This window comes from Bos mutus, chromosome 11, assembly GCF_027580195.1.
Source record: "Bos mutus isolate GX-2022 chromosome 11, NWIPB_WYAK_1.1, whole genome shotgun sequence".
Lineage (NCBI taxonomy): Eukaryota > Metazoa > Chordata > Mammalia > Artiodactyla > Bovidae > Bos > Bos mutus.
In genome coordinates, this window is record NC_091627.1 from 103974726 (window position 1) to 104045140 (window position 70415).

The window sequence follows — 70415 nt, forward strand, 5'->3', positions numbered from 1 at the left end:
ACGGACATGAACTTGGGCAAACTCTGTGAGGGACAGGGAGGCTTGGCATGCTGCAATCCATGGGGTTGCAGAGTCAGACACAACTTAGCAACTGAACGACAGGCCCTGGCCAGGCCCCACGACAGAGATGTGTGCTGGACACAGGAGGGGCTTGGCTGGCGATCGCAGTGAGAGGACGGGCGCTCCCCAGACCTGGAGAGAGGTGCTGCGGCTTTGGCCCAGGATGGGGTGTGGATTCTCACTCAGCACTGCTTTTCCTCCTGAAGCACGTCCACGGGTCTAAACCTCTCCATTCGGCAGCCTGGGTGGTATCTTGGACACAATTTGGAAAGTACATTCCTCGGGAGACGGGATTGGCTTAAGATTTTTTATGTGGACCGTTTTTAAAGTCTTTACTGAATTTGTTAACAATATTGTTTCTATCTTGTTTTGGTTTCTTGGTTATGAGGCATGTGGGATCTCAGCTCCCCGACCAGGGATCAAACCCACACCCTCTGCATTAGAAGGTGAAGTCTTAACCACAGGACTGCCAGGAAAATCCTGGGACTGGTTTTTGTTTTGTGTGCTTTGGGGTTTAGGAGCAAGTTATTATCAGGAGTAATCACCAGGCACATCCTTCACTGCTTCTGACCGAACATCCAAGCTATTTACCCCATGGATGGTGACAGGGTGCTCTGGCAGAGACCCAGGACCTGCCAAGGATACAAGTATTTGGATCAACATCTCCAAGTATGGAGCCTGTGACATGAGCACGTGGAGCATAGTAGCTAATAATAAAGATCTAAAAGCAGACTTCCTGGCTCAAGGCCAAGGTCTCGGCAGTTGGCCGTCTTCTCCCACGTGCGTTACTTTCTCTTCGTGTACCTGTCTCTCCTCTGTAAAGTGGGAGGGATAATACTTAACAGGATGTTCCTCACAGGGGATTCTGAAAAGGCTGAAAAGTCAGCCACAGAAAGTACTTAGTAGTCACTTAGTAAATGTTGGAAATTTTTACTCTTATCACCCTCTAGCAGAACTATAGGCCCAAGAGAACCAATCTTTTTTTTTTTAAAGCAAATCTGTTTTACTTGTGGCTGTGCTGGTCTTTGTTGATGGACTGGGTTTTTCTCTAGTTGCAGCAATCAGGGGCTACTCGTCACTGCAGTGCCCGGCTTCTCATTGTGGAGCATGGCTCTGGGTGTGCAGGCTTCAGCTGTGGTTGGGAGCTCAGCAGTTGTGGTGCACAGGCTTAGTGCCCTGCGGCATGTGGGATCTTCCCGGACCAGGAATTGAACCAGTGTCCCTTACGCTGCAAGGTGGATTCTTAACCACTGGACCCCCAGGGAAGCCCCTCAATGGACCCAATCTTGAAACCCCTATTCTACAAGACAGATCACCTCAGCCCTTAAGAATTTCCTGCCTGATACCAAACAAGTGTTAAAACCAGGTCTGATACTTATGTAGTGGGCATTCAGCTAGTTTGTAAAACAAATTATCAAAGGATTTTATTTTTAAGCTTATATACACACTCATAAGCATATATATGGTGTATATATGCTTTATATACAAGGTTTTGGTAGCTATTCAAGGACAAGTCCTACTGGGGAATTCTTTTCTACAAGAATAAAGTATGGAGAACAGAGCAATGGAGGAGACAAACTACTTGGGTACGAAGAGTGGACACTGTTTCCGTAATCAGGGACGGTATCCTTGCCCTCTCTTCCCTCCTAGGTGGTCACCACAGAACAGAAAATTTCGATCAAGGACAGAGTTGGTCAGGGAGCTGGTTCGCAGACAGTGAAGGGGAGAAGGTGCGCTGGGAGAAGGCAGTCACGGCAGCCTCGCCTCGAACCCCTGGCATCTCAGCCCCAAGTGTGGGCATCCTGGTCACTGGGAGTGAGGAGCGCCCCACGAGCTCAGTCCTCCTGCCACACCAGAACATCCGAAAGATCCTTGGTTCCTTCCAGCTTCAGATTCTGAAGGAAGATCAAACACAGGTGAACGCTAGTGCACAGAAGATACAGGAACCAGAAACCAAACTTGGAGGTAACAAAGGTGGTAACCACAAAGAACCAGGCTTGTCCCCGTGCTTATAAGTGACACTGTCAACAGCGACTGTAACCTGCATGAAAAAGCTGGCTCCAAAGCTCTGTCGACTGCTGGAAGGAAAGCAAAATGCAAGCCTGGCTCCTGCGACAATCTCTGTAAAGGACCAACGGCTGAGCTGGGAGACTGGGGGAAGCGACAGGGAGCCCACCAGGGGCCACGGCACAGGCACGTCAGCCCCATCCATGCGTGGCCTTCCTGCCCTGCCCGAAACCTCCCCCTGGGTGATGCCCTGACACCGCTCTCTCTCTCCCATCTCTGCACAGGCCTTTTTCTGCCTCCCACTTCCTCTTGGACCCTCCCACCTCATGGATCTTCCACCAACCCTAGGCAGCTGTCCCCCCAGGGCTAAACAGCTGTCAGCAGCCCCTTGGCACACGGAGGCCTAACTGTACCCGGACCACACACCCCTTTCCAGGCACACCTTCCCCTGCGAAAGATGGAGAGCACACACCTCGCCTCCCCCATGACGGCCGAGGGGCAGCTCGTGACTAGGGGCTGGTGAGGAGCCCAGATGGGATGAGAGGCTGGGAGGAGGCTGACCGCACCAGCGCCATGCTCTGGCACAAGGTGTGAGACCTGTCTTGGTGGCGCTTAAGCTCTGAGTCACCGTGGATCCCTGGGGATTATCTGGTAGCTGTCAGCCAGTGCTGCCAGTGAGATCTCCTCAAACAGTCCAAAGGCCAGCCCAGCAGGTGCTGGTCTGGGAACACCTCCCGATTCTTCCAATGCTGAGCACTCCAGGGCCCCTTGGAGAAATCTGATCATAGCAAAGCAAGCAAAGCTGTCTCTGCTGCTGCGGGCGAAGCGGTGGCAGAGCATGCGGACCCAGTGAAGCCTGCAGTCGCTCGCGCTTCCCAGCACTGTCTGCCCGGCCCCGGCCGCCTGGGAGTCGAGGGAGGGTAATGAAGCCTCGCTCTCAAGCAGACACGAGGCCCTAGCCAGCGCTGACCCTCCAGCTGGCTCAGTGGTGGAGTCGCTCACACCTTCAGAATCTGGACTCAGGGTGCTTCTGAGCTTCGGGGGTGGCACTGTGTTTCGGGGGCCTGGCTGGGCTGGGAGAACACACCCAAGGGGGAGCCCACAGCACCAACGTCCACGAGGGAAGCTGGCAGTGACACCATGAAGGCGTCTAGCTCCAGCCCTGGTGAAGATCACGGCTTGTGCTACAGCCCAGCCGTGTCCTGGGCACACGAGAGGACACCACACTTCAGGCAGCACCAAGTGCCCAGGCTTGCCGGCTGCTTCACTGGGGCGCCTGCCTCCTGGAAGCGTCCACTGGGAAGACAGGTCCGGCCAGCTCCGCAGTGACTGCCCCACGGCCACTCTGCTCAGTCAGCTCTCCTTCAGCGTCTGTTTCCTTGCTGCCTCCTCGCTCCCCTTTTCTCCACCACGGTGCCCACCTGTCCTGACTTTCACACTGGAAGGATCTGGCCTTTGACGCCCAGTGATGTAAAAGCACCTTACGTGTTTTCAAGTTGGGAACCGACAGATCACAACTTCAACATCTAAAATTTTCCCACTGGGATCCTCCTCGTAATTTTCATCTCTACTCATACATGTTGGCCTTTTTTCTCAGCAATTTTTCAGTATCTGGTTAATGCTCTGGGTTGAAGGTAGGTACTATGTAAGTCACTGCACTTAAGTTATCCCATAAAAAGCTCCTGTAGGCAGACTGTAATAGTCCATGCTTACCAGGTCTACCTACCTTCTCATTGGCTAAATGTAGGAGGCACGCAAAGGCCAGAGGTATGGAGAGGTTCTGAGCCATAAGGGGAGGCAGGCTGTGAAAGAGAAAGGCCAGGAAGTATTTAGCTGTCACTGCAACTCCAGGAACAAAGGCACTTTCATCAAGTATGAATACACATGCCTAGTGAATAAACTAATGGGAAACAAAGAAATATTTCAGATGCCTTTTAGAAGCAGGTTTTTCCAGTTTCTTATTTGGAAATATTTCCTGTTCTATTCCAGCCACTGGTACAGAAAAATGCCTTTTTTAAAGGTGGGCTACCTTAACTCATTTATCAATGCAGAGAAGGAATGGAAAAACTGCAAGAAGTGTGAAAATGGCATGTCCTGTGTGGAGGGGGGCTCTGTTACACCAACAACTTGGGGAGGAGCGGGAGGGGTGAGGAGGGGAGGGGTGAGGAGGGCAGGGGTGAGGAGGGCAGGGGTGAGGAGCGCTGAGGCGGGGGGCAGGGCCGTCTGCGGCACGCACACACCTCTTCTGCAGGTCCTTTGTGAGACTGCTGAGTTTCTTGTCAGGCCCCTCCTCAAGGGGTCCTGCTTCTCCATCCTCACTGTGGTTTACCTGACAGAGGAAAGGACACTCCGGGATCAGAATGGGCCCAGTTTACTTTTTGACAGCAACGTAAACCTATGAAGCTGGAACTCGAAAAAGGAAAGCCTGCATTGGAATGAAACCGAAACAATTTCTTTGGTGCATTTGGAAGAAAAAAGATCCATCTGTACCACCTTCCGTGTGACCCGCCGGTTCACACACTTGGTCCACTTCCGTTTCGGAGGTCTGATGTCGTCCTTGTATTGCTGAACAACTGCTTTTCAGGTTGGCGCTACTGAAGCTGGCGCACAGACACGAGCCGCGCCCGCCTCGGTGCCGAGCACCAGAGAGAGAAACCCGTTACCTCTGCATCTGCCTGCTTGGGGGTCTCCGTCAGCAGACTCCACATGCTCTGCTTCAGCTTCTTCATGTCCATCTTTTTGGCAGTCTTGGCATACTGAATTTCAATTTTATTTACCTGAGAACGGTATGTGACAAGTAAAACTAAGCAGAAGAAGCATTTACCATCAGCTCTTTGAAAAAGTCTGGAGATGAAATAATGAATAAACCTAGTTTACACTACCAAGTTTGAGCTTTCTTTGGACGTATTAAAATAGAGTCCCTCATTTCAATCTACTGATAATTTCTTTTTGATCAAGTACAGTCTTCATTAAGGGTACCCTGGAATTGCAGTGTAAAAGAGAAAAGTGAATCAAATATATATAAAAGCACCAAGCCTGCCATTTTGGTATGGAACAGATGCTTGATACATGTTAACTTTATGTGAGTTGAATCTGGTCTAGATTTTCCAAAGCTACACCTGCCCTTACCCAGCCCACTTCTCTTTCTGCAGGCTTCACTCGCGTACTGCGCGTGCACAGCAGGCTTGTCCCTAGTCATATGGTTTACCACAATCTTTGGAGAGACGGCTGGTTCCACACAAACATAATCGGTATCAGCCCATTCTCTACAGCCTTATTTAAGAATCAGCCACTTAGAGAGTAATGGGTTAAAGTCAAGAAGGAAAAAAAAAAAAAAAAATCAAGCTCAGACTAATACGATTCTCATGTAAGAGGCAAATTAAGCAGCTCTCAGGCAAACAACATCGGCTGTAACTCCTGGCTTCGTCTTTACCTTCTGAGGCTCAGCTACCAGATTTGACTCCCTGTAAGTGGTGATGTCCAACCCGTGGGCCTCAGATGCCTCGTTGCTGTCTTGTGTGGTCGCAGGTGGATGGTCAGAATGGCCAAGGGTTCCACCTGGTCCCTCAAATAAGTCATCAGACTCTTCATAATCGCTGTCAGCGGCCTGGGCAAGGAAATAGCTCTTCAAGTTAGGCAGAGCTGTGTGAGGGGCTCAGAAACAGCTTTGCAACAGATCCCATACCCAGCAAGAACAGAGCACCTGAGAGGTCATGGGCTTCGAGGTCCTCTAGTCATCTTCCTGTTGTGCAAAGACGGTACTAGGGAGGCATCTGTTAACTAAGACCTCTGCAGTGAGAGTTCAAAGGAACACGGTCATCACCACAGCGTCCTTTGTCTCTAAACAGTTTAGGATCTCCTTTTACAGAAAGCATTCCTGAAACCCCAGAGACCTGACCTGCCAGCTGGCCAGCGGCAGGGGTCCTGCTGGGAGCTGGTGACAAAGACATTCTTGGACTGAGCCCAGCAGAAACAGACCAGATCTCTGGGTGGGGCCTAGGAGGTGGTTTTTTAATAGGCTCTCCCAGTGATTCTTACGTACACTAAGTTTGAGGAGCACTGGTCAAGTGGCCAACTAGATTTTCACTAAAATATAAATAAAAAGTAATATATAAATAAAAATATAAAAAATAATATAAAATATAATAAATATAATATAAAAAACTATAAATAAAAATATAATATAAAAAGCTAACTCTCTTCCAAGAAAGAAAGTACAGTAAATAAACTGTTCTTCCTATTCTTTCTCCTCTCCTCATTCTCAGGAACACATGGGGTCTAATATCTCCCCCTCTGTCAGGCTATCTCATTCAGAGAGTCACAGAAGGGATTCTGAGATTATCTAGTCTAAGCAAGATCTAAAGAGGGGGAGCAGTTTGTACAAGTTCACAATGTGTGAACCACAATCAGGGCTATAACGTGGTCTCCTGAGATCCACTCCATATACCTTTTCCCCGTTAGAACACACTGGCATCACACGTCTATGCGTTTTGTCTCCCCACCCAAAACTTTAGTTCCTGAGTGGGAAGAGCGTTTCTTTTCCTTTGAAATCTGAAAATAGCCAAGCTAAGTGCTTTGTACAGGATGAACACTCCATCCACACGTTGACTGGACTATGTCCGCTTTTCTCCTGCGTGCAGAGCTCAGCGTGAGGCAGGCCGAGGTCCGGCTGCTCCCCGGCTCTGCTCAGTTCTGAAGCTTGGGGCAGGGCAAGCACACACAGACCCCTACCGGATCAGAATGTCCTGCAGCCTTCTGCCTACAGGAAAGGACAAGGGAGGCAGAGACCCTGCCGAAAAGAGGACAGAATGCTTGCCCCTGCTTACCTGTAACCCAGGGCAGAAGTTGGAGGTGTCGTTAGGGTTGTTGTAATCGTAGTTTCCAATTTCTTCACAATGCTCGGTCCCTGCCTTCTGACCTTGGGCCACCTTCAGTAACTGAATGGAGCAAAGTACAGCTTCAGAGAGCAATTTCTAGAAAAGCAGCTAGTAGACTAGGCTAGCCTTCGGAGAAGGCAATGGCACCCCACTCCAGTACTCTTGCCTGGAAAATCCCATGGACGGAGGAGCCTGGTAGGCTGCAGTCCATGGGGTCGCTAAGAGTCGGACACGACTGAGAGACTTCCCTTTCACTTTTCACTTTCATGCATTGGAGAAGGAAATGGAAACCCACTCCAGTACTCTTGCCTGGAGAATCCCAGGGACGGGGGAGCCTGGTGGGCTTCCGTCTATGGGATCGCAGAGTCGGACACGACTGAAGCGACTTAACAGTAGCAGCAGACTAGGCTGGGGAGATGACCTTAGTTCCAACAATGCACATCCCAGAACATTAGGGTCCTGGAAAATCACCTCACCCAGTCCACTTCTAACTCACCGCCCAACTCCACTCTAGAGAAAGCCCAGGGCAGCAGGGCTCCTAGCTGCCAGCTATCCCAAAGATGCAGAAGCAGCCAAGCCACAATTAGGTCTGCCCACAAATTTATTTGAAAACATGTTCCTTCACTAAAAACAAAACCACCTACGCCTATCTGAAACGAAGTCTACTTGTGGCTGCTTATTGACTAGTTTTGACAGAACACTCACTCCCTGTTGTAACTCTCAAGCAGCCAGTCCCACTCCTGGGCCGTGACTGCTCCCCAGCAGCCCTCCTTTCTGCACCACACCCAAGGGCCAAGAACCACCTTCAAGGGGTCTCACAGAACAAGTCTGCCTCCTCTCCTGGGAGTGCCTGTCCACCACAGCCCTCCAGATTTTCAGGCCTTTAGGGCACTGATCTTCATCTAGGGTGTGTCTCTGGGGTGGAGGACATGAGATTAAAGGTGTGTACAGTTTACAGAAGCACACTGAATATTTTAGTATAACATAATATAATTATATACTCCAAAAGTAGCCCCCAAACCTCAATGTTTTTATAATACAAATCCAAAAATAAACAACAGATTTTTATTAAGAATTACCCACTTTCTCCCACTTTTCTTCATATGATGATTTCTAAATCCCTCCCTGTGTGGAATACTCTCAACACACTCTAAATTGTCCATAGTCTATTAGAAATGTTTCAGGAAGGGTATGTGAGACCCCTCATGTATTCCCTGGCTGCTATTAACATTGCTCTTTAAGATATTAAAGAGAATGGGTGGTTGACCTGTATAGTCTTTATCCAGATTGGGTGTTTGCTTAATAATCATTTGGTGTCTACTTTCTGCTATTTAATAGTCACTTTTCTAGTGTTGCTCTCCTGGAAAGAAGAGGTGAGGAATCCTGGGCTTCTGCCTGCCTGCCCTGATAAACATGAAGGGAAATTTGTTCCTGTGGATAATCAGAAGCAAGAATTCTTTCCTCTCTAAGAAACAATGATGGGAAAAAACACACAAAATACAAAAAAGACAATTCCTGGAGTGCAGTGATGCAATGACCTTGTTTTAACCATTTTCACATCTGAAAATGCAAATTACCACCTAAGCCACACCCTTCAATGTTCATATGGCTTGAGAGAGGAGGAGGTGGCTTGTGGCTTGTGGCTAGGAAAGCGGCTGAGGCTGGGTCAGTTTGGTGGGGTGTCTCGCTGTCTTCCTTCCGCCCCCCAGCAGCCTGGCTCTGCCCCTCCACCTCAGGGCTCTGGTTTCTGACTCGAGCAAACAGCTGCGTGTCTGACACTGACTGTGGCCGTGGCTGCTTCTGCTACTGCGACTGTCTCTCCTTCTGCATTATTTTAAATTGAGGTTTAACTGACATATAACATATTCATTCTTTCCACATTTTTAAGAGCATTTCTGTTAACTGAACAGTACTGATTAGAAAGAAAATGACCAGTGTTAAATTATAAGAACAGAATGTGCAATATGAGTGAATTCAGGGAACTGTATATGTATCATTAAGACTTGTGGAGAGACAGGTAAAATAAGGCAGAGGAAACTATCAACTGTTTGTAGACTTGACAGCAAAGATGAAAACAACCAGGAATGCAAATGAGCAGAGGGTCCGGGTAAAAGGGACTGAGCACGACCCACTGCCTGGTTACCCCGGCAACAGGAGTGCAGGCTTGCTGCTTAGCATCACCGGGGGCCACGGGCAAATGAAGCGAACAGCGACTGCGGTGCACACCGGCGCAGCCAGAGCGCTCGTCTGAATAGGCATGGAAGGAATGCAGGCAGGCTGTGCAGCACTGGGGGCCCGAGGACTGGCAGCTGCACCCCCCGCACATCACAGGAGGCTTGAGCGTATGGCGTGATCGTGGGGAGGCTGTGAGAGCTGGAGAGAGCACCTGGCTTCTGAATCCACAACTCTAATGAGAATCAAAGAATCAAGGAGTAACCAACGCCATGTAAAACCTGGACAAAGCGCTGTTCATCCCCCTTGCCCGTGAGGAGGTAGGCCAGAGTGTCCGGCGTTCGAGGCAGGTGAGGCACTTCATCTGTCCTGCCAGCATTACCCTCCAGCTCTGCCCTCCCCACGCCATCTCCTGGCAACTGCCTTGGGCTCAGACGAGTCCCACCTCACACGCTCTTCCTCAGAGGCACCAACGGTCACACTACTGGCCACTGATACCTCTGAGGCTAAGAAGGGGTGCAACGACAGCATGACCTCAGGGAACCAAAGAGCAGCTTTACCCTGGTGCCTGGTTTGAGATGCAGCTGGACCAGATTTTCCGTCTCATACTGGAAATCTGTAGGAAGGGTGGTGGCTCTCCAATTCTGGTTCTCCAATGTGAACTTGGTCAGAACAGTAACAGCCTATTGATTTTAAAGAAAAAGAAAAGTAGTTTTTATGCATCTTTAATAAAAATGGTCTATATACATACAGCTGCAACAGTCTTCCCCTTTCTGTGTAAAGGAGTGATTCTGTGAGACATTATTCATTGTGAGTCTCTCTGCCACTGAGTCTGGGACTCTTTCAATTCCTTCAGGGACTGAGGAAGAATGAAACTATCCATTTACTCTAAGAGTTAAATTTATATGAATTCTTAAAAAGCACAGATGAAAGGGGAAGAGGAGTGCAAAGAATTTGTGAAAGCACAAAGGATAATAAATCTAGCACAAACCTTTGTTTTTCGAAAATGTACATCAAAGTCAATATCATCGTCAAAGTCAATTTTAAAGTCCTTTGAGCTCTTCTTTCTGTGCTCTGATTGTGAAGCAGTGTCACCTGCAGAAACGAAGTCACGTGTCAGCACTGCTCGCCTCTCGGGCCCATTCATTTGCCCATCCTGCGACTCTGCCTGACAGCCCTACTGACCGCGAGAGTGCACTTGTATCGGAGCGTCGGAGCAGCACTAGGAAAGGCAAATCTTATACCCAATATTTATCCTTACGATCTCTGTTTCTGCTGAGAACACTCAATAAAAGGTACGCTAATTAATCACTTCTTTTCAAAGAGAGAATACAAAAGTCACAATGCTGGCGGAGCCCCTCAGGGGGCTGCAGCGTGCACCCATGCAGTCACTCACTCGGCACCTCCAGACCTTCCCACTTAGAGGCTTCAGTCTTAACTGATCCCTCATCCCGGGCCAGGTCAACTGCCTGTCCAACCAGGAGGCTGCTTATCTTGTGTATTTCCTACAGCTTGTTGGGAGGTACAAGACTGATGGGCATTTTCCCATCCTGAGCTGAAAGGCAGACTGGCTGGTTATCTGCACTTTCTCTTCTTAACAGTTCTGTCTAGAAGTACATACGTTTAAGTCGAGGTCTAAAGCGCCAGTGATCCGGGCCAGCCCACATTGACATGGTGCGGGGGCTAAAGTAGGAATACTCTCCAGGTTTCATGGACAGAAGGGGACACAAGGTCCAAATGTCTCCGTCCCCGAGGGGAATCACTTCGTCTCTGCAATGCATAAGATCCATTTTTATATGTACAGTCATATGTGTGTCGATATAGACAATACAATCGTGTATTTACACATAAAGCAGAATACAACCCAGCTGAAGACACTACTTTTCCACAAATGAGCAACAATGCTAAGAGTAAGCCCAACATAAACACATCACTGCTGCTACTGCTAAGTCGCTTCAGTCGTGTCCGACTCTGTGCGACCCATAGACGTCAGCCCACCAGGCTCCCCCGTCCCTGGGATTCTCCAGGCAAGAACACTGGAGTGGGTTGCCATTTCCTTCTCCAATGCGTGAAAGTGAAAAGTGAAAGTGAAGTTGCTTAGTCGTGTCCGACTCTTAGCGACCCCATGGACTGCAGCCTACCAGGCTCCTCCATCCATGGGATTTTCCGGGCAACAGTACTGGAGTGGGCTGCCATTGCCTTCTCCGAAACACATGACTAGTAATCCTTTAGTTTACTCAGTCAGTGCTTTTGCTTCTCTTCATTTTGTAACAACACGATCATATCTATGCAAGTACTTCGGATATTTCAAAGTGCTTCATAAAATCCAAGTTTACCCACTTGAGAGATAAGAAAACAGAAAGAAACTGAGTTTTTGTATAAGACTACATGGCTAGTAAAATGCCAGAGCTGGGGACTGGACACCATTCCCTGAAGCCCAGCCTCAGGGTCTTTCTACACACAAGGCTTCCGGCCACATGACACGACTGTCACAGTTCTTGCTCACCATCTTCCCATAAACGAGGGCTCCGCTAACACTGCTGTAGTTCCTACTGAAAGTGAAAACAACTAATTTATGTCTCCCACATGACTGGGGGACAATAACCTATCTGTTAAACCATCTACATTGTATTTCTTGCTGTGTATGAAGGGTCTAACTGGCCCATCCAGCATGGCAGTTTTGGACTGGTGTTTCGCCCTTTCTGCAAGGTAACTAAAACGTGTCGGGTAGGTTTCACCCACAGGCCCTGCCAGGTCAGAAAGCCTGTTAGCGCTGCTGTACTGCCCTCTAAAGGTAAAGACAATGACGACCTTTTCACCTGTACTGAGCCGTACCTATAAATCCCCTTTATATCAAACCTTATGGTATAAGATAAAAGCTTTAAAAGGACTTTGCTTTCATCTATGGAATCTTTTTTTAAAATTTTATCCAGTAAACTGTACCTGTACATTTAAGGTGTAATGAAAACAATTTTTAAAATTAAAATACACTAAAAAATCCCCACTTCTAGTCTGTAACTGCCTTCCTATGTTAAGTAATAACTGCACTGCACTCTGCTGTATTTCTCCCAGGGCGAGAGAGAAGGTGGCTTTGGGAGCATCCCCACTCAAATTCTCGGGTCCTCGTCTGTCAAAATGCTGGCAGCTGAGCTGGCAGTTTGTTGGGAACTTAGAGGTAAAGCTATAAAGAGCTTGACTCCTATCTTCTGAGAGTCGGACTTCTTCTGAGGGCCAGAACTGGATGAGGCCCTGGAGGCTTTTAATAATTCTTTCAATACAACACAGTACTATGTGGCAGGCACCTGACTCCCCCACTCAACAACCAGCCTGATCCAGTCTACCCCTCTGTCAGGCTTCTTTCATCCCCTTTGGAGGAAGTGTTTATTTCTCCTACCCCCACCCCAGCCTACCGCAACCACAGTCCTTCCTTCAATTTAGCACCAGCTCAGTCGTGCTGCACGAACACCTGCAGGTTGAAGGTCTCCTCTCAACCGTCTCCTAGCACCTCAGCCAGCATGCAGCAGAAGGCCTCAGTCTTTCAAGCACAGAGCAGGCTGTGGTCTGGGCTGGACCACGGGCGAGGCCTTTAACCACAGTGAGTGCACGCACCCAGGAGATCAGAGAGCGTACACGGCCCCGCAGCTGCAGAAGATGGAGGGCAACTGAGCAGCCCTAGGTCACGAAGCGCTTTCTCGGTCACCTCCTTACTAATGTACGACGTGCACGGCGGTCAAAGGGCTGCCATCCAGGGACCAGTCACACAGGGCTTCCTGCAAGCACTGGTGTTTCTAATTCGGCATCGCTCCACCCCACCTTGAACTAGAGAAGCTCTTAAAGACCCTGCAGTTCAGTACTGTGTTTTCAGCCCTGCGTACTGCACAAGCCCCAGCAGCTCTGGGAAAGTTATGAGGCATTCCTGGCCTTAGACACTCCTGAGTTAGTGCCCCAGGGTGGAGCCTTCCACCTATAGGTCATCACATACGGCCAGATTGGTCAAGGGTGCTGGGTAACTCCCCAGCTCCACCTTTATTTACCCTCTCTGAACCCGTTTCCTCACCTGTAAAATGGGGTAACAGGACCTATAGGGTTGTTGTAAGGATTAAGACATTATTTTTATATATTATATAAATTACGTCAAATATGCAGGTAAGGAACCCGGCAGAGTATCTGGCACAATCAGAATAATCAGGAGCTCAGGAAACATCAGATACTACAATACTATTAATATTATCATCAGGTCCCAATCACTCACTTTACAGGTGAGAAAACAAAGACCCCAAAGATGAGGCCGCTTGCCCCACATCTCCCAGCCATCCGCGGCAGGGTCGGGCCTAGTTCAGTTCACACACTTGCTGAGCTCCCAGGAAAGGCCAGCACCAGACCAGGGGCAGGCATTTCAAGGCAGACGAGACCCTGGACTAGAACCTAAGCCCTGTGCCCCTAACGCAGGCACTTGGCAGGATGGAGTCTAAACTTTTATTCTGTCCAACTGGGGTGAGAAATGGAGACTTTTGTTCAAGATGTGTTCAAAATAACCATCTATGGGTTATATGGTTATAACAACGGAAGTGAGGAAAACCCTGCTACCTCAGTTCCCCAGATGCCACCTCACTGTTTACACAGTGACAGCTCTTCCCTGACCTTTGAAAATGACATTAAAAGAGCTCATCCCATCAATCTGCCTACCAGTGCTCACTTCTCGGAAGACAGGATGGGAACAGGGACAAAACCACAGGTTGGTAATAGCACACGCCAGGAGAGGCGGTTTATAAAGGGTCTGGGGGGCAGAGGTAATTTTTCCTTGAAGTCCACACAGCCCCCTGACTTCTCAGATTTGAAGAGGCACTGTCGACCTCATCATTCCCCATGCGGGCAAACAAAGTGAGTCCAGAAAGCACTCTCAGCCTGGACACTCAGTAAGGCTCTTGAAGGAATTTTGCCTTGGTGGGAATTACGCTGGACAACTTGTACAGTTTCACCCACTCTGAACCAGCTGGGCTGTCCCTGACCCGACTTGCCAAACTGCTGCTATGGGCACAGGGCCATCAGAAGGTCTGTCTGTTCTAGTCTCATGGAATCTGGTATACCCAGGCCCATTTAAGACCGTTAGAGGCCCTCACACAGCAGGACTGTGGGATCCTGCTTCCAGATCACACTCAAAATTAACATAACCTAATTTAGTAAGTACACATAATAAAGATAAAGCAAGTCCAGATTTTCCTATGACGCTTACTAGAGTAATCAAAAATCTAAATTATCAGAGACCAATTCTACCATCTCCTAAATCTCATATGCTCAATTTTACCTGCTGCCTTAGTTTCCCTTGCTTTGCTCATCCCCAGTCTACCAATCTGATAACCAACTCTGCTCAGACCCCTCTGCCCTTTAGGTCGGGCCCACGTTTTCTCAGTAATCAATACATAAGCCTGTTTTCTGCCTACAACTGAGATGGAGTGATTCAGCCAAAAGCCAGACCACGTCCAGGGGCTTGAAAGGCAGCACAGTCCGTGCTACCAAAATGGAAGTGGTGATGACAGCCGCCACTAAAGGAGCTACTATAGCCCAGCTTTTTATGTCGTAGTCTCATGCTTATCGACTCCTGAAATGTCAGGCTTATGACCAGCAAGTGGCTGAGCCGGTATTCCAAGGCAGATTGATTCCATCGTGAGTCAGAATGGCTCAGCCTGCGTAACAAGACACACCAGCCTAGCAGACCACAGAGACAAAATTGGACTGTCCCAGCAGGACGTCTGGGAGAACTGCTATGGGAACACTTCCCGAGGCCCTGAGCGCCTTACTGGCAGCTTTGAACCTGGCAGGGCTCCTTCCAGCTCCTGAGCTCGGTGCGATCCCCAGCTTCAGTCTGGTCTGCTTCATCATTGGCATCGAAGTCATCCTCCAGGGGCCCGTTGGGGAAGTCCTCGCAGTCACTGTCCTCCACCTCAGCATCGAGGTCAAACACCTGATCCTTCTTCTTAAACTTGTCCACCAGGGCCGACACTGACTGGAAGAGACAGAGAGCTCCCCAGTCCCCCACATCCCCATCACCAGCCCACTCCCATCACCACCCCGCCACTGCGGGGAGACCGCCCCACTGGAGGTGCCTTCCTCCCCACGCCCGCCTCCGCGGAGCCAGCGTTCTCTCAACAGCAGAGCGCTGAGGAAGTTTATATTGTGCGCACAGGATGGAGCTGGATTGTGGTCAGGCACATTTTGTAAAACACAAAACCGGAATCTGCATCCTTTAACCCCATGTTTAAACAGTTTTCCATGGAGACCATTTATTTTGGAGGTTGTAGTAAGTAGACTAAAGGGGGCCAGGCTAAAAATAGAGGAAAACTTCACACATGACAATTTCTCAGGAAACTCTGTGCCAAGGGACTCAACTCTGACGAGCAGGAAATTCCTTGAGCTTGACAGCAGCCTGAGACCAGAAGCCACTGGGACAGCCATGTTTGAGAGTAAATCTGATAAGACTGTGCACCCAGGAATGGAAGGACTGCCTTCCCCTGGGGGGAAGACAGGAAGAAACACGAAGCTGATCCCCACACGGTACTCCCAGCTGTTTAACGGGCCTGCAGAGGGCAGCGCACAGCCCCACTCCCAGCCCTGCCCCAGTGTTCAGTCCCTACAGAGGAGCCAAAGCAAACACTTTCTGTACTACTGCCAGCTAAATAAAAATGATGCCACAGTTTTGGTTCCCACTGGGCAGAACTCATCTCAGGCCATCTCACTGAAACCACGAGCTGCTGGAGAAATGCCCAGGGCCCTTAGAAGTCCAGAAATTGACCACACCTCATTATGTGCTTCACTGTCCCATTTAGTGAACTGGAAGCCGGCCAGGGAAGGGCAGATTTGGCGATCTTCCGCACACTGCTGCAGGGCCGCTGGGAGGACAGGAAGATCACAAAGAAGGATCAGAGCAGGCTGGAGACGTGCCTCAGCCCCTGGAGATGATGGAGCAGCCGCGGGGAGGGGGAGGCGCAGCCACCTCCTGTCCTCGGACAGGGAGCAGCCCCATGGAGGGGGAGGCGCAGCCACGGTGCAGCCACCTCCTGTCCTCGGACAGAGGCTGGCCGGCCACCCACCTGTGTGCTGACCGCTCTCCCAGGAGAGGACGTGTGCTCAGGCTCACACCAGTGGCAGAGGTAGGCTCCACACTGGTGTTCCATGAATCGGGAAAACACCAGAGCAGAAGCCTGAAGCACAGACTTTTTGACTCTGGAATGGACTCTGTGTCCCATGCTGGAGCTGGGAAACCAAAAACCCATCCTTAAAGCGTACTAACTGCACAGACAATTGTGCAGTGGCACTTACTGTAGCCCAAAATAAACTTGGTACGGGCTTCCTTAATGGCTCAGAGGTAAGGAATCTGCCTGCAATGCAGGAGACGTGGGTTTGATCCCTGGGTCAGGAAGACCCCTGGAGAAGGGAATGGCTACCCATTCCAGTATTCTTGCCTGGAGAATTCCATGAACAGAGAAGCCTGACAGGCTGCAGCTCGTGGGGTCCCAAAGGAGTTGAACATGACTTAGTGACTGAACAACGACCAAACTAGGTACAGATTACCCACCTCACAGGATTAGAGCCCCACTTGAGTGCACACCCCTGGACAACTGTTAGTACTAACCAGTAATTCTTAGCAAATTCTAGACAAGGACAGGAGGAGGATGTGCACCATAATATCGGTGTGGTCCTGCAGAGGGGAGGATAAATTCCATGTACCACAAAATTGTCCCACGCTAGTGCCTGGCCTTCACACTGCCCACCACATCCTCAGAGGACCCCCAGCAGTGGGAGGGGACAGGCTGGATGGGCGGCAGGGGGCTGCGGAAACCACTGCTAAGCCAGTATAGGGGACTGACGGCAGGACAGATCTGTTCTCAGACCACCATGGGGGATTCTGAAGACAGTTCATACAGCCCTTTTCTCCTCAGGGTCCCCTGGGTTAATAACACGTGAACACAAGGCCTCTGGTGCAGCAAGTCTCTTACAGCCCCTTTCCCAAGTCCAAACTCTCATCCTCCAGAGAACCAGCGGCCCACAGGGCACCAGAAGGCCTTAGGACACATAAGCCATGAGCACTGGCTACTACTGTTCAAGACTCCATGCTGCAGAGAAGCCAAAAGTGAGTTTCTCCTGAAAAAAAAAGAGCCCACTTTGTCTTTCCAGAGGAACCTTCTGGGTAAATAAGCAACACAAGAGCACAGTGGGCTTGCTAGCCATGGTTATATACAGAAACCTCTCTGATGACTGAACTGCTCTGGTAAGAGCCGGCACTGGACTCACCTTTTAAGTCGGTCATTTCCACCCAGCCCAAATCCGGCAGCTCGGGAGGCTCCCCGCTGGAGAGGGTCTGGATGTCGGCGGGGAAGAGCAGCTCGCTCCTGTAGTCTGGGCAGTGGAGGGTGGAGAGAAACACACCTGCTGTGCTACACTCGTCAAACGAGGCTGCCGTCTTCTGGAACATGGGGTCGACCTGAGTGCAGAAACAGAGGGGACCCCCAGAGTTACGGGACGCAGCCAAAGGAAACAGGAAACCCCATTCACTGGACCCTGCTCGTGCGCAGCTGCATCTACGGGATCAGAATGTCTCTGCACATGATCAACCGACCAGGTAAAACCGCCCCCCCTGCTTCAAAAGGAGGGCTGCGTGTGCTCGGAGGGAGAAAGGCACACAGTGAGTGGTGAGAAGCTGACACCTGGCCAGCGGGCTTGCCCACAGTATTCCCAGACAGGGACCTTCTGCTGGTCTCTGCACAGTCAAGTGTGGGCTCTGTGAAGATTTTATTTATTTGGCTGTGCTGGGTCTTCATTGCTGCACGCAGGCTTGCCCACAGTATTCCCGGACAGGGACCTTCTGCTGGTCTCTCCACAGTCACGTGTGGGCTCTGTGAAGATTTTATTTATTTGGCTGTGCTGGGTCTTCATTGCTGCACGCAGGCTTCTCATTGCAGTGGTTCTCTTGTTCTGGAGCATGGGCTCTAGGTGAGCGGGTTTCAGTGGTGGTGACTGGAGAGCTCTAGAGCACTGGCTCTGTAGTCATGGAGCACGGGCTTAGCTGCTCCGCGGCATATGGAACCTTCCCAGACTAGGGATCGAACTCACGTCCCCTGCACTGACAGGCAGACTCTCAACCCCTGGATCACAAGGGACGCCTGTCCACCGTCACCTTTTTGAACATCTATCTCTAGTAGAATGCTATCACAACAAACTCAGCTGATTTATAAAAAGTTTCTGTGAGGGATTCACAGAATCCCATCAATCCTCTGAACAACAATATTTTCAAAGATGTGGAAGAAAGAACCCAAATAAGAGATCAGGCAAAGGACAGGCAGAGTCATCAGGGTTGGATGGCTGGGTTACACAGGGGAGAGGTGGTCAGAAGACCCCCAAGGCTGAGGTCAGGGTGCAGGAGGGGCATAACCATGTGTCATCAAGCCCCACAGCAGAATGGGGCCAGGCACAGGCGCACAGGCATGTGTGGCCAGAGGGCAGGAGCCGCCTCGGACTCTCCAGGAGGCCAGTGACAGGGAAGAGGCTGGATATTGGGTTCACAGGTCTTCCTGACAGCTTAGGACAAGGCTACTCTGCAGACAGAACCCTCAATTATGAGGATGGACATGGCTCTCCGGTTCTTTACTGGCCCCCTCAACCCTGAGCCCAACCTCACCAGAACTGAGATTCTCCTCTCACTTCCTGATACGCAAGCCCCAGAACAGCACGCACGGCACCCCTGCGCTCTGCCTCCTCACCCCTCACCCAGTCAGCACAAGGCTTGGTGGGCTTTCCTGGTGGGCCCGTCTCTACCACCTACCTTGTCCTTCCCACCCTCACTGCCATTAATATAACCCCTGCCTGAGTTAACCCTTGTCTCTGGTCTCTCCTATGCCTTATCCTAAAATACCAGAGGTGCTACTCCCATGCCCTTCCTCACAGGCTCACCACAGCAATGGTTTTCCTCCTGGATCCCACACCTCCAAAGTCTTATGCAGGTAGTTACCGAAACTCAGCATTTCAAAGAGTCCACACGAAATCTGCACATTGACCCACATTAACAGCTGAAAACACTAAGATAACTTTCCTCACTTCTGCCTAGAATTAGATCACATCAGTGTGAGAACAATGGTTCTTTCATGTGAATTAGATTTGACTTACATCTTTGAGTGACTGGATGGGAAAATGAATCACTGCCGGCTATGCAGTCTGGAAAAATGAACTCTTTGAAATAAGGGTCCCAGCAGGGGAGAGAAGCAGTAAAAGCAGGCCTTGGTAGACAGCAGACTGCAGGTTGAAGTCTAGAGTCATTTCAGGAGTAAATCCTCCCTTCCAGTCCAACTTGGACACTGTCCAGCTGCTGAAGGAACCAGAACTTTCTCTGCTTCATGACCTCTGCTTGTGCTTCTGCCCAGAGTCCCCTTCCTGTCACCACCTGGCAAACACCTACCCACCCTTCATGGCCCAAGGCAAATCTCACGTCTTTCGTAAACTCTGACCCCCACCCACTCCGGTCTCCTGAGTAGGAGCCCTGGCCTTCCTCACATTGTCTGTCTGTGCGGTCCTGGCCTGAAGAACTAGGACAGAAGCAGGCTGGACCCCCCGTGGCAGCAAGAATTCTGCACACAGTAGAATCTGTCCAAACCAGATCAGCTCACACGCAAACAAGGGTTCTCAGTTGGTCCAGACCCACCCACAGAACGTCTGCTTCCCCATCTTCTGCCACCATCCAGAGAATGTGGGTTCAACAAGCTGGAAGTTCTGTTGAAACTTTAAATTTTAGGTTTGTGTGCATCCCCTCCTCCTTCTTTATCTTCCATTCTTTCAGTTATTACAAGTTTCCTGGAGGTTACAGAGCAAAAAAGGCTTTCCGACGTGGGGGAATCTCGGTGTCTCTTCAACACCCTGTTGATTCACTTGCATAAACAGACCACAGCCCGATAGCCGCAGGCTTGCAGGGAGCGGCACTGCTCGCTCTTGTGCTCTCTCTAGGACAATGGAGAGGCCAGTGTAAGCGTCCTCAGGCTCCCCAGAATTGGGTTTACCTGGGAAGAAAGAAGATGGCCGGAAAAGAGAACGTCCAGCCACGCCGTTGGACATTCCGTGTAGCACCAAAGCACATGCACGAATGGTGGTGAGGGACTTCCCTGGCGGCCAGTGGCTAAGACCCACTGCCAACACCGGGGCACCAGTTCCATCCCTTGTCCTGGCGGTCAGTGGCTAAGACCCACTGCCAACACCGGGACACCAGTTCCATCCCTGGTCCAGGAAGATCTCAGGGAGACCCAAGTGTTGACTGGCCATCAGACTACGTTTCCCTAGTCCCTCCACTCAACACCCTCCTGGACGAGTCTCTCCTACCTAATTCTCTCCTCAAATCTCCAACACGTTCCTCCTCTACACTCGCTGTCAGTCGAAGACCTGGCTTACTTCACTGATGGGGCAGGAGTGGGTGGAAGGGGAGACACAGCCAGAAGAGGATATCCAGAATGTGCCCACGTGCACACACTCAAGCCCCATTGCTCATCAGCCACTGTGCTCCTCCGCCAAGCCCCATCCAAGCTGTCCACTCCTTGACCTCTTCACACACTCAAACACCACCCTAACATTTATCCTCCCTTTTCTGCATCATCAATAATTCTTTCTCCACTAGATGGGTGCCATCAACAAGTAAACACGCTGCTAATTCTCCCATTTTTTTAAAAAGGGTATTTTTCGCAGAATAAGAACACAGAATTATAAAATTCGTATGGAAACACAAAAGACCCCGAATAGCCAAAACAATCCTGAGAAAGAACGGAATTCATGCTCCCAGAGTATACTACAAAACTACAAAAATCAAAACACTATGGTATTGGCACAAAAAACAGACCCATGGGGACTTCACAGGTATGCCAGTGGTTAAGAATCTGCCTGCCAATGCAGGGCACATGGGTTCAATCCCTGATCTGGGAAGATTCCACATGCCATGGGGCTACTGAGCCTGCATGCCGCAACTACTGGAGCCAACGGGCCCCGGAGCCCACATCCAGCAGTAGGCTGCAATGGGAAGCCCACGTGCTGCAACTCTCGCCACAACCAGAGAAAGCCCATGTCCAGCAGCAGGCTGCAATGGGAAGCCCACCACTGCAACTGGAGTAGCTGCCTCTCGCCACAGCTAGACAAAGCCCACGCTCAGCCTTCTGACCCACTGCAAAGACCCACTGCAGCCGAAAGTAAAATAAAATTTAAAAAGAAAAAGACAAGACACAGAGATCAATGGAACATGATAAAAAGCCCAGAAATGAACACATGCACTTATGGTCTATTAATCTATGACAAAGGGAGCAAGAATAAACAATGAGGAGAAGGCAGTCTCTTTAATAAGTGGTGCTGGGAAAACTGGACAGCTACATACAAAAGAATGAAGTCAGAACACTCTCTAACACCTACACAAAGATAAACAAAATGGACTGAAGACCTAAATGTAAGACTGGAAACCACGAAACTCCTAGAAGAAAACAGAGGCAGACACTCTTTCATATAAATCATAACATTATTTTTTGGATCTGTCTCCTAAGACAAAGGAAACAAAAGCAAAAATAAACAAATGAGACCCAGTTAAACTTAAAAGCTTTGCACAGCAAAGGAAACCACTGACAAAATGAAGACACAGTCTACTGAATGGGAGGAAATAATTGCAAGTGATATGACTGATAAGGGGTTAAAATCCAAAATATATAAATAGCTCATACAATTAAGTAATCAGAAAAACAAAACTTTATCAAAAACTGTGCAGAAGATGTAAACAGACATTTTCCCAGAGAAGACATACAGATGCCAGACAGACACATGAAAAGATGTGCAACACTACCAACCATCGGAGAAACGGAAACCAGAACAACGAAGTACCACCTCACACCTGTCAGAATCGCTACCGTTAAAAAGACCACAAATAACAAATACTTTGTGGAGAAAAGGAAACCCTTGTATATGGTTGGTGAGACTGTATGTAGGGAAATTAGCAGCCACTATGGAGAACAGTATAGAGGTTCCTCATTAAACTAAAAACAGGACTACCATATAATCCAGTAATTCCACTCCTGGGTATACATCTGAAGAAAAGGAAAACACTGACTTCAAAAGGTATATAGTACATGCATCTCAATGTTCATCGTGGCATTATTTACAATAGTTATTTACTTTAATTATTTTACAATAATTAATTTACAATAATTATTTACTTAAGTATCCATCAACAGATGAATGGATAAAGAAGATGCTGTGTATGTGTGTGTGTGTATATGCATGTGTGTATATACACATTTACTCACACACACACACACACACACAATGGAATACTACTCAGCCATTAAAAAAAAAAAGATGATTTGCCATTTGCAACAACGTGGCTGGACCTGGAGGTTATTACGCTTAGTGAAATAAGCCAGTCATAGACAAATACTATATGTTATCACTTATATATGAAATCTAGAAAATAAAACAAAGCATGTATACAACAAAATAGAAACAGACTCAAAGACATAGTGAACAAACTAGTGTTTACCAGTGGAGAGGAGGGAGGGACGTGAGAGGTGGAGGACTAAGAGGTTTAAACTACTGTGTACAAAATAAATAAGCTCTAAGAACATAATGCCCAGCACAAGGAATACAGCCAATATTTTACAGTAACTTTAGAGTATAACCTATGAAAATTTTGAATCACTATATTGTACACTCAAAACTATATAACATTGTAAATAAATTATACCTGAAAGACAGTTTTTAAAAATAAAAAAAGAATATATTCTGCAAATATTCCCATGTCAATAAATACTACATCATTGTTTAGGAAAGAAAACAAAAAAACCCCACACAAACTCTGGACCTTATTTTCCCTGCATTTGCCATTCTACTACTCTGCCCCAATTTACAGCAAAACTGTTCCTCTCTCCCCACTTGTTTTCCTCTCCCAATTTTTTACGAAAAAATTTTCAAACCTACAAGGATGTTGAAGTAGTCATAAGAATCTCTGTTTACCTTTCACCTAAATTTCCCAACAGGTGACATTTTTCATGTTTGCTTTCTCCCTGTCCCCTGACCAACAGAATCTTCTTGAAAGTGGGTATTACAAGACTCTGGCTCTCTGCCAGTTATTAAGCTATTGCCACTCAGCTCCAAGCCTACCATCTATGCTCTGCCATGTGATGCTGGGTCAGAGGCCACATCTCAGTTGTGTCAGCAGCTCCCTACTGGGCTCCACCAAAAGGAGGCACTAGAGGGAGCTGGTAGGGCTGGAAGGAGAAGGGACCGCTTCTTTCTGCAGGACTCCGGTTCCTGGGAGTGTCAGGCAGCAGTGACGGCCCGTTCCAGCAGCAGCAGGCCCACCTGCGGCAGCAGCCGAACTTCACTTGCGCTTCATACTGACGCTCACAGAACCAACCTTATCCAGAGCCAGGAAGAGACACCAGCACCAGCAGGGACGCCCTCCTCAGAGGTCTGGGTCCTGAGCCCCAGGCCCCTCCTTCAAACTCAGCCAGGGGGCACCCCTTCCTTGGAGGCCTGGGCTGCACCTCCCCAGGGCCCCTTCTCCAAGCTCACCAAGGCCTAAGGCCGCCATATTTGACACAGTTGACCATTTCCCCCCCTCCCTGAAACTCTCATTTCAACACCACATTCTCCTAGTTTTCCCCCAGCCACTGGACGTTTCTTAGTCAGCTTTCTGAACTCTTAAGATAGGGGTACCCCAGGGCCCTAGTCCTTTTTCCATGTACACTTGTTCTCTTGGAGATCAATTCCACTCTCGTGACATTAATCACCATTTGCTAATGTTGTGCAGATAAGAGAAATAACTGAGCCCATTGTTGGTGGGGGAGTAAATTGATACAACCATTTCTAAGGGCAACAGAAATTCCGTGTCTCAGAATTTTTTTTTTTACAAATATATTCCCACAAGAATGCAAATATGTACAAGAATGTTCACTGAAATTGTTTTCATTAACAAAATTGTTTTTAAATTTGTAGAAATATCTGTTTGCTTTAAATTAACTGCTAATTTATAAAGAAGCCTCCGGAATCATTCCTGTAAGCAGATTCCTTGGATTTGCTAAATCATGTAAGGTTGTTTACAGCAAGGACTCTGGAGGCAGGCCGCTTAGCTTCATGCACCTCAATTAGCTCCTCATAAACTGGAGCAAGGGTGCTGTGAGGACTGAACGGGCTATCACAGGCCTAGGCAGCAAGATGTGCCCGCAGACACACCGCAAATGTACTCAATCATTCTGAAAACGGGGGAAAACAGGGACCGGCCCTCTTCAGTCTTCACTGAAAAGCTGAAGGATGACAATGCAGAGAGACCAGCTGAATGTTTTACTACCCTGAGGCCCGAACAAGCACATACCAGCACTTCCACCTCTGAGGTTCTGAATTAGTCAGAGACCACACTGGGCACACAGTTCCTCACCTCGCACTTTCGATCAGCGCTGGAAACATTGAGGTTGTTTACATTCTGCTCGATGGTTTTGCACGAGTGCTTCTTCCTTGGCTTTGGGGCCTTCTTGGCTGTTCCTGTTTCAGTTGCACTTCCATCTGTGAGAAGGAGTAAGACTGTGCACTGTAGGGGCTGCTTTGGAGCATGTGACTGAATCTATCAACACAAGCTCTTCAAACTCTAAAGAGTGATCATCACTGCAATACACACCATCCCCTCAAAGCAGCAGGCACATCTAATCCTCAGGGGAGGGAGAAACCAAGCTACTAAATTAAGTATCTGGCTTCTGATACAAGTCAATTTCCAAAGACACATCCCCCCAAATCAGAAGCTCCCTAGTTGGTGATGTTTACTCAATCTTGTCTAAATAAAATTCAAAAGCTTTTATAAGGCCCTTCTCTTTTCCAAAACAAACAAGCAAATCTAGTGTTTGATTATCTTCTGAAATACAATTCTGAAAAAAGTCCATGTCTTCAATAAAATGGGAACTGATTTCCTGTGACTTCATTCCAGTATGTTACTTGAACAACTACCTGCTATGTCCTTTGAAAAGTCCCTTATATTCAGATCCCAGCCCGTATACCTGCACCATGGTCCTCTGCTTCTTCCGGAGGTGGCGCGTCCTTGCCCAGCCCCCCTAGGACTTTGTATACGTCGGCATGCACGGCATCTACCCGCACAGCATAGATCTTGGTGCTGGCATCCAAAGTGCCGGCAGCTACCTGGTCAAACAAGCAGAGGGGTACACGTGCGGATCAGAGAAAGGAGCAGCTGAACAGGCAAAACACAGCAATCTGCATCAAATATTTACTTGCCCTTAAGAAAAAAATGACAAAGATCCCCCTAAAACTGATAGGGAATAAACAGAACATAATGGAAAGATATCAGCTCTTCATCAGTTTAGGAAAGAAAGTAAAGTAGGTAATAAAGTGTCCTAAACAAGGAAGCCTCGCGTGTATTTGTAGAATCCAATTATTGTGCTGTGTTAAATATTAGTCATCATCAGCATTCACTCAGATGCAAGAGTAGGTGGACATCCTTCTTACTTTAAAGTTGGTCGGTTCGGCATCTTTCTGTTTAAGAATCTCTGACATAAAATCAATCAAGTGCAGGCCGAAAGCATTCTTGGTGGTGATTTTCTGAAAACAGAAAATTGCAGAAAGGCCTGTCATTTAGAGCCAAGGCTCATGTAAACAACGCTGCCTTGACAAGGGGAAGCTAAGTTTGCAACAGGAATAGCCCACATCTCAACACAGACATCGAACCCCACCCACACCTGGTGCTGCAGCCAAGTCCCTGTGTGCACTTCTTCCTTCTCGAGGTCTGCAGTGACGGCACAACTCCCGAGTGTCCCTGTGCGCACGCCCTGTTCTAGGTGCTGACAGAGGGGCTCAGTGCCCCTCAGAGCATCTCTGTGTCAGGGATAGCTCACTCTCATTTCACAGAGCAGGACCCTGGGGCACAACGGCTGGGTGCCTTGCCAAGGCCACGCAGTGTGTAAGTGGCCGAGACAGAATTTCAACTCAGGCCAATTCTAGGACTCACAACGAGTCCACAAGCCTGGGATCTATCTACTGTTTAGCTCCAGAACTACACTACTAACTCTAGTATGCTGCCTCTCTAGTCACACTAGAGGGGTCAGGCAACTTGTCACAGGGGTGGCCATGGTCTCTAAGAAACAGTAAAACCACACTGAAAACACCAGCATGGAAGAGTCACTGAAAGTGTAAGTGCACCATCACCGACCGTGCACTCTCTACAGAACCAAGGCTAGACCTCCTCTCCGACCAGGCTGCGAAATCTTTACTAATTAATCCAGCCGACACTCACATTTTCAGTAGACAGTTTGATACAGGTGGAGTAATGTTCAGTAATCTGTGTGTTTGTAAACTTGGGCATTGTCGCTGAAATTTCAACATTCCTAAAGGAAAAACAAATGAAATGGGCGCTGTTGAGAATCCAGACCTAGAAACCATGAGGTACTGTGGTGATGCAAACCCGCATGACCCATGATGCAGTGGCTGCCACAACGAGGCGGCCCAGTGCCCACTCACCTGCCGGAGGGGGAGGCCAGCAAACGTGGGGAGTCTGTGCTGAACTGCAGGTCAAAGACCCTGGAGCGCCTCCGCTGCAGCTTCTCCTTCTCATCATCATTCTGAGGGAAGTCTTCAAGGACTGGGGTGCCAGGAGTGTTGAGAGGGGCCTTCCGGGGCAGGGCCGTGGGGAACGCCCACTCTGCAGGTGAGGCAGTGCTGTGGTAGCGTCCACGGGGCCCTGAAGGAGAGTTCTTCATTGTGGCTAAGGGCGAGGGAACGAAACACTGGCTCAGGAAACCTTCAGCAGGACACTCCCCATGTCTAAAGGGGGGCCGCAGCCTGTCGCAGGGCGGACACTCACTGAGCATCTCCCACCAAGATCTTTCCCAATTCTAATATTCTGTGGTACAACCTCTATGGGCTTCAGGTGGTGCAGTGGTAAAGAATCTGCCTGTCAGTGCAGGAGACGTGGGTTCAATCCCTGAGCTGGGAAGAACCCTGGAGAAGGAAATGGTAAGCCACTCCAGTCTTCTTACTTGGGAAATCCCATGGACAGAGGAGCCTGGCGGGCTACATCCCATGGAGTCTCAAAGAGTCAGACACTACTTAACACACACACACACACACACACACACAACCTCTATAGTTCGAGTTACTTGGCGAGTGAGGGGTTTCTGATGCTTCCTGCCAGTCTGGACAAATACCCACTGTGCAGTTACTGTGAACCTAAAGCACCATATGGGATATAAAGGTGGTTAAGAAAAAGTCACTGCCTCTGAGAAGCCCACAAACTAGCAGAACAACAGACATGTTCAACCATAATGCCAGGCAAGATAGAGAAGACGAGATGCTGAGATAAGGGTGAGGTACGGGCTATCGTGTCAGACAGAGTGGGTTCTAATCCCAGCAGGGAGACAGAAAAAACAATACAAATATGTAAAATAAATAGAGTCACCCAAAGATTACTTACTAACTGCAGAGGGAAAAATGTCTCTTTTCTCTGGGCATGTAGGATCTTAGTTCCCTGACCAGGGACTGAACTTGTGCCCCCTGCAATGAAGTATGCATGTGACAGGGAAGAAAAGTAAATGTGGCAAAGTGTTAACAACTGTTGGGTTTAGGTTGTGAGTGTGAGACTCTACTGTCTTACTCTTTCCATGTCCCTGGTGTGTTTGAACATTTTCATAACAGGAAGTTAGAAAATGGATGGCATGTTAGATGGAGATACAAGCTCTGGAGAAAAGTAAAGCATGGAAAGGGAACAGGACTGGGGAATGGAGGTGGGAGGTCATTTTTAATACAGTGGTCAAGAAATGTTTCAGCGAGAACATCACATCAGAATCAAGACCATGTGGATGTCTGTGGGAGGTCACGTGGAAGCCGGGGGAACAGCGAGTACAGAGGCAGGTACATGCCTGGCACACCCGGGGGCCAGTGTGGTGCAAGAGGGATGTGGGGGAAGTGAGAGAGGTCACGGGGTGTCAGATTTGCGAGGCCTGGTGGCTCAGGAGCACCCAACAGAGTAAGGCTGGGACGACGGGTAGGGGTGTATGAGCCCTACTTATGGGCCACTGTAAAGGCTTGGGCCTTCATGAGAAGGGAAGTGATCGAACATGCTTAGAAAAGACATTAAGTGATCTAACTTATGCTTCGTGAAGACCCTATGGCTGTTCTGTTGAAAACAGACTGAAAGGACGAGCAGGAAGACCAATTAGCAGGGAACTACCAAGAGCCAGGGGGCTCCCCTGCTGGCCCAGTGGCAAAGGGCCCAAGAGGAGCTCCCCCACGTCCAAGGTCAGGGGCAGCGGCTGAGAGGAGCTCCCCCACGTCCGAGGTCAGGGGTGGCGGCCGAGAGGAGCTCCCCCACGTCCGAGGTCAGGGGTGGCGGCCGAGAGGAGCTCCCCATGTCCGAGGTCAGGGGTGGCAGCTGAGAGGAGCTCCCCCATATCCAAGGTCAGGGGCGGTGGCCAAGAGGAGCTACCCCACATCCAAGGTAAGGAGCAGCAGCTGTGCTTTGCTGGAGCAGCCATGAAGAGATACCCAACGTCCAAGGTAAGAGAAACCCCAGTAAGATGGCAGGCGCTGAGAGAGGGCATCAGAGGGCAGACAGACTGAAACCACAATTACAGAAAAGTAGCCAATCTGATCACTCGGACCACAGCCTTGTCTCACTCAATGAAACGAAGCCATGCCATGTGGGGCCACCCAAGACGGGTGGGTCATGGTGGAGAGGTCTGACAGAATGTGGTTCACTGGAGAAGGGAATGGCAAACCACTTCAATATTCTTGCCTTGAGTTCAAAACCCCATGAACAGTATGAAAAGGCGAAAAATAGGACACTGAAAGAGAACTCCCCAGGTCAGTAGGTGCCCAATATGCTACTGGAGATCAGTGGAGAAATAACTCCAGAAAGAATGAAGAGACGGAGCCAAAGCAAAAACAACACCCAGTTGTAGATGTGACTGGTGATAGAAGCAAGGTCCGACGCTGTCAAGAGCAATATTGCATAGGAATCTGGAATGTTAGGTCCATGAATCAAGGCAAATTGGAAGTGGTCAAACAGGAGATGGCAAGAGTGAACGTCAACATTCTAGGAATCAGCGAATTAAGATGGACTGGAATGGGTGAATTTAACTCAGATGACCACTATATCTACTACTGTGGGCAGGAATCCCTTAGAAGAAATGGAGTAGCCATCATAGTCAACAAAAGAGTCCAAAATGATGCAGTCTCAAAAACGACAGAATGATCTCTGTTCGTTTCCAAGGCAAACCATTCAATATCATGGTAATCCAAGTCTATGCCCTGACCAGTTACACTGAAGAAGCTGAAGTTGAATGGTTCAATGAAGACCTACAAGACCTTTTAGAACTAACACCCAAAAAAGATGTCCTTTTCATTATAGGGGACTGGAATGCAAAAGTAGGAAGTCAAGAAACACCTGGAGAACAGGCAAATTTGGCCTTGGAGTACGGAGTGAAGCAGGGCAAAGGCTAATAGAATTTTGCCAAGAGAACGCACTGGTCATAGCAAACACCCTCTTCCAACACAAGAGAAGACTCTACACATGGACATCACCAAATGGTCAACACCGAAATCAGACTGATTATATTCTTTGCAGCCAAAGATGGAGAAGCTCTATACAGTCAGCAAAAACAAGATTGGGAGATGACTGTGGCTCAGATCATGAACTCCTTGTTGCCAAACTCAGACTTAAATTGAAGAAAGTGGGGAAAACCACTAGACCATTCAGGTATGACCTAAATCAAATCCCTTATGATTATACAGTGGAAATGAGAAATAGATTTAAGGGACTAGATCTGATAGAGTGCCTGATGAACTACGGACGGAGGTTCGTAACATTGTACAGGAGACAGGGATCAAGACCATCCCCAAGAAAAAGAAAGGCAAAAAAGCAAAATGGCTGTCTGAGGAGGCCTTACAAATAGCTGTGAAAAGAAGAGAAGCAAAAAGCAAAGGAGAAAAGGAAAGATATACCCATTTGAATGCAGAGTTCCAAAGAATAGCAAGGAGAGATAAGAAAGCCTTCCTCAGCAGACACGAGTTTGATTCCTGGGTCGGGAAGATCCCCTGGAGAAGGAAATGGCAAGCCACTCCAGTATTCTTACCTGGGAAATCCCATGGACAGAGGAGCCTGGTGGGCTATAGTCCATGGGGCTGTAAGAGTCAGGCACAACTGAGCGACTAAACAACCACCAACCCCAGGACAACAGATGCTGGTGGCTCAGACCAGAGAGGGGATGGTGGAGGTGGTAGAAATAGAGAAAGCAAGAAAGAAAAAATAGAAAGAAAGAAAGTGTAGCTGCTCAAATGTATCCAACTCTTTGCAACCCTATAGACTGTAGCCCGCCAGGCTCCTCTGTCCATGGGATTTTCCAGGTAAGAATACCGGAGTGGGTTTCCATTTGCTTCTCCAGGGGATCTTCCGGACTCAGGAATCTAACTCAGGCCTTCCTCATTGCAGGCAGATTCTTTACCGTCTGAGCCACCAGGGAAGCCCGTGGAGGTGGTAGGCAGAGGTCAGACAAGATATAGTCTCCAAGTAGAGCCAAGATGATTTCCTGGTGGATTAAATGTAGGGCATGAGAGGAAACAAAAGAATGAAGGGTAACGACAACACTGCTCTAAACAACTGATGGAAGGGAGTTACCAGGGCTGGAGAGAGTAAGACTAGAGAAGAAGCATATCTGTGGAGAAAGGAGGCAAGGTTGGGGCTCAGTCTGGTGCCTGCTGGGCTTCAGAGGCTTACTAGTCATTCAATGGGGGTTGAGAGTCAGATACTTAAATGTAGAGTTTAGGGAAAAGTTTTGGGCTGGATATATTAATATATATGTGGATGTTGTAAGCACAGAGAGGATACTCAAAGCTACGGGGGATGAGAAGACGAAAAACAGGAGGACAGTTAGAAAAAAGCAAAAGGCTAAGTCCTAGAATACTTCACAGTTTAAAGAGAAGGGAACCACAAGGAATCAGTGAAGAGATGGGTAATGTATGACAAGTGGAGGAGAGGGTGGTATTCTACAAGTCAGGTGAAGAGAATATTTCAGGGGAGGAAGGAGTAGGGCACTACATCAGATGCGCCTGACAGGTCAATTAAGTGAGGACGGAGAACTGACCGTTAGATTTAGCAGCCTAGAAGTTACTGACAAGAGCAGCTTTCCCAGAGTGCCAGGAACAAGGAAAACCATCATCTAAAAGGACGCTGGGTGCAGCAGGGAATACAGCGTGACTGCTGGGCATCTGTAGGGTCCCCGTGAGATGAAGGGTGCAAGGCAGGTGGGGCAGAGTAGGGATTAATCAGAGTTGTGACTTTGTCACAAGCAAGTGTAAAGAGGCAAGAAGAGGGTAAGGGGTTACGGGCATTAAGAAAGGAAGTGATTACACTGATTGACCACGGAATGTAAGCTATGTAGGAGGGGAACAAGGGCGTGAGAGAGGTGAGAGACAGGGAAAAGCAGAACACAGGTCTGCTGGTTCAAAGGGCTGTTGGAGTTGGGGAACGAGGAGTAAGCTGGAGCGACAGGAGTGTTGGAGAGGCAGGGTGCACTGGGATGAGAGTGGCACAGTTCTTGAGAATGATAAGGGCTGCTGCTGCTGCCGCCGCTAAGTCAGTTCAGTCGTGTCCGACTCTGTGCGACCCCACGGACGGCAGCCCACCAGGCTCCCCGGTCCCTGGGATTCTCCAGGCAAGAACACTGGAGTGGGTTGCCATTTCCTTCTCCAATGCATGAAAGTGAAAGTGAAGTCACCGAGTCTTGTCCGACTCTTAGTGACCCCATGGACTGCAGCCCAACAGGCTCCTCGGTCCATGGGATTTTTCAGGCAAGAGTGTTGGAGTGGGGTGCCATTGCCTTCTCCGAATGATAAGGTCTAGGGTATGATAAACCCCACTCCAGTGTTCTTGCCTGGAGAATCCCAGGGACGGGGGAGCCTGGTGGGCTGCCGTCTCTGGGGTCGCACAGAGTCAGACACGACTGAAGCGACTTAGCAGCAGCAGCAGCAAGGTATGACAACACGGTGAATGGCCACGGCCGAGGAGAGTAGATCAAGAAACGATCACTGGAAGGGAGAGCTGAAGGAACCTGGGGGCAGTTTTCAGATTTAAGAATCAGAAGACTTGGCTTCAAATTCCAGCTCCATCACTTACTAGCTGGAGAAATTTTAAGTAAATGCTCTAACGGTTTGCTTCCTCATCCTCCAAATGAGAATAAGAATGTATACCTTGGCTGGTTGAGAATTGGTAATGTGAAAAAACTCCCACAATATAACACAGGTTAGATAAGAACACATTAGTTTCATAAAAACACATTAGTGACACACAACGAACACTGAAAGGCTGCCATGGGCTTCCCTGGTGGCTCAGTGGTAAAGAACCCGCCTGCTGATGGAGGACACAGGTGTGATCCCTGGTTCGGGAGGATCCCAGTGCCGAAGTGAAGCCCAGAGTGGCAGTGAAGCCCCTGTGCCACACCACTGAGCCCTGGCTCTAGGGCCCAGGAGCCACAGCTACTGAGCCCACGCGCCACAACAAAGAGTACCTCCTGCTCGCTGCGAACAGAGAGCCTGTGCAGCAACAAAGACCCAGCACATCCAAAAATAAAATAAATATATAAATTTAAAAGGCTGTCCAAGTAAGAGAAGGAAAGCAATGATGATTGAGGATAAAAGAGAATTAAAAATACAGCTTTATAAGTTTCCCTGATAGCGTCCCACAAGCTAAACAGTATGATTAACAGAACCTTCAGCTGAGGTCAAAACAAAAGAAAAATAAAGTAAAAATAGGAAGGATGCAATAGACATTTTTAGAGGCTAAATCAAGAGGACTTGTGACTACTTGAATGTGGGCACTGCAACCAATGTAAGGAAGGAAGTTGGACCTGAGAAGAAAAACAGATATAGAAAGCACTAAAGGAGGAATCTGTCCAAGAGGGAAACTCAAAATGGAAATTTGAGCCACACCTTATTTCTCAGAATTGTCTTTCCTCAAATTTCTCTCCTTCCCTTTAACATTATACATCCATTCTTTCAACTGATAGTTACTTTGTATATCCACTTCCTCACCTCCTACTCATTTTTCAACCCCTCTGGTGTGGCTCCCATGCCCACCACTTTATGAAAACTGTCTCGTCATCATCACCCACAACTTCCATGTTGCCAAACCCAATGGTCACTTTTCAGGCCTCATCCCACCTGAGAGAGTGCCTGCCTCTGAGATTTCAGAGGCTTCTTGGCTTCTATACCACCATGCTTTTCTGAGTTTTTCCAGCTCTTCCTTTTCTAACAAGCTTCTAAACATTGGTCCCAAGTGTTTTCTCTACAGGGTGTTCCTGATGTTCTCACCTATTTCCATGGTTTTGCCAGCTATACAATGAAAGTGAAAGTGTTGGTCGCTCAGTCGTGTAGCTTAGACTCTTTGTGACCTCAGGGACTGTAGCCCGCCAGGCTCCTCTGTCCATGGGATTCTCCAGGCAAGAATACTGGAATGGGTAGCCATTCTTTTCTCCAGGGGATCTTCCTGATCTAGGGATCTAACCTGCCTCTCCTACATTGCAGGCAGATTCTTTACCATCTAAGCCACCAACGAGCTGGGAGCTATACAGTAATGATGACCAAATTTACTTCTCAGTCCATAGGCCACTTCCCTGAGCAGTCTGTATCACTGCCCCCAGTGTCAAACTCTTATCCAAGTGATTATTGACCCTTTCACCTGACCCACTCAGGTAAGTCACTTGCTGCTGCTGCTGCTGCTAAGTCGCTTCAGTCGTGTCCGACTCTGTGCGACCCCATAGACGGCAGCCCACCAGGCTCTGCCGTCCCTGGGATTCTCCAGGCAAGAACACTGGAGTGGGTTGCCATTGCCTTCTCCATTGTGTGAAAGTAAAAAGTGAAAGTGAAGTCGCTCAGTCGCGTCCGACTCGTAGCGACCCCATGGGCTGCAGCCTACCAGGCTCCTCCATCCATGGGATTTTCAAGGCAAGACTACTGGAGTGGCTTGCCATTGCCTTCTCCGGGTAAGTCACTTACCACGTCCAAAAAAAGTAACTCTCAATTTCCAAACCTGGTCACAAGACCTACAAAGCCCCTGCCTACTGGTCGGACGTCACTCGATGTTCAGTTACAATGTCATGGTCCTTGCCCGTGTAAGGCTCTTTCTTGCTTACTCTTTTTGTGTGCTTGCTTCTTCTGCCTGGAACTCGTTTTCCAGAATCTGCTTAAAGATCTCTGAGTTCCTCCCCCGACTCTGCTCTTCTCAAAGTGAGCACTCAGCCTCATCTGTAACTATTTAGTTTCCTCTCTTCCGAACTAAAACACATGCTCTAAGAGGATGGGATCTTATCTATTTTGTTATTTATTGTAATCGATCTCTACATCTGAGAGAGGGTCTGGCCCAATGGGGACACTGGGTACTTGTTGAAAGGATGTAAAAATAAATGCAAGCGTAATAACCATATAGCGGTAACCTCCATACTTCAAATGGCCCTGAACAAACGTGCACTCCGGGAAAATCTCTTTTTTAACGAATAGACACCACCCAAGGTGTAAGAGCCCGAGGAAAAGGCGTCTGGTATCCCGCTCACAGCCGGAAGTGCAGCCCGGGCCGACGCCGCGTCCTGATTGGCCGGACCTGCCCGCCTGCCCACCCCGCGCCGGCCCTCCTCTCCCAGTCTGCCGGCCTCTCGCTCAGCCCCGGGAAAACAAAACCAGCGACAAGGCCGAGAATAACCGCACTCCCCGCTCAGGCCCGCCCGCTTCGCACCGCTTCGCACCGCGCCCTTCCCGCCTAGCCCCCGCCACAAAGCCTCACCAGAGCAGGGAGGTCTCATCTTGTCCTCCGCGTCGCCAGAGCTGGTTTTAAATTGCGCGCCGAGACGCCAGGTCGCCGTAACGGCCGTGATGACGCCAACGTGGGCGGGGCCAGAGGCGCGCCTGCGCAGACCGCTTTAGTCCTCCGCGCGGAGAGTTCGCCCAGCGCGTGGAAGTGAGAAATCAGGGTTGAGGGCTCGCGGCTCGAGTCGTGAGGGTGGACCGTAGTGGATCTGTGGAGCACGCCATCCCCCCGAAATAGTATGGAGACTCCATCCTTTCAAGCGCTAGACGCGAAACTGGGTCCTAAGAACCGAGCGTGGAGCTGAGCGGGCGGCACTTCTGATTTCACGAAATTCACTAACGGAGGAGGCAGGTGACCAAGGAAACGAAGGTTGATTTTCCCATTGAGACCTGTGCTGTGAGGGCAGCAGAACACCCACTAAGGAGGCGGGAAGTGATGGACTGGATGTGGGATGGAGGTGAGAGGGAGCGGACACCGGAATGAAGAGCGTTAACAGGCGGGGGAAGAACTGATGCAAAATATTGTGTGTACTTTAATGAAGACTGTCGTTAATATATATTCTTGCGAAAAGATTCCTAGATATCTTATCCCCTGTCAAAAAAGTAAGGTTAAGATTGGAAGTGAGACAGGTGTTTTTGTGCTGCCTGTCTGTTCATTCCATCATTGCATCCAAAGAATTGTATTATGGGAGAAAAGACTGTTCCCCCAAGTGTTCCTAGAGCATCCTATAATTTCTTAACACATTGCATTTTATACAGTGCCTCTTCGCAAGGGTGCTATTGGCATTCAGGGTGAAACAGTTCTTAGCATGTGACACTCTTGCCCTCTCTGTAGGACTGTTCAGTGTCCCTGACACTGAATGCCCTTCAGTCATTTTGGTAACCAAAAAAAGTACTACCCGTTGAAAACGACTTTTTAGGCCGATTTACCTTTTGCACAAACTTGTGCTCCCAGTGACCACCTTCAAATCTTTCGTATAAGGCAGTGTTCGATAGAACAAAGAAAAGAAGTTTACCCAGGAACCCAAATCAGCACCCAGGAGCCATCCTGGACACCTCCCTCTCCCTCACTCTATCTGCTCAATCCATTGCTGGACTCTCTTTAGTTGCTAAAAGTCTCTTCAAAACTACATCTCTTTCCATCCGTGTTTCCTTCCTGCTGGTCCACAGCAGCCACAAACCTGCTCAGACCCCCTTCTCCTGGGGCCCAGGGTGGTGTTTCCTAAGTTCAGGATCCTTTTCTTCTTCATCTTCACCCAGTTAACTCCCATCATGTTTCAGCTCACGTCCTCAGGGAGGCCTTCCCTGATACACTCAAGTGTCCTTACCGGAGGCATCAGTAGAACTTGTCACCCTTGTGGATTTTGTTTTCGTGTTTTTCTTCGGCTGCACTGTGCCATGTGCAGGATCTTAGTTCCCTGACCAGGGATGGAACCCCGTGCCCCCTGCAGTGAAGGCACGGATTCTTATTCACTGGACTTCCGAAGTCCCTACCTTTGTTAATTTTACATCTGCTGGGGTGACTCTTTTGTATCTGTCTCCTCCATAGACTGTCATCTCCATGAGGTCAAAGCATACCTTTGTTCACCATTGTTTTCCCAGAGCTTGGTGCTAGCCCTGGACACAGCAAGTGCTTAAATACATATTGAATGAGCAAAGTTGGAAGACAAGTTTAAATCCTGGGGTGGGCATCTTAACCTCTGGGCTACATGTTCTTCCCCATTTATAAAGCAGTGATGCTAATACCCCCCTTTCACTAGGCTTTATGAGGAATTAGATAAAAGATCCTGTGAGCACATGGACTCAGGTTACACTAGGGTCCCAGCTATCGTTCTCTATGTGCATTTGTGACAGGAAGTGGGAATGAGTGTGATTCTCTGGATTCCGTGCATGCACATCTAAGAGCAGGGGGGTTGGGAGGCTGGCAGGTGACACTGAACCTAGAGCCTCTGAAGAACTGGCTTGGAATGTGTGGCAGGAAGGCTCCTAGCAGACCCATAAAGCTGTTCGCTGGTTATAATGCAGCCTCCTAAGCAGACTGCGTGGGGCTCCACTTGCAGGGAGGCAATGCCAACTCCACCCCCTGCATCTCTGAGCCAGGCCCGCCTGCTGCAGACAGGTCTTTGCACCTCCCATTGTGAATGCCTTCTTTGTTTGGGGGCATTAGGACTACAGCGGGTGCCAAGAGATGGATTCATCAGTGGTGTGCAAAACTCAGCTCTGCTGTCTCCAAGAGTGAAAGTCCCGGGGCCCCTCCCCCACCCCTCATGGCCAGAGCCGTGCTGGAGCCATTTCCCCTTTCCTATTTTTCACTCCTCACCCAGATTCTGCTTCCTCAAACCGAATGCCAAACAGCCTTAGTTTAGGTGAGGAATAATAGTGTTGTCAGTTGGCTACCTGTACAAGCAATCTTTCAGCTTAAATTTGCCCAGATCTTCCAGCCTGCAGCTGGCTCATATCATAATGTACATAATGTACTTCCTGATATAAACCAAGTCACTGGGGTTCAACACGTAGCTGAAGTGGCTCTGAGCAAATGCCTTTTTCTATGTGGAATGAAATTCCTGACCTAAAGACTGAACGAAGAACCAACAATTTCTATTTTCCAGAATTCCCAGACAATAATATACCACCTTTTATCTTAAAATTAGTATAGTGCTTTTTGCTTTTCAAAACTCTGTAAACCCTACATCTTGATTTATTCCCAAGACTATGCTGGAAGGTGGTAGGATGGGTACTTTCTTTAGCCTCTGCCACTTACGAGCTATGTTACTGGGAGAAGTTGTATCCTCTTAAAAAAAAAAATGTACTTGGCTGTGGCACTTGGGTTCTTCGTTGTGGCATGCACGATCTTTAGTTGTGGCACGTGAACTCTTAGGCACAGCACGTGGGATCTAGTTCCCTGACAAGGGATCGAACCTAGGCCCCCTGCATTGAAAGCGTTGGGTCTTCACTGGACCACCAGGAAAGTCCCTGTGTATTCCTTCTGAGTCTCAGCTTCCTCCTAGGTAAGACGGGGGGTTAAAGCACCCACTTCACGGGGTTATAGTGTGAGGATTAAATGAATTACCAGATGTGTCTGGGCCATTGGCAATGCTCAATGAACACTAAGTATTCCCATTATTATAACTGCTGTTGTATCCTGGGTACTAGCCAGATATTGTTTGAGAATAAAACGTAGCTTCCTAAATATCTGGAAGTTTCCCCTTTTATTGTAGAAATATTCCCAGAGCACAACAGCTCTGCTCTTCTCATTACTACTTGTTTTTCCTATACTCTTTCTTACACACTCTGCCGCACCCAAGCTTTGCTGACTATTCCCTTTGTATTCTTCTGCCCACTCGTAACTTCACATTTTCTTCCTTGTCTCCTCCTAGACTAGAAACCACCCAGTCCTAGATCCACCTTCTTTCTACCTGACAGACATAAGCCTTATGGAGTTTATATATATTACTTGTAGACATTAAGACCTTTCAATGTGGCTGAATATTTTGGTGTGGGCATCCTGAAAGTATATAACTTGGGTGTTCCTTAAGATTCTGAATTATTTTTTCCTGGCTACTGGCCACGCTGATGGGAAACCACAGGGCAGACTGGCTCAACATACACTGAGAAAGACCAGGAGGCCCTGGATGAAAGAAACAGGCTGATCTGCTGTGTGCTACTGCACCAGATTCCAGTTGATACAGAAAATAGTCTCCTTTATTGATTTGGAAGTAAAACATCAGCAAATTACTTTCTAAACAAAAGCGTATAGATGTTTTTAAAACACCGGAATCCCACCAGCAGAGAACCAGCATCACTGCATCTGAACTTGAAAGCAGCACCTGGCCGATACCTACAGACAACGTCAGAACCTAGCAGCTATTGTGCAGCAGTGGGGGCCCTAAATATTGGCTGGCATCAGCATCTGGGACCCTTGTCATTTATTTTTGTGGAAAGGAGGGTGTGGATTCTATAACCAAAGCCTCTGTGGCCAGCATCTAACCCTCCCAGAGCTCCCCCCACCCAAGGTCAAGGTAAACGTGGGGCCCGGTTCTGGCAGTGCTGGCGTGCTGGCTAGGAATAGCACTGGTATTTCCAAAACAACCACACCCACAGCTAGAGTCTCACATTTCTTAATGCTCCTCCCCAGGATACCCAGGGTTTTGAAAGACGGGGAAATATACCAATCACATCTCCGGAATCATGGCTTTGTTAGAGCTGATCAGCTTCAGAGCCCCTTCCTGTCCAGCCCTGGCAATGGGCCTGGATTGCAATGACCCCACTTTGCAAACCCACAAACATAGTTCAAATAATACCTTGTCATCTTTGAAGAGAGAATACAAAGGCATTACCAGACTGAAAAGAAGCACAGCTACATGTGGTAGCTAAACCTTCTTTCCATTTAACAAATAAGTGACTCCCCTCAGAAACAGTAATTGTTCATCTCCAAGCCTCCCAAGAGACTGTCCTTAAGGGTTTTTTGATGTTTCCAGGCCCGAAGTTGGCCATCGGATGTTGGCAATGTCATTAACTTTAGAATACACATCATCTCAATTATGGGACAGGCCATTGTCGACTTAATATTTGTTTGTGAATCAATGCTAATAAGTTATTTGGGTAGCATTGGAGTTTTTTTCAGATGCATAAAACAGCTATATTATATTTCACATAACATGAAGAAAGGGCTAAATGAAGAAAATGGCAAATAAACATCTTAAAATAATGAAGGTCTGAAAACTCTGATCCTAAAATAACGAGAAGCTGCCATAACAGTATTTGGGGTAAAATGGGGTGCTACCAGCTTGGCTGTGAATTGGGCTGAGTTCAGTAAGGAAGCCAGTTTACAAGGGATGTGTGTGGAGTCATTCACACACACACAGAATAAGCTGGAATGGAGGTATTCTCTGGTTCTTTCACATCCAGTGTTGCTACACACCCCAACTTCACAGGTCCCCTCCAGATCTCAACTCTTCAGCAGCAAGGCAATCCCATAACATCCATTTCCCTGGGCCTTCTTTGGGTCATGATGAAAGTTAAGTCAGGAGAAGAAAACTTCAAAGATCCACCCTAGATTAGCCCCTGCAGGCTGGACCCCTCCTCATAACCGCTTCATGTATACGTAAGTGTCTTAATCGATCATAACCCCCTACTGGCAAGGTGAAGGTCACATATACTGCTGATGTGTCTGAGAAATAAAACTCTTTTTGCTGCCTGAGGAATCAGAAATACCGTCTCCCCCTTTTTAATGGCCTGAATACAAGTCAACGTGCCCCGGCCAGCGAGGAACAGGGCAGAGCTTTCACCTGGGCCAGAAGGTTGTGGAACTCTTCCACCGCCTGTGAATGTGCCATGGGGTTTAGCACCAGGTGTTGGAAGAGATTGACGGGCTCAGCATTCCGAAATGTCTTGGGAATCGGGATGGTCAGGGGCAGGAAGGTGTTACCGATGAGGAAGTGATGGAGAGACCTCTGCTGGAGGCCTCGGCCCAGGAACCAGAGGATGTCCTGGAGTCGCTGGGAGAGCATGTCGTGTTGCCAGTCTGTGAGGGGGAGCCGCAGTAACAGGTGCATGAGGGCTGTCTTGAAGTGGTAAGAGGTGAGGATGGGGCGGGACGCTCCCTGGGGTAAACTCTGAAGGTCCCGGAGACTCAAAATGATCTGGAGGCACTTGAGGTGACAGGTGTTCTCGGGAGCAAAACGCCCGACCAGCTTGAGGAACAGGTGCTCACAGGCTGCAAAGGACTCGGGCCAGTCCACACTGGTGACCTGTTCCTGGTCAGGGGCCTGACTCACCAGGTAGACCAAGGTGTCTTCCCGTTGCACCCCCAGGACCAGGCGGATGGAGAGGAAGCGGCCCGAGCGGTAGTCCAGCCTGAGCTTGCAGCAGGTGGTGGACAGTGGCAAGCTGAGCTTGAAGTCATACTTGTGGGCCACGAGGGCCCAGGCATTGCCCACCATGTTCCGGAACCATTGTACAGTCTTGTACACATCCAGGTGGGAGCCGGTGCAGAGCGCCGCCTTGATGGAGCTGTTAGACTTACCCACAAGGGCCGAGTGGTCCCTGTGGTGGTGCACCAGGCACAGCACGTCCCCCAGCAGCTTCTCGCGCTTGCACACGCATTCTGACTCCACCAGCACGCAGCCACAGCGGCGGCCGAGGGCCGGATCCCTCATCTCCAGCACAAACATTGTGCCCTGTGGGGGGATGATGGGCACCAGGATGTCAAACTTCTGGGTCTCATGAAGGGTTCCCCATTTCTCGAAAGCCGCCCCGATGCCCAGGCAGTCCTCCAGCTGTGGGTGAGCCTCTCGGCGGCTGAGCACCCGACAGGCCTCGATGAGGTCATCCACAAAGCTCTCCACAAACTCGCAGGTGCAGGGCAGGTCCCGGGTGACGTTCTGGACGTGGTGTTTGTGGAAGGACTCCAGGGCCTCCCTGGAGGGGAAGTCAGTGAGCCAATTGTAGGAGGTGATGGGCACCACCCGGACCTCCTCCTCATCGTCGTCGCTGCTGGAATCAAAGGCTGGCTCGTGCTGCATGTTCTGTCGCAGGAGCTCAAAAATGAGAAAAATGCAAAAGAGGCCAGCATTCCACAGATTTCCTAGCATCCAGCCCAGGGGGCCCTCCTGGCCGTCCACCTGGAACGGCCACCCCCTGTCCTTCTTCCCCAGCACTAGCTGGTCACCGGAGGTGTCCCCTCTCCAGAAGTTCTCCGCCTTCTGCTTCTCCTCTGCTGCTCGCTTCCTCTCTTCAAACTCCAGCTCCAACTGGCGCATCTCCTCGCTCATCCGCTTTTCCAGCTGCCGGCTTCTGGCTAGTGTGTCCAAGTCCATCCGGTCACTGACCAGCAAGGGGTGGTGGACAACGTACATCACTGCCAAGAACAGAAGGCTTATCACAGCCATGGAGGCCCCTGCATCTGGAGAAGTAGGAGGGTGGGAGTCAGTGGTGCTCTTCAGGATGCCTCTGCTCTCCGGCGCACACTCCCCGGAGTCCCGGAACCCCAAGTCCTGGAGGCCAGCTACTCAGGAGGAACAGAAAGCTCACAGAGCTGGGGCTAGGCAGAGCAAGGGCGGTGAGCCTGGGAGGAGGCTGGGGGGGGAAAGGGGAGCAACCAGATGTGCCACCCAGTCTCAACTGCTTTCCTTCCACATGGTGTGGGTGGTGTTTAAGGTTTCCAGGATGTGGACCACAGAACTGTCTGCGTTCCTGAGGAGGAGGGGGCGGGGGACCCTTGGGCCAGGGTGGCCTCACCCGACTCATCAGTCCACTGTGGGCACCAGGTGTGCCCCGCTGATCCCAGAGGCTCCCTTCCACAGGTCTGCCTGAGCAACACCTTTTCTCCTCTTGCCCCAGGTCAGCCCCAGGCCCGGCTGTAGCACCCCACTTCCTCTGTGACTTCACAATCCTCATTCGGCACACCCTGTGTCATCAGACCACTCAGCCTCTCCTCTTCCCCAGTGCCCGGTAGACCAAACCCCAGTGGGAGCCAAGGAGACACAGAGCCACCAGTCACCTCTCCAGCCCTGCCCTTGTGCTCTCTGAGATCCTTAGGGGGCTGCGGGATGCCCCATTGGTGAGCCAGGCCCAAAGGCAGGCGCAGCTACATCTCTCAGCCCAGGAAACTTCCTGAAGAACCAGAAGCCCTAGGCCTCCTAAGAGCCCACAGTGGTGGACTCCTCTGGCTCTCCACCCACCGCAGTGGCCTAAAGCTTCCTGGATCTTGAATCCACCCCACCTGTTCACAAGCTATAGGCCTTACCGAGATCATGAAGGACTACAACGTGTGGGCCCTGAAGCCAGGTGGTGGGCTCTCCTCCCTTTGGAACTTGTCCTTGCTTAGTCTCACCGCCCTCTCCAGGAGCCCTGTTAACATTTACAAGGTACCTGGGGTCTGGATCAAAGTCGTACACCACCACCCACACCCCTTCCCCGCCCCGGGCCGCCATTCATAACTTCCCCAAATTCCACGCCCAGAGATCTGAACTCTCATCCGTCTATTTTTTCCAAGCCAACTCACGGTTTCTCCAGGGACCCGGGGCCAGGTTACTCACAGTCGGTGTTAGCACGGATACGGTCTTAAAGAGCCCGCGCGGCCTGACGGTCCCCGCCCTCTTCCCCGCGCGGCGGGGGCGCCGGGTTCCTCGCCGAGTCCGCCCGCAGGAGTGGTCCCGCTGCCCTCTCCCGGGGAGCGCATCGTGTTCGCCCGAGTGTCCGATCGCCCGTGAGCCGCAGGCCTCGAGACCCCAGCGTGCCCCGGGCGGCTCCGAGGGCGCCAGCCCGACTAGGCGCTCCCGCCGTCCAGGCTCCGCCCAGCCCCGCCCAGCCCCGCCCACCCAGTGGCTGGCCGCCCAGCGACCTTGCGGCGGGAGTGGGGCCCAGGGATCCTCCTTGCCGTCGAAACCGGAGCTTTGTGTCCGCCGCCTCCGCTCCTCAGGCCCTGCGGAGGGGCTGTGGCCCCAGACTCGCTGCTGAGGGGCACTCACGTCTTGGCCGGTCAGCCTCCCTAAGGTGGCGCTAGGGGGCACTGCAGGGCCGGCTGTCAACCCCACTCAGCGGGGTTCAATGGAGAATATACTTAATGGGAATTCAGAATATGCTTACAGTAAGGATGATGGTGGCATAAGCAAGAAAGGTGGGCGGGTCTGGCATTTCCACTTGCGGCTGGCTCTGCGCAAAATGGTAGCTACCAACCTGGGTCCTTGAACTCTAATCAATAGAAATTGATGAGGCCAGATGAGAAATTTAGGCAAGGCTGTATTGGGACTTCTGCTGCAGCAGGAGAGAGAAAAGTAACAGGTTCCCTTACTCCTTCCATGGGGGTAGGGGGTAGCGGCGCGGGTGGCGGCAAGCTGGTTCTTTAAATGGATGAGGGTAGGGGCAGGTCCAGGGCTCTGGGGAGAGTAGTGGCCCGGTGGTCTGCCCATCCCCTTGGTGGCACCATGTGCAGGAATCATGCCCAGGACACTGCACTTGCTGGGGAACCTCAGAAGTGGCAGCTGGGTTGTTGGTCTTTTTGTGTCTTGCTGTTTGTAATTTGTCCCAACTGCAACATGCATGTAGTTATTTTTAGTCACTTACAGTTTCTTTGTATTCTGTTGCCAGAGGAGATGTTGATGCAAGCACTGCAGCAAGGGGTCCCAGCTCCTAGCCTGAGTCAGTACAGCACCTGAGGTTTGTTGTCAACCTCCTTAATATGCCTCACTCCCAGCCAACACCCAGACTCGCGTGTCTTTCCACAACTCCTTTCTCTTATCAAAGTAGCTCTCATGAAAGGCCGGGACCTCACCCAAAGACTTGGCTGGAGGCCTTACTCACCACTCACTAGCCACTTGGGAATAAGTATCCTAAATCTACCAGGTAGTTCAGCTGGTGAGATGAGTGGGTGAAAGAGAACTTTACAAAGTGTCAAGACCAGACGAGCTTATGATTCGCTAAGAAATGCCAACGGAATGTGCTTTTTAGAAAGGATCTTTAGGGGCTTTCTGGGTGGTCCAGTGGTTGAGATTCTGCGCTTCCACTGCAGGGGATACAGGTTCAATACCTGGTTGGGGTTAGATCCTGTATGCTTCACAGCATGGCCAAAATTCTTTAAAAATAAAGAAAAGGATCTTTAGAGACTAAGAAGGAATCTTAGCCTTTCTGTCTTGTGTTGGCTGTCCGAGGAGAAAAGGAAGATTTCACAATCTCTCCATAATTACCAATTGAAATCCTTCTGCTGAAGGATAAATTTCACACCTCCTAGCCAGTGGTTCGGAGAAGGCAATGGCACCCCACTCCAGTACTTTTGCCTAGAAAATCCCATGGACGGAGGAGCCTGGTAGGCTGCAGTCCATGGGGTTGCGAAGAGCCGGACACAAATGAGCAACTTCACTTTCACTTTTCACTTTCACGCAGGAAAGTGAGGAAAGAGAAGGAAATGGCAACCCACTCCAGTGTTCTTGGCTGGAGAATCCCAGGGACGGGGAAGCCTGGTGGGCTGCCATCTATGGGGGTCGCACAAAGTCGGACACGACTGAAGCGACTTAGCAGCAGCAGCAGCAGCAGCAGCCAGTGGTTAGGGATGCAGAATGTCCCTATGCAGAAGGGATGTCAAACAACTTGGACGGTACTTCCAAAAATACTGACTTATGGTGGAGGGGGAAAGATTCTTCTCACTGGCCATTAGTGAAGTTCCAAAGTTACTCTTTACAAACTTTCATGATGAAGAATAGACCACAGGCTCCTGCTACTAAGCATCAGTGCAATCAATCAGTGATAATGAAATTATTATTTTAAAACTGATGCCATGACAATGTCAGGGTGAAAAAAAATACATTTCAAAGTGGGCAAAACAATGGGTTTTAAAGTCATGTGTTTAAAGGTGTGTTTTCATGATCAACTAAGGGTTTTTTTTTTTATAGTTTAATGTATTTTAATAGCAAACTTACAGGAACAGCACAGAAGACAGACAATATGAAAAACATGTACTTGCACGTAGGGCAACTCAGAAAAGTATAGTGAGTGGGTGGAATCTACTGTATGATAAAAATGCTACAAACACCACTTAGTTGCAGTCAATAAGAAATTTACTTGTTTTAAAAAAATCCAAATGCTGGCATTGTCCAGAAAAATTTAACAGGTTTATTTATAATTGTTATAAAGTTGAACTGCTGAAACTTGTTCACTGAAACATTTTGACTTTCCTTAATGCTTTATGCCCCCACATTTATATTAAAAATTCACACACAAATGAAAATGGAAAAACTGCCAATACCTGATTTCTGTCCCCTATTTTCCACTTGCAGTCATATACTTAGGTACCTTTTGACCCCATGAGAAAAAAAATATCTAACGTTCAGAACTACCAATAACAGGAAGAAGATAATTTTTTTTTCTTTCAAAGAATGAAATGTTTCCCATCATAGTGGATTCTTAAGCACGTTCTCCACGTATGCGGCGTGCTAGCTGGATGTCTTTTGGCATAATTGTTACACGTTTGGCATGGATAGCACACAGGTTGGTGTCTTCAAAAAGGCCAACCAGATAAGCCTCACTTGCCTCCTGCAAAGCACCAATAGCTGCACTCTGGAAGCGCAGATCTGTTTTGAAGTCCTGAGCAATTTCCCGCACCAGACGCTGGAAGGGAAGTTTGCGAATCAGAAGTTCAGTGGACTTCTGATAACAACTAATTTCACGGAGTGCCACAGTACCAGGCCTGAAACGATGAGGTTTCTTCACCCCTCCAGTAGAGGGCGCACTCTTGCGAGTGGCTTTTGTAGCTGCTTGCTTCCTCGGTGCTTTACCACCGGTCGATTTTCGGGCAGTCTGCTTTGTACGAGCCATGATATAGAGACCTCCTTACTTACCCCCCTTCTCCTTCGGCTGGAGCTCGGCGAGTAGAGGCGGCGCTGGTGTTGGAGAGCGACGGCCAGGGTTTGTTTTTAAAATGATTGTCAGGTTAGAAGACATTTGCTAATTGATGGTCTGCACAGAAATGAAGTTAGATGTTATACCAAATTAGAGACTCCAAATTAGAGACCTACTAATCCATTTAAGAGCTTCCCTGGTAGCTCAGATGGTAAAGAAGTCCCTGCCAATGCAAGACATGCATGTTTGATCCCTATTTTGGGAAGATCCCCTGGAGAAGTGAATAGCAACCCACTCCAGTATTCTTGCCTGGAGAATTCCATAGATTGCACATCAACAAAAAGCCCTCTAGCGGTGAACACTTCTTGGTCTGATTTCTAGTGATTTTTCTTCTTCAACATGATGAAGTTGGTCCAAACCAAGTTGTTCGGACGCCTTGTCAGTCACACTAATTGGTGACTGTACACGAATGACACAAGAATAAACTGTAGCAGCAGTCACTCATTTAAAAAATATATAGTAGCTTTCCCCCAAAATAAATTTATTTTCATCATTAAAAATAAATATGCAGAAAGTACCTAAATAATTTATTCGATTCTGCCTCCTAGCCTGTAAAATCTAAAACTTATTGAAAACTCTTATACCGATGAGAACAGTTGCTCAAAGACTTGAAAACATTCGCAGAGAGATCAATAATTAAAAAACAAGGCAAATGATTTTGAGTGGTCTTCCCAGAATTGATGAACCTACAGGTATTATTGATACTGTTCAATTGTTGCTGTTGATTCAAGAAGCCAGAGCAGAGTTTGTAGTTACTGAAGAAGTAGACTTCATGAATATCTTCATGGACCAGCTAGAGGCAGGAATATTTCAAAGTTGAGAAAACACTAATTCAGTACAACCTGAAGTAGAATCTGCTAATATGTGTTACATCTGATGGTGGGAAAAATGTTTGTGGAACAGGAAAAGCCTTCGGTGAACAAATTTACAAAACTAGTGAACAGGTATTTAAAGTCCATGGTTATTCATCCTATTATTCATCGGGAGGTACTTTGTGGAAAATATTTGAATCCCTCATGTTTCAGTGATCAACAGTGTCAACGGTGAACTTAGTTTATTCTCATGGACTTAAAAATCATCAGTTCTGCCAATTTTCTTTAGAAATTGAAGCTGAATATACTGACTTGCCCTACCACACAGCAGTTTGCAATTTTTTCAAGCTTGGAGCTGAGAGTAACATTTTTCTCTCTGAAACTGTCCTCAACTACTTTGCTCAAACACTGAGTGGCTTTGGAAATTAGTTTTTGCTGCAGACTTGATATTGTTTCTTAGTGAGGTCAACCTAAAATTACAAGGCAAAATGGCATATGTGAAATTTATTCTGTGATAAAGTCATTTCAACAAACTGAATCACAAGTAATAGCAAGCTGCTCAATACACTTCCCATACTGTCGAAAGATGAAACAAGAAGCAGGATGTCCATTCCCACATAAATCTGCAGTAGATATATTTTCTGAATTATTTCTGAACTGCAGTTCCAGCAGTTTGCCAGATACTGGTGCAATTGGAAAGAACAGTTCCATATTTCAAAATCCATTTAACTTTGTTTTTAACTTTTAATTGAGGATCTTCCAGGTAATCTCTAATGAGTGATTAATCTGCAGTATAATGACATACTAAAAGTCAAATATTGAGATAAATCTAATTATATAAGAATGCTGCTGCTGCTAAGTCTCTTCAGTCGTGTTCGACTCTGTGTGACCCCATGGACAGCAGCCCACCAGGCTCCTCTGTCCATGGAATTCTCTAGGCAAGAATACTGGAGTGGGTTGCCATTTCCTTCTCCATATAAGAATAAATATGCTCAATTAAAATCATAAGTTGTGGATTAATATCAATTAACAATCTTTATCTGTACTGAAAAATATTTTCAAAGAATCACTATGTACTACACAGGGAATATAGCTAATATTTTACAATAACTGTAAATGAAATGTTACCTTTAGAACTGTGAATCACTGTGTCATACACCTGAAGCATATAATACTGTACATCAACCACACCTCAACAGAAAAAGAAGCAATATGTAATATTTCATTACAGATCAGCACTTACAGATGAAATTTGCAATCAATTTGGATGATCAGATCAGATCAGTCGCTCAGTCATGTCCGACTCTTTGCGACCCCATGAATCGCAGCACGCCAGGCCTCCCTGTCCATCACCAACTCCCGGACTTCACTGAGACTCACGTCCATCGAGTCAGTGATGCCATCTAACCATCTCATCCTCTGTCGTCCCCTTCTCCTCTTGCCCCCAATCCCTCTCAGCATCAGAGTCTTTTCCAATGAGTCAACTCTTCGCATCAGGTGGCCAAATTTGGATGATAGGGAACACTAACTTTGAGCCCCAGCTCGTGTTTTTTTTTTTTTTTAATTCCATTCTTCCATTCAGTTCAGTCGCTCAGTCGTGTCTGACTCTTTGCGATCCCATGGACTGCAGCACACCAGGCTTCCCTGTCCATCACCAACTCCTGGAGCTTGCTCAAACTCATGTCCATTGAGTCAGTGATGCTATCTAACTATTTCATCCTCTGTCGTCCCCTTCTCCTGCCTTCAATCTTTCCCAGAATCAGGGTCTTTTCAAATGAGTCAGTTCTTCGCATCAGGTGGACAAAGTATTGGAGCTTCAACTTCGGCATCAGTCCTTCCAATGAATATTCAGGACTGATTTCCTTTAGGATGGACTGGTTGGATCTCCTTCCAGTCCAAGGGATTCTCAAGAGTCTTCTCCAACACCACAGTTCAAAAGCATCAATTCTTCGGTGCTTAGCCTTCTTCACAGTCCAACTGTCAGATCCATACATGACTACTGGAAAAACCATAGCTTTAACTAGACGGACCTTTGTCGGCAAAGTAATGTCTCTGCTTTTTAATATGCTGCCTAGGTTGGCTTTTCTTCCAAGTAGCAAGCGTCTTTTAATTTCATGGCTGCAGTCACCATCTGCAGTGATTTTGGAATCCAAGAAAATCAAGTCTGTCACTGTTTCCATTGTTTCCCCATCTATTTGCCATGAAGTGATGGAACTGGATGCCATGATCTTAGTTTTTTAAATGTTGAGTTTTAAGCCAGCCTTTTCACTCTCCTCTTTCACTTTCATCAAGAGGCTCTTTAGTTCCTCTTTACTTTGTGCCATAACGGTGATGTCATCTGCATATCTAAGGTTATTGATATTTCTCCTGGGAATCTTGATACCACCTTATGCTTCATCCAGCTCAGCATTTTGCATGATGTACTCTGCATACAAGTTAAATAAGCAGGGTGACAGTATACACCCTTGACATACTCCTTTCCTGATTTGGAACCAGTGTGTTGTTCCATGTCCAGTTCTAACTGTTGCTTCTTAACCTGTATACAGGTTTCTCAGAAGCAGATAAGGTGGTCTGGAATTCCCATCTCTTGAAGAATTTTCCACAGTTTGTTGTGATCCACACAGTCAAAGGCTTTGGTGTAATCAATACAGCAGAAGTAGAGTTTTTCTGGAACTGTCTTGCTTTTTCTGTGGTCCAACAGATGTTGGCAATTTGATCTCCGATTCCTCTGCCTTTTTCTAAATCCAGCTTGAACATCTGGAAGTTCACAGTTCATGTACTGTTGAGTCCTCTCTTAGAGAATTTTGAGCTAGCATGTGAGATGAGTGCAATTGAGTGGTAATTTGAACATTCTTTGGCATTACCCTTCTTTGGGATTGGAATGAAAACTGACTTTCCAGTCCTGTGGTCACTGCTAAGTTTTTTAAATTTGCTGGCATATTGAGTGCAGCACTTTCACAGCATCATCTTTTAGGATTTGAAATAGCTCAACTGGAATTCCATCACCTCCATTAGCTTTGTTTGTAGTTATGCTTCCTAAGGCCCGCTTGACCTCCCATTCCAGGATGTCTGGCTCTAGGTGAGTGATCACACCATCGTGGTTATGAGTCGTGAAGATCTTTTTTGTGTAGTTCTTCTGTGTATTGTTGCCACCTCTTCTTAGTATCTTGTGCTTCTGTTAGGTCCATACCATTTCTATTCTTTATTGTGCCCATCTTTGCATGAAATGTTCCCTTGATATCTCTAATTTTCTTGAAGAGATCTCTAGTCTTTCCCATTCTATTGTTTTCCTCTATTTCTTTGCACTGATCACTGAGGAAGGCTTTCTTATCTCTCCTTGCTATTCTTTGGAACTCTGCATTCAAATGGGTATATCTTTCCTTTTCTCGTTTGCCTTTAGCTTCTCTTCTTTTCTCAGCTATTTGTAAGGCCTCCTTGGACAACCATTTTGCCTTTTTGCATTTCTTTTTCTTGGGGATGGTCTTGATCACTGCTTCCTGTACAATGTTACGAAGCTCCGTCCATAGTTCTTCAGGTACGCTATCAGATCTATCCCCTTGAATCTATTTGTCACTTCCGCTGTATAATCATGGGATAATTCTTTCATTAGTAGACCCGTATTACCAAAAAAATTGCACTTGATTATTTTATTATGAACTTTGTAGAAAATTACGTGGAAAATTATTTTCTCTGATTATGTAAGCACTTACATAATATTCTCCATTTTGCCTCCTGGCTAGCAACTCTAAAACATTTACCATCTGGTCATTTACAGAAAAAGTTCACTCACTTTTGCTTTTAAGCATCAAAATGTACACATTTCCCTAGAAATTTTTCAAGTTTTTAATCTTTTTGTAAAAATGGTACGTGCTCATTGTAAAAATATATAGGAGGAATAGAATAAAGAAGCTACCGTCACACTCCCTGACCCAGAGACAAGTGTTAGAGATTTGGGGAGTAACTTCTAGAAGTGATTTTTTGCTAGTATTTCCAAAAATATGTCTTTTGGAACACCAGTTGCTCAAGATGACCCTCAAAAAAGAATGTGTATGATGTTTCTGGATAATATTTTAATAACTCGTAAGTGCAAACCATGATAATTTTGAAAAGCTTAGAAAATATAGAAAAGTTTTAAAAAATCAGTTGTTTTTTTTTAAATAAGTCCTGAAACTGGTATCAGGGTTCCCAGCGGGATTTGATGGCATCCTCATGCTGAGTAATTGAGAAGAATTTAATAAAGGAACAAAAAGGGTGGGGATTTGGGGAAAGCTGCAAGGGATAACGGGGTTCCCAGGTGGCGCTAGTGGTAAAGAACCTGCCTGCCAATACAGGAAACCTAAGAGACTTGGAATCGATGCCTGGGTCGGGAAGATCCCCTGGAGGAGGGCATGGCAACACACTCAAGTATTCTTACCTGGAGAATCCCATGAACAGAAGAGCCTGGCAGGCTACAGTTCATAGGTTCAAACCCAGTCATGCACGATTAAAGTGAATTAGCATGCATGCATGCAAGGGATGGCTATTGTTCCTGAAGCCAGCCCAGCTCTGGGTACGGGTTAGGAGGGTGGGGTGATCTGTTACTAGAACTTGAGAAGAGTAGTTATTTGGAGAAAATCTGATTTTTAAAAAAATGTGGCCTTCAGTTGAGAGGATGAAACTGTGCCTCTGGGACCCCATAGGAAAAGAGCTGAGTTCTCTCAAGACTGATTTCTGACTGGCCAAAACCAGTTGGAAGCCAGTGGACAAGGGAGTCTCTGATTTAATCCTTCAGGGCCAGTTCCCCAGGGCACAGAGCAGGGAGAGAAAGGTGAGAGAGGGTGGGCAGGGGCAGACAGAGAAGATGCACGTCACTGCCAAAGGTACCCAAGTTCGTCCCAAACAAGTGCCAGTCTGTGAATTCGCACTGCAACCAGCCACCTCATACAGGCAGATGAAACCACACCCTACACCCTGTAGCTTAAGGAAGAAACAAGATAGAAACAAAATGATGCACCAAGAGCACCAAGCTTATTTTGCAGAGTACCAGCTTCCCAGGTGGCACTAGTGGTAAAGAACCCACCTGCCAACTCAGGTAGATGTAAGAGACCTGGGTTTGATACCTGGGTTGGGAAGATCCCCTGGAGAAGGGCATGGCCACCCACTCCAGTATCCTTGCCTAGAGAATCCCATGGACAGAGCTGCCTGGTGGGCTACGGTCCGTAGGGTCACAAAGAGTTGGACACGACTGAAGTGACTTGGCACACAGAGAAAGCTAAGTAAACAACTTGCTGACAGCTCCTCCTGACTGAGCATCGTGCAGATGAGTTGAGGGACTAGAGTGACTGATGGTGAACTTTGGCTGCCACAGGCCAAAAATCCACCATGTGTTACATAGGAACCGCTCCCCGCAAGCTGCACATGCAATCCGTGAAGAGGCTTCAAGGACCTGCACAGAGAACTTTTTTTAAAAGATTTTTTAAAATATGGACCATTTAAAAAGTCTGTATTGAATTTATTACCTTATTGTTTCTGTTTTTTATGTTTTGGCTTTTCAGCTATGAGGCATGTGGGATCTGAGCTCCCCGACCAGGGATCCAACTGTACCCCCTGCATTGGAAGGTGAAGTCTTAACCATTGGACCACCAGGGATGTCCCCATAGAGAACTCTTGAAGTTTACATAGTAAGGTAAACCTACTTTCCACCAATCATTTGCCAGGCCCCTCCCTTTATAAGTCGCCACTTTCAGAATAGACATCCCAGTCACAAGCCACGGGAGAGACAGATCTGAACTTTGCCTCCTGTCTCCCTGCTTGCTGTTGTTCAGTCACTAAGAGTGTTCAACACTTGGGACCCCATGGACTACAGAATGCCGTGCTTCCCTGTCCTTCACTATCTCCCAGAGTTAGCTGAAACTTATGTCCATTGAGTTGATGATGCTATCTAACCATCTTATCTTCTGTCACCCTCTTCTTTTGCTTTCAATATTTCCCAGCATTAGGGGCTTTCCCAGTGAGTTGGCTCTTCCCATCAGGTGTCCAAAGTACTGGAGCTTCAGCTTCAGCATCAGTCCTTCCAATGAATACTCAAGGTTGATTTCCTTTAGGATGGACTGGTTTCACTCCCTGCTTGGCTGCCCTGCAATAAAGCCTTTTTCTTTCAGCAAAAAACAAAATTGCCCAAAATGGTATTTGGGCTTTTGTGTGCAGTGGGCAACAAGCCCACTTGCTGTGTTACACAAACACGTTTGAATCCATGATTTTTTTTTTGCTGTGCTATGCAGTATGTGGGATTTTAGTTCCCTGACCAGGAATTGAACCCACAGCCCCTAGATCAGAAACACAAAGACTTAACTACTGGACCACCGAGGAAGTCCCTGAATCCATATGTTTAAGACCAGATTTGGGTTCACTGTCCTGCTGCTGCCGCCTAGTCACTTCAGTCATGTCCTGTGGTCTGCAGACTGCCAGGGTCCTCTGCCCATAGGATTCTCTAGGCAAGACTACTAGAGTGGGTTGCCATGCATGCCTCCAGGGGATCTTCCTGACCCACGGATCGAACCTGGGTCTTGTACATTGCAGGCAGATTCTTTACCATTGAGCCACCAGGGAAGCCCACTGTGCTGCTGTTCTTCACTAAAAAGAGTCAGAATTCTTTGGAGGGTGACAGCACAATTTGTCAGGATATCCAAAAAGGTGTGGCAAGCCTAGGACATCTTGCTGATCTTTAAAGTGAGGGAGCCATCAGTAGACGGTCTCAGATGACGTTAGAGAAAGTGCCCAGAGGCCACACAAAGACTCCCACAGCTAGAGGAAACGGCAGATTATGCATGAAAAGATAACTATGATCATTGGGATAAGCTCAGCCATAGATCTGTGAAGATTTTTTAAAATGATAAAGTTTTTGTAAAAGGGTCTTGTCATGAACCCATGTATCTGAAATATGTTTACCAAAATTGCTGCTAAGTTGCTTCAGTTGTGTCTGACTCTGTGTGACCCCATAGACGACATCCCACCAGCCTCCCCTGTCCCTGAGATTCTCCAGGCAAGAACACTGGAGTGGGTTGCCATTTCCTCCTCCAATGCATGAAAGTGAAAAGTGAAAGTGAAGCTGCTCAGTCGTGTCCAACTCTTAGCGACCCCTGGACCACAGCCTACCAAGCTCCTCTGTCCATGGGATTTTCCAGGCAAGAGTACTGGAGTGGGGTGCCATTGTCTTCTCCGAATTCACTACACAAATCTTATGCTTTGATCATCACACAATACACCTATTAAAAAGATAGAAATATACTGTATATATAAAAAATATAATGTAAATCTATATTAACATGGAAAATAAATCATAAAATATTAAATGGGGTGGTGTGTCTTGGTTGGATGGTGCTCAAAATGAATTTTATAGATGGGAAAACAGTGGAAACAGAGACAGACTTTATTTTGGGGGGCTCCAAAATTACTGCAGATGGTGAATGCAGCCATGAAATTAAAAGACACTTGCTCCTTGGAAGAAAAGTTATGACCAACCTAGACAACAGAGAGACATTACTTTACCGACAAAAGTCCGTCTAGTCAAAGCTTTGGTTTTCCCAGTAGTCGTGTATGGATGTGATAGTTGGACTATAAAGAAAGCTGAGCACCAAAGAATTGATGCTTTTGAACTGTGGTGTTGGAGAAGACTCTTGAGAGTCCCTTGGACTGCAAGGAGTTCCAACCAGTCCATCCTAAAGGAGATTAGTCCTGGATGTTCATTGGAAGGACTGATGCTGAAGCTGAAACTCCAATACTTTGGCCACCTCATGGGAAGAACTGACTCATTGGAAAAGACCCTGATGCTGGGAAAGACTGAAGGCGGGAGCAGAAGGGGACGACAGAGGATGAGATGACTGGATGGCATCACCCACTGGATGGACTTGAGTTTGAGTAAACTCTGGGAGTTGGTGATGGACAGGGAGGCCTGGTGTGCTGCAGTCCATGGGGTCACAAAGAGTCGGACACGACTGAGGGACTGAACTGAACTGAAAGAAACAGGTGCTCCCACGCTGGCCTGTGTAACTCTGGGCTTTGTCCACTTGGTTCCAGAGACTCAGGAAGGGGCTTCCTCCTCCAGATCAGTGTTGGGGGCTCCATGAGCACTCTCCCTTCAGCCCTTCACCACCAACTGTGCCCCCAGTGGCTCCTTCCCCCACCCAGGAACCATCCCCCCACCTCTACACTCTCTCAGCGGAGTCTGCTTATCAGGACACTGAGGTCACCTCGGGAGAGTATAGGGGTGCACAGTGACTGGGGTGCGTGGTTGAGAGAAGCTTGCAGCCCCACCCCCCATCCTCCCCGCCCCAGGTAGAGCCTGTAAATGAATGTCTGAGACAGTACTTCCCAGAGTTGCACATATGAGCAGAGCACTGTTGCAAGGGGAACATTGGCACTTTCCTGGAATTCTGGCCCACCCCAGCCCCACCCCACCCATCACCCCCAGCCCAGTATTCTTGCCTGGAGAATTCCGTGGACAGAGGTGCCTGGCGGGCTATAGTCTAAAGGGTCTCAAGAAGTCAGATAAGACTGAGTGCCTAACACTTTGCATGATCCATCCTTCCCCCATGGACGCAGATTGGTGTGGCAGGAGAAAGAGAACAGTACCAAGACTCAGAGCCCTGTCTTGCTGCCTATTGTCTGAGGCCTGAAAAGTTCTGACCCTCCCAGAGCCCCAGCTTCCTCATGTGATAAACACGATGATAAAACTCCTTTTCTCTTAAGGTTAGTGTGAGTGAAGGAGGAAACAGAACAGGCTGTATCTTGAAAGCAGGACTCCGTCTTGGGCCGGACTGTGGACTTTGAGCTCTATGCCCAGTAACTGTGGAAACGACAAACCAACTGGAAAACCAGGCCCCTGCAAGGAAGGGCCCCAGGGCTCTCTATTGCCTCAAAGAATACCCTACTTATCTGTGTAACCAAATAGAATCATACATTCTATTATGCTTATTGGGGTATGACCACAAGCCTATTGTCTACTGTTAACTACCTAAGCTTAAGGCATATGAATCACGGGTTAACTTTGATTGTATCTTTCTTTTTCCTTTGGTCAGACTAGTTTAAGGGAATTTGGGGAGGTGGGTTTGGCCACATACACTTAGGGTATATAAGGTTTTCACAAAAACTGGTCGGGGTCCTTGGCTAAGAGGAGACTCTGCTTTGGGCCCGCCGGTGTAATAAACTGCACTCCACTATCTGCATTGTCCTTCTGAGTGAGTTCGTTTCCCAGAACGCGTGGCTACAACATGAGGATTAAATAACCCCATATATTTAGAGCGCCTTGCTCAGGGAGTAGCCACCCACCCTCCTGGGTGTTGGTATCTGTCATCCATATTCACATTACAAAATACAGTACTTACCACAGAAATCTGCACCTTGCTTAGTCGTGTGTGTGTGTGTGTGTGTGTGTCACTGTCAGACTGTCAGACTCTGTGACTCCACGGATGGCAGCCCGCCAGGCTCCTCTGTCCGTGGAATTTTCCAGGCAATAATACTTGAGTGGGTTGCTATTTCCTTCTCCAAGGGATCTTCCTGACCCAAGGATCAGACCTGAGTCTCTTGCGTCTCCTGCAATGGCAGGTGGATACCTAGAGAAGCCCCACTAAGTTTCGGTATCACTAATGAAATTCTGGGACTCTTAAGGGCAAAGACTAAAATTAAACTTAATTCTATGCTGGTTTTACAACAGCTGTGTCTTGGAATGAATGAATGGAATAAAAGAATGACACATTCATTCATTATCCCGAGTGTTCCAGCTATGAAGAATAGGAGACTGTTTGGATAGGTATCTTTTTGTTTTTATAGGCTCTTTGGAAGTTGGGGATAATTTACAGGAAACATGCCTAAGATCCACACAGAATCCTGACCAGGATGATGTAGAAATTGAGTCGATGGCCAAGAATTAGATAAGCAAATAAACATTTATTTTTTAATTTATTTACTTGTTTATTTGGCTGCACTGGATCTTAGGTATGGCTTGTGGGGCATAGTTCCCTGACCAGGGATGAACCCAGGCCTCCTGCATTGGGAGCAAGGAGTCTTAATCACTGAATACCAGGGAGGTGTAAACATTTAAGATCCAATAAACATTTGGATCTTAAATAAAATACCAGGTTTGGGCATCAAGGAAGCTAAGGCAAAATAATCATGATACAGTAAAAACCATTTTTTCTCAACCAGAAATTTCAAAAAAATCAATTTTTCAACAACTGCAAGGTTTTCATTGAACTAACTTCTTGTTATAACAAGCTGGAAGAGCTAGCTTGCTCTGGTGACAAACAGTTTTCAAAGTTTGCTGTGCAGTCAAAGCCTGTGTGGACAGAGCTGTACGCTGCTGATGCTGCTGAACATGGAGGGAAAGTAAAAATTTGCTGCCTTGTTTCCAGTCAGCCCGGAATGCCCTGTAAAGGAGGAGAATCATTAATAGCAGAGCTGCTACTTGTGCATAGAATGCAACTCCTGCTTCATCAGTCTGAATGGCATCTCATCGCACATTGAACAGCAGGCTCTTTCCTCTCAGATGTAGCGCTCGTACTGCTAGGAGGACAGCAAATAGATGCTGATGATTAAATGGAGATTTCAGAAATATAAGCAGACTCTACTGATTTCAAGATGCTGAGCACATCTATTGAAATCCTACGCATAATTTCAAGAAGAGCAAACTCAGAAACCATGGTGAATGAGTCACTTCCTGCCTCTCGCCCACCCGTGTTCACATGTCAACTCATAGACGTAGTTCTTATGTGACACCAGATGTCTGCTTGTTCTTTGGTTGAAATAGTCAAATAAGTGAACCCTGGGGAGACACAGTGTGATGCAGAAAGTGCCCATGCTTTAGCGTGTCGGTATTCAAGGGTTTGGCTGTGAGTGTGAAGAGAGCTCAGCTGAGGGGGTGTCATGACTCAGAAAAGAGTAGTGTTAGGCCATGTTGAGAATATTTTATTTTTTTAACACATTAAGAATAACTTTTATTTAAAAACAGAAATATTTATATGTATATATATATATATGTTGCAGCCCTTAAGGAAAAATAACAAAGTCCCTTTATTTGAAATTCAGTGTAAACAGGTATACAATTTTAAACTATAAATCCATAGTTTTTTTCTTTCTTGTTTAAGTGATGTAAAAACTTTTGTTCTGTTCAAAGGCATCTGTGTCTTGGAATTACAGGGACTTCTCAGTAATTTCTTCACTAGTCTGTTTGTTGTTTAGTTCCTAAGTTGTATCTGACTCTTTCTCGACTTCATGGACTGCAGCCTGCCAGGCTCCTCTGTCTGTGGGTTTTCCCAGGCAAGAATACTGGAGTGGGTTGCCATTTCCTTCTCCAGGAAATATTTTAAAATACTTTTTAAAGTTTTAGGTATACAAGCAAGAGATGTAATATACGTTCATTGAAAAAATCTTAGAAAATGTTGTTCAGTTGCTCAGTCATTTCTGATTCTCATTCAGTGACACTGATTCTGATTCAGTAACCCCATGGACTGCAGCACGCCAGACCTCCCTGTCCCTCACTCTGCCCTGGAGTTTGCCCAAGTTCATGTCCGCTGCATCAGTGATGCCATCCAGCCATCTCATCCTCTGATGCCCTCTTCTCCTGCCCTCCATCTTTCCCAGTATTAGGGTCTTTTCCAGTGAGTTCGCATCAGGTGACCAAAATATTGGAGCTTCAACTTCAGCATCAGTCCCTCCAATGATTATTCAGGGCTTAGAAAATACAGGTAAGCAAAAGGAAGAAAACAAAAGTCACCCACAACCCTACTACCCAAGAGAACTGCCGCCAGCATCTTGAAGTTGACGTAGGTCTGGAAGATGTTCACACAGAGGCTGATGTGTGGTTAACAGTGCGGACTGCGGGGCCCAAGCCCTACTCCTCAGTAATGAGGCATTGATTAAGCTGTTTGGCTACTTTACATCTCAGTTTCCTTATCTGTAAAATGGAGAAAAAGATACTACCTTGCTCAAAGTGTTGATATGGGTAGGTGAGTTCATATTTCTAAAGCACTTAGAACAAGTACTGGCACATGCCAGCCATATGGTAAAACAACATGCATATTACATAATTTTCTTTTTCTCTTCTTTGTTTAAAACTGAAACAACAGGCAAAACTAACCTAAGGTAGAAAAAAAAAATCAAAGCAGTGATTCCCCCTGGGGACAGACATTGATTAAGAAGGGTATGAGGGAAATTTCTGGTGTAATGAATAATGTTTACACCTGGGGAAGCATTTGACTTGACACAGATTGTGAGTTTGTCTAAACTCAAAATTTTACACTTTTAAGGTTTATGTATTTCATTATATGTAAATTTTATTTTAGATGAATAAGCACTGGAAGCAAATATTGAAATATTGTTAATGATGTTCATGCTAAAGTATTTAGGGGAGAGTATACTGGTGTGGAGACTCTGATGCTGGGAGGGATTGGGGGCAGGAGGAGAAGGGGATGACAGAGGATGAGATGGCTGGATGGCATCACCGACTTGATGGAAGTGAGTTTGAGTGAACTCCAGGAGTTGGTGATGGACAGGGAGGCCTGACGTGCTACGATTCATGGGGTCGCAAAGAGTCGGACACGACTGAGCGACTGAACTGAACTGAACTGAACTGAAATTGGTGTGGAGAAGAGGGCAGCAGAGGATGAGATGGTTGGATGACATCACTGACTCAACGGACATGAATCTGAGCAAACTCTGGGAGACAGTGAAGGACAGGGGAGCCTGGCGTGCTGCAGTCCATGGGGTTGCAAAGAGTTGGACCTGATTTAGTGACTGAACAACAACAACAACAATACTGGCGTGTGCAATTTACTTTGAAATGCATCGAAAAATGAGGTAGATTGATGGATGGATAGAGGGTTAATAGAGGGATAGAAATACAATAAAGCAAGTATACTAAAATGTTAATGTTAGAATTGAGGTAGTGTTCATCATAAAATTCTTTCAACTTTTGGTATTTTTCACAATAAAAATTTTTATAATAATATATAAAATATGGGGAAAAGTATATAATACTGTGGTACTGTTTAACTTGCTCTTTTTGCTCTAAGATGTATCACGATAGTCCTAAGTTATTAGTCTTTTCTATAAATATAATCATTATAATATCATATTCTATAGATTAATGAAATTAACTCAACCACTATTACATATTTCAGTTAATTCTGAATTCATTACAAAGCAGTGAGAAGAATGCTTCATGAATGAACTATTAATACCCTCAAAGACTGTTGAGAAAACATTTTATCCATAAAACTAGAATAAGACACCCTTAAAAAAATAAGAGTCCTGGGAAGGGAGGGATAAATTAGGAGTTTGGGATTAACAGATCCACACTAGTATATATAAAACAAATAAAAAGAACCTATTGTATAGCATCAGATCAGATCAGTCGCTCAGTCATGTCCGACTCTTTGCAAGCCCATGAATCACAGCACACCATACGGAACCATATTCGATATCTTGTAATAACCTATAAAGAATATATATATGTATATGTGTATATATATGGGGCTTCTCTGGTGGCTCGGTGATCTTGAAATATATTGATTAGAGATCATACATAAGTAGTAAATTTATAAAGAAAAGCAAAAGAATAGCTAACATAAAATTCAGGGAAGTGGTTACTTTTGGTAGGGGGATGGTGGGAGGAACCACTGGAGCCCCTCCACAGGGTTTCTGAGGTGCTAGGGTGATGGGCACATCATAGGTGTATGATCTCTTCTCCTGTCTCCTTGGCATGTTGGTCTCAGGCAGCAGTTTGTGTTCCAAGCCTTCCTGAAGCCTGCCCCCAGCTGTGTGTCTGCCTCTGAGAAGAGCTTGGTGATCCCCGTCACACAGGCCCGATTGTGGAGGTGCTGTGCCCATGCTTGTTGGCTTGCTAAAAAGCTGGCTGGGGACTGCCCTGGCCGTCCAGTGGTTAGGACTCTGAGCTTCCACTGCAGGGCGTGCAGGTTCTATCCCTGGTCAGGGAACTGAGATGCTGCACAGAGAGGTTGAAATAATAATAATAATAAGCCGGTTGGATACACAGTTGGGAAAACTATGGTGCCTGGGGAAAAAAAAAATGATTAGAACTTGGGACTGCTCCTAACCAGCGGTCTGGGCTGGGGGGGATTAATAGGCAAGAATTGGAGCTGCCGAGTTGAAACCAAAATCAGACTCTAGAGAGAAAGGTGGGCAGGAGTGCAGTGCAGGGTTTTTTTTTTTTTGGCCATAGAAATTGCAGGGGATGGCATGGTCTGGAGTGGGAAGCCTAACGGAGAATCTGCCCAGTATAAGGAGGAGATAAGCTGGTCAAGAAGAGTCTCTCCTCCATCTGTGGCAGGAGCCAGTCCTCAAAATGGCAAGTCACCCCCAACCTGGCAGAATCAGTATTGTTTCGAATGCCAAGCCGTGCCTTGACACATGACTGCTTTTGCAGGAGTCTGCATTTACACATAGGTATGATATTATCTCATTTTAAAATGAGCATATGGAAGCCTGCAGGCCAGAATGAACTCTCAGTCCCTACAAAGCAGCCACTTGGTGAGCTGGGGCTGCACAGTCAGCCTCACAATGCATTCTGGCACAGCCACCCAACCTACAGCCACGCTGCTAGACACACCGAATGCCGGCAACCCGTTATCTTTGTGAGCTCTAGAATGTGCGGAAGAGCCAACAGCCATTCAGAACCAGGTGCACTGAGGCATTCCCTGACAAACCGGTGATCAGGACTCAGTGTTTTCACTGCAGTGACCCAACTCCAGGATCCCACAAACAGCTCAGTATGGCGAAAAAAAATAAAGAAAAAACCGAGTGTGCTGTGTCGAAGGGCCATCAGGTTTCATAGGGCCATTTGGGATAAGAAAAGAAGGATATGACAAAGAATGAGACAGTCTTCCTGTGTTTATGTTACAAACTGCCTCCAAATACAGCATTCCATAGATGCTTTTGAGAAACATTACTTCCTGCACGGTTCCAGGCGCCCAGCAGGCCTATGGAGTAGGTAAAACTACCCCGTTACACAGACAATGCACCTGAGGCCCAGAGTCACTAAGAACTTACCCAAGATTGCACAGCTAGTAAGGGGTGAAGTTTGGATTTGAACCCAGGCAGTCTGACACAAGACTCCATGCTTTAAAAAAAAAATTTTTTTTTTAATTTATTTTTGGATGTGCTGGTCTCTGCTGCTGTGTGTGGGCTTTCTCTAGTGGCAATGAGCAGGGGGCTTGTCTAGTGTTGAGCACAGGCTCTAGGCACCTGAGTCTTCAGCAGTTGCAGCACGCAGGCTCAGTAGTTGGGGCTTGAAGGCTCTAGAGCACAGGCTCAGTAATTGTGATACATGGGCTGAGTTGGATGTGGGATCTTCCTGGACTATGTGTTGAACCTGCGTCCCCTGCATTGCAAGGTGGATTCTTAACCTCTGGGCCACAATGGAAGCCCAAGACTGCATGCTTTTAATCGCTACAAGTTGCCTCTTGGTTAAAACAAGGGCATTGCCTCCTAAGGTGAAGACTCGGAAGAGAACAAATCTTTCTTAGAAACATACACCAAATGAAAGAGTTAGAAAATCAATTTTGCCTCTACATATCTAAACCATATATTTATATATAATATATATACACATTATATATAAATGTTATGTATAATGTATATACATTATATATAAATATATTGCATATATAATGTATATTTATGTTTATATATATAAAATCTGTCTGGTTTACTGGTACAGCCCTGGAACCTAGTACAGTGACTGGCACATAGGAGACAATAAATTTTGCTAAATGAAGATGTGAATGAATGAATAAAGTGTGCGTTAATGGGTGAATGGGTGTTCTAGGCTGCAGTCCATGGGGTCGCGAGGAGTTGGATACGACTGAGCGACTTCACTTTCACTTTTCACTTTCATGCACTGGAGAAGGAAATGGCAACCCACTCCAGTGTTCTTGCCTGGAGAATCCCAGGGATGCGGGAGCCTGGTGGGCTGCCGTCTATGGGGTCGCACAGAGTTGGACACGACTGAAGCGACTTAGCAGCAGCAGCAGCAGGGTGTTCTAGGCAGAGAGGGAGGTATCATTTATTGAGTCTCTTCTCCTTGTAGAAGGGAATCAATAAATAATAAATGTCCTTGGGAATCAATAAATGTCCTTGTAGGACACTGTGTTTTCTGGAGTCACTTGATTTAACCTCATTCTAACTATAAGGTGTATGTTCAATTCCAGGTCAGGACCCATTTCACCATCCAACGTGCAAGTTACCAAAGGGCTTTCGGGTAACCCAGAACTCCTCTTTACCAGCCCCAAGAGTTTGGGGTTCCCTGGACACACCAATCACCTAGTTCCCTGGTGTTTCAATCTCATTTCTAGCATTCCATAATCCCTGCCCGTGGTCCCTCCATCAGACACCCCTAGTCTCCTGCTCCACCTCCTGCAATAGCCTCCCAGCCGTACTCCCTATCTCCGGTCCCCCACCCTGACCCTTCCACTATCCATCCAAGTATCACCTTCCCCATAACTAGCTCTGCGAGGAAACCCCTCTAAAGAGCATCTGGAGTAACATGGCCTGGCTTTGAGGCAAGGGAGGCCAGGCAAATCAGTTATCTTCTCTGGGCCTCAGTTTCTTCCTTGTTATAATGGGGAAAAAATCAATATATTTCAGAGGACTTTGTGGGAATTAAATGAGATAATGTATGCTAAAATGGTACTTTGCAAATGCTTGCCAAATGCATGATAAATAGTATGGTTTCATTTTTGCTTAATCTACATGTTGGTCCTTCTAATCAAACACCTGCTATAAAGTTCCTCCCAAACCAGAAATCTGCTCTGGCTTCCCATTGTCTGCTGTGTGTGCCTAGTTGCTCAGTCATGTCTGACTCTGTGACTCTTTTGACTGTAGCCCACCATACTCCTTTGCTCATGGAATTTTCTGGGTAAGAATACTGGAATGGGATGCTATTTCCTACTCCAGGGGATCTTCCTGACCCAGAGATCAAACCTGCATCTCTTGCATTGGCAGGTGGGTGCTATGCCACTGAGCCACCTGGGAAGCTCCAAGCATACTGGAGAGGGTTGCCATTTCCTTCTCCAGTGGATCTTCCCAACCCAGGGATTGAATCTGCGTCTCTTATGTCTCCTGCATTGACAAGTGGATTCTTTACCACTATTGCCACCTGGGAAGCCCCATTGTCTCCTAGGAAAAAGCAAAATCTCTTTACAATGGCATTGTTTTTTCAAGAGATTCTAAGTTGTAACAACAACATAAGTCGCTCAGTCATGTCCGACCCCATGGACTATAGCCTGCTAGGCTCCTCTGTCCATGGGGATTCTCCAGGCAAGAATACTGGAGTGGGTAGGCTATCCCTTCTCCAGGGGATGTTCCCAACTCAGAAATCTAACCGGGGTCTCCTGCATTGCAGGGGATTCTTTACTAGCTGAGCTACCAGGGAAGCCCACCCAAATTATATCACATTGTTGTTCCATTTCTTACATTTGCCCTGCACTCAGCTGAATTCCTCAGTGGCTTAGTAGGTAAAGAATCTGCCTGCAATGCTGGAGACACAGGGGATGCCAGTTCTATCCCTGGGTCAGAAAGATCCCCTGGAGGAGGAAATGACAACCCACTCCAGTATTCTTGCCTGGGAAATCCCATGGACAAAGCCTGCCGAGCTACAGTCCACAGGGTCACAAAGAATCGGACACAACTGAGCAGGCGCCCACGCAGCTGAATCGAGCTCTTAACTCTTCTTGGGACTTGCCTCCGTCTTTCTGCCCTTGTGCAGTTGCTTTCTCTGTGTCTCCCTGAAATCTTTCCCACTCCCTGCCTCTACTGAAATCCTGGTGGGCATTTTTACATCACCACGACAAAGCCTCACTCTGACTCCTAAATCAGAAGAGAACACTGATCGTCCAGTGCCCCCTGGTGGTACCCCTTGTACATTCTGCTTTTTATTTGCAGTCCTCAGGTTTTACTCTTCCTGTAAGACTGGTTCTCTAGGTTTCTAATTGGGTCTCATTTTTCTCTGTGTACCCATAAATGCTCATGGGGCTTAGTGCACATATACATATTTCAGAGGTGACTAAATGAGGTGACAGGTCTTAAGGTGCAGACATACAGGGCCCAGGAGCCTGAGTAACCCTATGTCCGGTTTCAGGCTTAAGAAGTAGTGACTCCTGAAGGTCATCTTTGGAGAGAGGCCACACAATGTGACCCACACAAACTGAAATGAGGCCAGAGCTGAGCCCAACTTGCTAACTAATGCCCCCTCAACGGTCGTGCCTTTCGGAGTGCTTCCAGGTCCTTCAGCGTCCTGGGAATAATTCTGTTTTTAAATGTTTTCAAAAAATCTTTATTTTTCAAATAAATTTAAAATTTATTTTAAATTTTTTCAAAAAAACCCTTTCATTCCCTGGTCAGGGAACTAAGATCCCACATGGCACATGGTGTGGACAAAAAAAAAAAATGTGCACTAATCACCACAGTTGCATTTTAGAATATTTTTATCACAACAAGAAAATGTGTTCCCATTAGCAGTTTCCCACCATCCATCCTCTCCTGCACCCCATCTGTCTCCCTCACTCTATTCCCACCTCATCGACAACCACTTGTTTATTGGGTTGGCCAAAAAGTTCGTTCAGGAGCCACTCCATGATCCAATATGCAAGTTTCCAAATGGCTGTCTTAGTTGCAGCATGTGGGATCTTTTTTTTTTTAGTTGTGGCATTAAAACTCTTAGTGATCCAGTTCCCTGTCCAGGGATCGAACCCGGGCCCACTGCATCAGGAGGGCAGAGTCTTAGCCATTGGACCACCAGGGAAGGCGCTTGCCTGAATTTTAAGGATGACAACATGACACTCACCTAAAGAGACAAGGTAGCTACAAGTCACACAGCTGCTGAGAAGCAGAGCTGTCACAGGACTTGACTGTCCCTTGGAAGGCCCAGTCAGATATATCAAAACACAGCCAGGGCTGCAAATTCCTTGCCTACGGGGGCCAGGCAGCTAACACCAAGGAGTGAGGGATTCAAGAGAAAGAAGACAGGTTCAGTGAGAGACGCATGTGCACCTACTAAGGCTGGCAGCTGCTGCATGTGGGTCCCATGTGGCTGGTATTCTGACTCTTCCCTAGATCCCAGAAATCCACATGGTGCGAACTATTGCCATTTTTAAATTAGGCACCAATACTGGAGTCAAAATATCTCCATAGGTCCAATTTTGGCCCAGCAGATGGCCATTGAGGATGAATTCCTTAAGCCTCCTTTAATTCATTTTTCAAAAGCAAACAGGCAATTCCCGTCTGGGTACAAGCTCGGCGCTGCCCTGCACACAGTGGGATGGCATCAGGAGCGGGGCAAGCTGAGCAGGTCTACGAAACTAAACGCGATAGCCGCACACTTGAGGCAAGAACTGGAAGGAGCAGAAGACAGTGAGGAGAGGCCCAGAAAAATAGCCAAGGGGGAAAAAAGTCTCATCATGGCAAATATCAACCAGGGAAATGAAGAAATGGAGCAGCCTGTGCAGAATGGAGAGGAAGGCCACCCTTTGGGAGGGGATGAAGGCCACCAGCCAGAAAGAAATCATAGACGGGGACAGGCTTGCAGACTTGCCCCTAATTCCCAGTGTGCGAGCATGCTAAGTTGCGTCCGACTCTTTGCGACCCTATGGACCATAGCCTGCCAGGCTCCTCTGTCCATGGGATTCTCCAGGCAAGATCATTGGAGTGGGTTGCCAGGCTCTCCTCCAGGGGATCTTCCTGACCCAAGGATCAAACCCATGTCCCTATGTCTCCTGAACTGGCAGGAGGGTTCTTTATCACTAGTGCCACCTGGGCAGCCTGATGGGCCATACCCAATAGGCAGGTCAACAATGGGATGGGTGGAGATGGAGATGATATGGAAGAGTTCATGGAAGAGATGAGAGAAATCAGGAGAAAACTTTGGGAGCTGCAATTCAGGAATTGTCTGCATATCCTTACGGGGATCTCTAATCAGCATGACTATCATGATGAATTTTGCCTTATGCCCTGGCTCCTGTCATTTCCATGAGATTATTACTGTGATTCCCACTGTTGTTCTCTTTTTCCTTGCATTTTCCTAATAATGCCTTTACTAATCTGTTTTCTGTGGCCCTTATGTAATTTCCATGTGTCAGGTGGGTTTTGTGTTGCCTTGGCACACAATCTAAGTTTCTCTCAACAGTAAAGTTTCACCCATTTGCATGGAAAAATATAAACTTAATAAAGCAATTTTTAAAAAAAAGCAAGAAGGCTGTAACCATTCAGCTGTTCATCACCATTCCACAGAATTGTTCTTGTTCAGTCTTGAATTGTTCTTATTCAGTCTTGTTCGTGTCTGACCCTTCGTGATCCCAGCGTGCCAGGCTTCCCTATCTTTCACTATGTCCCTGAGTTTGTGCAAACTCATGTCCATTGAGTTGGTGATGCCATCCAACCATCTCATCCTGCGTAGTTAACTAACCCTTCTCCTCCTGCCCTCAATCTTTCCCAGCATCAGGGTCTTTTTTACAGACTAGAACTGGTTGACTAGTGGTAGGAGGGCAGAGGTGCCTCTTGCCCCTCTCCGTGGCGGGGGGTGAGGGTGGGGGGCGCTTCATTGTTGGAGAAGAAATTAAGTGACTGTCTTCAATGAGTTGGCCCTGGCGGGCAGGCAGCTACTTTCTTCACTGATGTTCCTGGGGCCTTGGAAAGGGCCCTGCTGCGGAATGTGACAAGCATTTGGGGGCAAAGGGGAGCCGCCTGGGTGCCCAGAACGAGGGTCGCGGAAGCATGGGTTCTAGGTGGGGGTAGGTGAGGAACAGAGCTTTGTATCAATTGTTTAATACAGAGGAAAAACCGAAAGGAAGATAACACACACGCACGCACTCGCACACGCACACACACACGGTTCAGTCTCTTGCAAGGTGCGAGAGTTTCCTCAGACAGAAATCCGGCTCATTAGCCCCTCCATGCCTGCATAGCTCATAGGACTGTTACCAGAGGAAGAAGGGGTTAGAAAAGCACTTGGGACAGGATAGGGTGCTAAGCAGGCATACATTTCGCTTTAATGTGGGAAGTCTTCGGGAGCCGAAGGCCAGAGCCCAGGGGAGTACGGGCCGTGGTTCCGGAACGATCGTTCGAGGGTACCAGGATTCGCCGGTCCCAAACCGGAGATCACACGCCCGGTCTATTTCCCGACTGCACTTCCGGCGTCCGACCCGGAAGCGGAAGGGAATCCATCTCTCCCTCTTTGTCCGCTGCAGTGCGTCTCTTCTGCGTCGTTCCGGCACGGTGGTAGCGGAGATCGGCGACCGTTCGTAGCGTGTGGTCCGGGGAGCGGAGCTCTGAGACTCTTGAGCAGCCGCGGCCATGGCGGATGTAACCGCCCGTAGCCTGCAGTACGAGTACAAAGCGGTGCGTATGGGCTCGGCGGAGGGCTCTGGGCGGGGGAGTCCGATAGGGAGCTGGAGGCTGAAGAAGGGAGTTTTCAGTCTAAAGGTCTACGCGAGAACCGCGAAAGCAGTGGAGAAATCAGAACCCGGCGAAGGTGGGGGTACACGGCGATGTGAATAACCCCACTGGTGATTGGGGCTCAATTCTTACCGGGATGGGTAAGAGCTCTGTTAAGAGTGTCTGTCCCGGTCCCGTCAGCGCTCTTCCCGCCCCCTTCCATGTGTCATCCCCAACGTGCCCGACGCTTCTCCCAGGTGGGAATTATTATGAGCAGTGTTAGAAGCAGTGATTATTATATTGATTTGTTTGCCCTTTGCTCATGCGCGATTATACGATGTGCTTCTCAAGGAAAACATCTTTTTATTCCGACTAGTGATTATCGACACTTGGTCGCTCCGATTCTTCCTTTGTTGTCAGCTGGTATCCCTGTGATATAGGCGTTGAGTCCTGCTTACCTCAGAGCTTCAATAATATTGTGGTCTTTTCAGAACTCGAATCTTGTTCTCCAAGCTGATCGCTCTCTCATTGACCGGACCCGCCGGGATGAACCCACAGGAGAAGTGCTATCCCTGGTTGGGAAGCTGGAGGGTACCCGGATGGGAGATAAGGCTCAACGAACCAAACCACAGATGCAAGAGGAAAGACGAGCTAAGTGAGTATCAAAGGGAAAACATGATTTTCCTTCAGATGTAGAATCCATTTTCCCTTGGTATTTGAGCAGTGGTTTTGCTGAATTCCTTGGTGCAGGATGAGCCATCAATGGCATTAAGACAACTCAGTGAAGGTAAAAACATAAGAATTGAAAGATTCTTTGGCCTTAACAAGTGTACCTGAAGTGGGAAACAGCTTTTAGACCCTTTTCCAGCATGTGTATCTCATCCATAGAGAGATGTTAATTTTCTTCATGGTATTTTCAAGACTTGGTAAACTCTTGTCACAGTAACTCTTTTCTTCTATTACTAACTTTCCTCTACTTTTGTTTGCTCTTGCCTGCTTTTTCTTTTGTTGTTATAAACTACCATTCGAGCCTGAAAGGCCGGTGTTTTGTTTTGCTTTTTAGTTGGTTTTTTACTTTGGGGAAGGGTGATATTTTTCCAGACTTTAAAGAATCATTGAACTTTATCTCACGGTTATCCTTCGAACCTGATCATCATCTGTCCCATGATGAAGTTTCAAAAATTCGTAGGTTCAGTTTTGATTAAAGCAGTTATGTTTGAGATGAGTTACATATCATTGGTCCTCCATTTTGCAAGAGTATGACTTCTTTTCCAGGAATCAATGGCAGTAGATTCCTTTGGAGCTTCAGTTGTCTTGCAGAGAAAGGAAGATGTGTCTGAGGAATGAAAACTAGTCAAATCCAATCATATAATGTTGTCATACAAAGTAGAAAGGGTTGTCTTTTTAAATGAATGGGGAGGATGTCTCATAGCATGCAGTGATCTAGTGAGAGGATGACGGGATCCCCTTGCTCTTACTGTGTTCCCACAGAGATACTCCTGCAAGTGACCAAGGCCAAATGGGCATCATTTGCTGAGGCACACATTTGTGGTTTTAAATACTACCTGTGAATCATGAAGCTGAGGAGAGGAGAGTGGGCTTGAGTCTTACATTAACAGGGAAGGTTCTGCCTGTTTAGTGTCATACTATGTGTTTGTTAGGCGAAGAAAGCGTGATGAGGACCGGCATGACATCAACAAGATGAAGGGCTATACTCTGCTCTCAGAGGGCATCGATGAGATGGTGGGCATCATCTATAAGCCCAAGACCAAGGAGACCCGGGAGACCTATGAAGTGCTGCTCAGTTTCATCCAGGCTGCCC

At 47.5% G+C, this 70415-nt stretch overlaps 4 protein-coding genes and 1 pseudogene across 6 annotated transcripts in view; 2 read left to right on the plus strand and 3 right to left on the minus strand.

Moving 5' to 3' along the window:
• Positions 1 to 1446: 1446 nt before the first annotated feature.
• On the minus strand, positions 1447 to 37204 carry NCAPH (non-SMC condensin I complex subunit H). 2 transcript variants are annotated; one of them, XM_005891612.2, is made up of 18 exons: positions 34945 to 37204; positions 26637 to 26856; positions 26413 to 26503; positions 25629 to 25721; positions 25166 to 25304; positions 24556 to 24680; positions 17406 to 17595; positions 15912 to 16003; positions 14915 to 15120; positions 10738 to 10886; positions 10108 to 10211; positions 9677 to 9799; positions 6894 to 7004; positions 5501 to 5674; positions 4731 to 4844; positions 4308 to 4396; positions 3794 to 3869; positions 1447 to 1955 (listed from the first exon to the last, which is right to left on the minus strand). In XM_005891612.2, exons 1-18 carry the CDS (start codon positions 34961 to 34963, stop codon positions 1896 to 1898), a joined length of 2175 nt encoding a protein of 724 aa, XP_005891674.2. In that variant the 5' UTR covers positions 34964 to 37204; the 3' UTR covers positions 1447 to 1895. The 2 variants fall into 2 exon arrangements, with proteins under 2 accessions (XP_005891674.2, XP_014332441.2); XM_014476955.2 differs by having other exon boundaries at positions 26637 to 26880.
• A 1437-nt stretch (positions 37205 to 38641) lies between these two features.
• Positions 38642 to 43254, minus strand: ITPRIPL1 (ITPRIP like 1). 2 transcript variants are annotated; one of them, XM_005891610.3, is made up of 3 exons: positions 43007 to 43254; positions 42715 to 42818; positions 38642 to 41871 (listed from the first exon to the last, which is right to left on the minus strand). In XM_005891610.3, the coding sequence occupies exon 3, from the start codon at positions 41855 to 41857 to the stop codon at positions 40214 to 40216; it is 1644 nt and encodes a 547-aa protein (XP_005891672.1). In that variant the 5' UTR covers positions 41858 to 41871; positions 42715 to 42818; positions 43007 to 43254; the 3' UTR covers positions 38642 to 40213. The 2 variants fall into 2 exon arrangements, with proteins under 2 accessions (XP_005891672.1, XP_014332448.1); XM_014476962.2 differs by lacking the exon at positions 42715 to 42818.
• Positions 43255 to 45360: 2106 nt separating this feature from the next.
• LOC102283658 (histone H3.3A) lies at positions 45361 to 46325 on the minus strand. The gene has a single exon (XM_005891609.3). The coding sequence runs from the start codon at positions 46275 to 46277 to the stop codon at positions 45867 to 45869; it is 411 nt and encodes a 136-aa protein (XP_005891671.2). The 5' UTR covers positions 46278 to 46325; the 3' UTR covers positions 45361 to 45866.
• Positions 46326 to 66621: 20296 nt separating this feature from the next.
• Positions 66622 to 67193, plus strand: LOC102265305 (protein BEX3-like; annotated as a pseudogene).
• Positions 67194 to 68367: 1174 nt separating this feature from the next.
• The window catches only part of SNRNP200 (small nuclear ribonucleoprotein U5 subunit 200), a 25281-nt gene continuing 23233 nt past the window's right edge, over positions 68368 to 70415 (plus strand). Inside the window, exons 1-3 of the mRNA XM_005891608.3 lie at positions 68368 to 68557; positions 69085 to 69248; positions 70255 to 70415. The exon at positions 70255 to 70415 is cut by the window's right edge and continues 11 nt beyond it. Of these exons, the coding sequence (XP_005891670.1) occupies positions 68513 to 68557; positions 69085 to 69248; positions 70255 to 70415 (370 nt within the window). The 5' untranslated portion in view covers positions 68368 to 68512. The remainder of the gene's footprint in view (positions 68558 to 69084; positions 69249 to 70254) is intronic.

What these genes read in the sequence shown, in the direction of transcription:
- LOC102283658 (XM_005891609.3), bottom strand. Translation starts at nt 46,277, where the DNA reads ATGGCTCGTACAAAGCAGACTGCCCGAAAATCGACCGGTGGTAAAGCA.
- NCAPH (XM_014476955.2), bottom strand. An exon ending in GGAAATGACCGACTTAAAAG is followed by an intron (nt 16,004 to 17,405) that starts GTGAGTCCAGTG and finishes CTGTCCTCCCAG; the next exon opens with CGGCCCTGCAGCAGTGTGCG. An exon ending in ACAAAGGACCTGCAGAAGAG is followed by an intron (nt 3,870 to 4,307) that starts GTGTGTGCGTGC and finishes TCTCTTTCACAG; the next exon opens with CCTGCCTCCCCTTATGGCTC.
- ITPRIPL1 (XM_014476962.2), bottom strand. Translation starts at nt 41,857, where the DNA reads ATGGCTGTGATAAGCCTTCTGTTCTTGGCAGTGATGTACGTTGTCCAC.